Raw genomic sequence first — 72,089 nt, forward strand, 5'->3', positions numbered from 1 at the left:
TACAGCTGGTGAACCAGGTGTTCACAACGTACGGATTTACAAACTACTCTAAAAAATGTTGTTTGATGTGTCAGATTTGTAACAATCATCATGCACAGGGGGTGATAAAGCCCAAACAAGGGAGTTTCCCTACACCACCATATCCGTTTCACACTATTTGTATGGATTTCATAGAGTTGAACAAATGTGAAAATAAGAAGTATTGTCTTGTCATTGTAGATATGTTTTCCAGATGGGTGGAAGCCATCCAACCAAAACTCCAGATGCAGTTATGGTGGCAAAAGTACTTGTCAAGGAAATCATTCCTAGGTTTGGTATTCCAGAAAGAATCTACAGTGACAATGGTACACATTTTGTAAATCAAACCATACAGCAGTTGAGTAAGCATTTTGGCATTTCTTTAAAAAATCATTGTGCATACCATCCGCAATCTGCGGGGCTAGTTGAAAGGCATAATGGTATACTAAAAAACAAATTGAGAAAATTAATAGCTGAGACAGGAAAAACTTGGTTGTACTGTTTACCCCTGGCACTGTTGAGCATGAGAACTGTCCCTACAGCAAAAGGATTGACTCCTTTTGAAAAACTATTTGGAAGGGCTTATTATACACCCCAGTGGAAACTTCTCATGTCATCAGACCAGGAAGCTGATTTCACACTAGCTGAATATATGAAAAAGTTGTTGAGTTTTAAACATCTGTTGCAGTCAAATTCTGTTTCAGATAGAAAACAAACCGAAACATCAGAAGTGGCAGTGATGCCAGGAGACTGGGTGTGGATCAAAAACATCAAGCGAAAAAACTGGGCATCGCCAAGGTGGGAAGGTCCCTACCAGGTGCTTCTTTCGACACCCATTGCAGTCAAGATAGCAGAACGAGCTTCGTGGATACACCTGATGCACTGCAAGCTGATTAAGAACTTTGAGTTGGACAAAAATCTTACCTCTCCATCGGGACCCTCAGCACAAAGTCTGACTACAAAGGGGGGTCAGATCAATAGGACTGATCCGTCTCAACCCCAGTGAAGAAACCATCAGTGCTGATGGTCCTATTAGGGCAGAGAGTAAGAGCATGTGTCCAAAGTAAAGATGACGGAATCCAGTAAGATCCAAATACACCTACTTGGAAGAGTCAGAGAAAACAGAAATGCAGAACAACCGTTTCCTCAAAAGTATTGCATAATCATCCTGTTGACTGTACTAGTGACAATAATCTTTTTGTTGTGGCCATTCCTTCTGTTGACTGTACTAGTGACAATAATCTTTTTGTTGTGGCCATTCCTTATCTCAGCCATTCCTTTTCTCAGCCACTCAAATTGAACTGAACAAGCATGCAGAGTGGCACCCGAACTTTAACACTTACCAGGCAATCAAATATGTGTATGCTGAAACCTTCAATGTTTCGAATTGCTGGATTTGCACAGCTTTGCCAACAGCATATGGGGGGTTACTGTTAACTTCAGTTCCCCTAGGAGCCAACAAGACCTGGGAAAACCTAATTTATGATACATCAGATGTCACATCACAAGATAAAGTCTGTTCGACAGAAGGGAACTGTGTGTTTTTACAAGAATGATACAGTTAAGGTGGGTTGGAGCAATTGCAATGTGACTGTTCCCTACAGATGCTACACTAAACCTGATAACATCAGATCCTATTGCAACACGAGCTATGATACATTTGTTGAACTGATGCATAGGACAGTTGAAGAAGTAAAACATAATGCTGACCTCTATAGACAACTGTCTATAATCGACAAAAAAATGTTTCATGCAGAGCCAGGGCATAGTAAAGTTACTACTAAAGTAGAAGATTGTTACTTTATATGCGGTAGAAAAGCATATAAATGGCTACCTGAGAATTGGTCCGGCAGCTGTTTTTTGGGGTTCCTGGTTCCGGCCATACGACACACAGCAATTTTACCTCAAGGGAAAATTCGGAATGTTCGAGAAATCAAGAAGCCTGTCAATCCAGTGGGACAAATCAATGCATGCTGGAAAAACCATCATGCTGTGGGCTTAGGGAACAATGGACTGTCACACATGGACTTGAGTGATACTGTTATGTCGTGGGCAGGTGTACTGCCAGCATATGGAGCAACTAAATCAATCTGGGAACTGAGAAAATTGTCTAAGCCTCTCAAAATAATGAGCAATGCAACCTTTTCTGCCCTAGAATTGGTGACTGATGAACTGATTGCCATGAGAACAGTGGTGCTTCAAAATCGCATGGCTCTTGACTTCACCCTAGCGGCGAGAGGAGGTACATTCAATTTAATCCAGGAGGAGTGCTGTTCATATATTCCTGACCATGAACACGAGCTAGACAACCATCTTGAGGTAGTTCAGCAGGTGTCAGCCATGACCAAACTAGGACCAAATCCATTGATGGACTTTTTCCAGAAATTGTTTGGGGGGTGGGGCAGCATCTTGATGAACATTCTGATTGCCATCTGTGTAGGAATAATCCTACTGGTGGTATGGGTGTGCTGCTGCATCCCCTGCATAAAAAGACTGATTAAATACTTTATATACATTTCAGTTTCAGAAACCTTATACCAAGGTGCTGAACTTGAAGAATTGCTAAAAAACTGAAAATGCTTTCATGAGCTTAAACTGAATGCCTCTCTTAACTGCAAATCCTGAGTAGGAAGAGGCTAGGGGAAGAAAAAAAACTGTTTATGCTTGTCTTGAAAGTAGAATAAAAGTATTAAAAGGGGGGAATGTTAGAAAAATATATAATATTAATATGCATGCTTAGTGCATTCAAGGTTTAAAAGGGTTAATACATTTATTCTGTTCACACTGCATAAATCTGCACAGCTATTAGAAACTTATCAAGAGACATTTCATTTCTGCTAATGTCATGAAACTTAACAAAGAGACATTTCATTTCTGCTGATGTCATGAAACTTAACAAAGAGACATTTCCTTTCTGCTTATGCCATGAGAAAATATGCAGCTGCTAGAAGCTTTGATAAAGAAAACAATAGATGCTTGAAAGTATAAACCATAGTCAGCATTACTTGTACCAAAGCTAGAAATGTACCTTGAATCTAGACAAAATGCAACACATGTATTAGAACTGTACAATTGAAGAATTGAAAAGTTAAGGTGGGCTAAAATAAGACCAAGGCCAGGTTGTTTTTCTCAAAATGTTTTGCAAGACAGCAAATAATCTGATCATGTCAGCAATAAGTCTGGTAACATTTTCTGTAGAACATACAGTAAGCTGTGTCTAACTACGTCAGCAATAGAATAGTAACATTTTCTGTGTGACATGAAGAGAACTGTATAAGAATAACATATTGATCACCAAAGAGCCAGACAAACCCTGTACCTACATGCTTTGTCTCCTTGCTGCAAGTAATAAAGGGTGCCTTGCTTGAACCTAATGTGCATTGGTCTTTGAAGTTTTTTCCTTTTACAACGACAATCACTTACTTCTTAAAGAAGCAGACACAGTATGCTTACCGACAATCACTTACTTCTTAAAGAAGCAGATGCAGTATGCTTACCGACAATCACTTAATTCTTAAAGAAGCAGACACAGTATGCTTACCGACAATTACTTAATTCTTAAAGAAGCAGACATGGTATGCTTACCGACAATCACTTACTTCTTAAAGAAGCAGATACAGTATGCTTACTGACAATCACTTACTTCTTAAAGAAGCAGACGCAGTATGTGAGAGGTGTACTTACACAATGCAATTGGAGGCTATATTCTCACATACAAGTACACATCAGGTTGTCAAAACCACACACATAACACCCACTTTACATAGCACACAACACACACACATAGACTAATGTATGCTTAGGCACTTAAAAGCAATCTTCCTAAACAGAAGAGCTCACCTAGACCACCTATTGTTAAAGGTATGCCTCAGCAAGCCCCAAGGGACTCAGAAAAAAAATGACACCTAACACCAGACATACTTTGTCACTCTGAATGGAGCCTCAAACACTAAGCCCCTAAGGCAAGCAAACATACTTCCAAGAACACTTATCACGGGGGACTCCATTGTAAGATACACTGATGCCCCTCTAACAAGCTGAACAAGGAGTAGATAACTGTTAGGTTTTTGTCTGCAGCCAGAATCGGACAAATTATGCATGCACTCAAGTCATTATGCCACAGGTACCAGTATGATTCCATCATCGTCGATGTAGGTGTAAATGACCTGAGATATACCTCCCTGGACTATATGAAGACAGACATGGAGCTTTCAGACTTTGTGTCTCAGGCTGGTATGAAACTAACATTAAACAGCATGTTACTATCACTGAAGATGATGCCATAACATGAGCAAAATATGTTGGATATCAACAACTGACTGTCTTTCTTGTCTTATTCTAAGGAGATCCAGTATTTATCAGCTTGAGAGGACATGGTTAACAGACAACATTGCTTTACCAAGGATGGTCTGCACCTCTCCCCTCAAGGCTTTCAAAATGTGGCTAAAACTTTAAATTTCAGTTTTTTGAACTGGGTCAAGTTTTGCTGGCTTTACTTTTTTTTGATAAAACTTTACCCCATAGTGTCTTTTTTAGACAATGCCAAATTGACAAACCTGCCGACATTGCAAAGTCAACAAAACTGAACATGAGGGTGTTACTGCTCTATGCCAGGAGCCTTAATTAAAAAAAAATACACTCCCTCCAAGCCCTCCTCACATTTGGGAATATAGAGATCTGTGCAGTTACTGAGACATAGCTTAACATGGCAGAGAGTGCCGTAGCAGTGCAGTGTTTCAGTGCCTTTCACACTTTTCGACTAGTAGCTGCACACACAAGGGCTTAAGGTGGAGGTGTCCCATTATACATCAGTAACAAGCATACCTCTAAGGTAGTCAAGCAGGATGACGAGCTTGAGGTCCTCCATGTGCAGATCACTATTGAGAAAATGTGCCATATCCTACTCAGCTATAGCTCACCCTCCATGTCCAAAGAAGCTCACAGTGTATACTTGGACACCTAGTGGAGAAACTTACCATCCAACCTAATACCCTAATTACAGGAGACTTTAATTACTCCTCTATAATGGGAATCCTACACTGCCTCACATCTTCAGGTACAGAGATTCCTGGACTTCATAAATGCAAACACCTTGACCAAATAGTGAATATGGTCACTAGAGGTTCCAATGTACTGTACCTCGAGCTCACAGATATGGGAGAATGCTGCCCCCCCATGTGTTGTCCCGCTGGTAAGGAACAACCATAAATCTCTCTCTTTCAAAATCAAAATCAACTTTGTAATCCCATGAAAACCAGTAACAGTTAGGGATAAAGACAAATTACCTTTTATTAAGTGATGGATTATCAAAATTTGGCTTTGTTTTACTGTATTAACCTACCAGATGCGCAGTAGCAAGCACCACCCAAACCCCACCCAACAGCCAGCAGCAGGTTGACGTATTACAGTCATGAATAAACACTGTGTGATGTTTCACTCGTCAGCATGAATATTTATTTGGATAAGCAAGCAGATACTGTGGACATGTAAATTCACAATTCACTAAACAGAGACAGGGCAAATAAATTTTATGGTAGTAATATGAAAATAAACGCAGATGGAAATCTCAAATCAGACAACTTGCTGCTCCATTCTCTGTGGGTTAATAGAGTAAAACAAAGCCAGAGGAGCATTACAGAAGCTGACCTCTTGAGATGGACAGGTCATCGCATACCTTAATCATCTCATATGAGAAGCTGTAGGAGTGGTTGCATTTGTTCATTATTCTAAACAAGGAATGATGTGATAATACTGAAACAGTTCTGCAATTTTTTGAAAATGTATTACGAACAGGAATAAAGCTATATAAAATTCAGACTTGTAAATCTTTGATCTGTGCACGTAACTACATGTGTTTTTAGGGCTTTTTAAATTTTCTTGAAGTTCTGCACTGACGTCTTTCATGACTTTAAAATGTGCTAATATTTCTACCGGCACAAAGCATTGGCCTGTCAAGGCTTTGAATTTAATGACTGTAGTACACGTCTGTTGGACAGTTACCAGTTTTAGTTTATGAAGCTTCAGTCACACCAGTGCTGTTCCTTATTGTGTCCATGTTCAGTGTGAAGAAAGACCATCTTCTACATTCAAGATATAAAATTTTCAAGTTGTAATTCTTGCTTAATGATGTATCCATTTGATACATTTGATGTGATATTAGTGTTATTGCCTTACAACATATTTCTCCAGTTCATTTCTTTGCTGAGATACATTCGGTGCAGAGTCTGTCTTCCTTGTGTCTGCTCAGGTGTTTGAAAACTAATCAGGTTTCTTTCCACATTCCAAAGACATGCTGTTCCTGATCTTGCAAATGCCCAAACTGTCTGTTAAGTCTGCTCATAATATACGAGGGAAGATTGTATTTATACCATATATGTACCATTCTACCAATTCCTGTTATTCTAGCAACTATCTAAGTTTATCAAAGCAATATTTAAAGGCTGTCCCTATTTTTGGACCTTTGCACCCCACCCCCTATTATTTTAGGCTTTGTCCAAATTTCTTGTGTTATGAAGTTGAGAGGTACGGCTTTAAGTTTGTAACCTCAAGTCAAACCTGAAAAAAAAGGTACACACTGCATTCTACTATCATCAATAAATATATCTATTTAACAGATATATTTATTTAAAGTGCCAACTGCGGTGGTGGTGCTGCGGTAGCATTGTCACCTCACAGTAAGACATTGTCCTGTTCGATTCTCAGCTAGAGCATCTTCTGTGTGGAGACATGCATGAATGGGCGTACCTTCGTTGAAGGTTGTGCATCAGGGCCGGCAACTCGGCATATAAAAATCTACTGCCAGTCATTAGCAGACCGGAGTTCTGCTGTGGCGACCCCTAACTGGGAAAAGCTGAAAGACACAACAACATTTATTTAAAGGGCCAATGTATTTGGGATACAGGATACTAATGTTGTAAAGCATAAGCATGTTAGACAGGCCAATTTGCTACACATAACGCTAGCTTATCTGAATCCTTTTGGTGACTTATTATGTCAAAAGTGAACTTTTTTTCTTGTAAAGGAATTGGAATCCATTTGCTTCATTAACTGTACTTGTTTTGATTTATTGCATCACTGAAGCCAGAGTAATATCAAGTTTCAACATGAAAATAGTGCTCACTAAGAAAGTTAATCTACATGAAAAAAATAACAACAGGTAATCTTTACCGAGTAGTTATTTAAAGAGTTTGGTTCAAAGACAGTACTTTACCATTAACTAAGAAACATTTGTAATGATCTTTCTGGTTGGTGCAACAGTAAATAAGCCTGCTGTGGCCTTTCCCAAATCCCACACTGCACTGAATATTTATGAATAATGGAAAGCAAAGTATGCATTACGTCATGGGGAAATCTGCATGGCCTGTCAGTCATGCCACATTTATATACTACATCATATCCAATAGGCACGTCAAACACTCAGGCCATGCCCATTCCTGCGGGAAATGGCTTGTGGATTAAAAAAGTAAAACAAACTCCAAAATTAAATGCCACCCAAATCCTGAGAACAAAGCAGCCTATGCATATTTGCTGTGAGAAACTCTGTACAACCATGTCAGTGGCTGCATAGAGGTTCTGTACCTACCAGAGGTAAGCCCAGACTAATCCCAAAAATAAACTGCCTGGTGGTATCCCAAATTAAACAGGATATACCACAAAAGGAAAAACAATTACATCAAAATCAGGAAGGGTAATTCTCATAAAGATAACGATTCCCTCATCAAACTAAATAGGCAACTAAAAGGGCTAATTAGGTCAACCAAAGCCAACTTTGAGGTTAAAATAGACTTCCAGATGAAAGATAACTATAAGGCCTTTTTCAGCTAGGTCAGAAACCTCAAGGTCAGCACACACAGCGCCGTGCTGAACTGGTGGCTAATGGTGCCACATTCAGTGCCCTAGCGATATAGACAACCTGTTAGTGGGCAAAGTCATTTCCATCTTTACCACCCTGCAACCCCTAACCACTCCCCAAAAAATAGCCTCAAACATAACTCCTCCAACTATAACTAGGGAGCATGTATGGGCTGTACTCACTAAAGCCAAAAACAAAGCCACAATCGGTGCAGATGACATCCCAGGATGCCTCCTTAACAGTCTAAAATAAGATTTATCAGGACTTCTGGAGTCATTATTTAACTATAGTCTTAAAACAGGCTGTGTACCACATGAATGGAGGACGGCGACAGACATCTCCCTTCATAAAGGAGAAAACTTCAACAGATCCTGGTAACTATAGACCCATTTAGTCTGACCAGTCTTATTTGCAAATCAAGGGAAAGAATTATCATGGAAATTATCACTAAGAACATAGAATACCTCCAAACGCTGGATCTATGCCAATTTGGCTTTGTCAAAAGAAGGTCATGTTTACTGAATGTAATGGACTTCTTTGAAAATGTCACTAAGGCAATGGATGAAGGGAAAATGGTGCATATTGCCTACCTAGGTGGCTAAATCATTTGATACAATATCCCACTCCAGCATTGTCAACAAAGTTAGAGAACTAGGTATAAACCCCTTTATAACATACTGGATAGCTAGCTGGTTCACTGTTAGGACCCAGAAGATTAGAATTGGTGTGACCACCTCCACAAAGAGACTGGTCACCAATGGAGTCGCCCAGAGCTCTCTTTTAGGCCCAGGATTCTTTGACATCTACTTCGCGGCTGTCAAAGACAATGTCAGTAGGCTCTGGCTAACCAAATTCACAGATGATTGCAAACTGGGAGCAGAGGGATAACATTTAGATCCAGGGAGGTCATCACACCACTGCACTCGCCCCTCAAAAAACCCATCATAGAGTATAATGCCCCTTTAGTATTACCTGACCAGACACATGCAGCAACTGGACATCCACAAAGGCTCCTTACAAAAAGAATACAGGGAGTAAACACAAATCCCTATGGTGATCGCCTCAAGCTCTGTCTCTTTACTCAGTCATCATATAGACTTCTGAGAGGTTATCTTTGTCTCACATACAAGGCATCTCTGGACCCTGTTTGATGAACCTTTTACACATCCAAAAAACAAACAGTGTCAAGACTACTAGATTAAAGGACCTACATTTTCCTTACAACATAAACAGGATATGCTGGACAGACAGAAATGTTTTTCAAAGAATTCTCATTCTCTGGAACGGGCTCCCCATCCATTTGAAACTGAGTTCCTCCCTATCTCTGTTTAAGAGCAACTTGGACCAGTGGATGGATAATTAGAAATTCACCCCTGGTCTGACCCCTTTGTCTCAGATGGACAGAGGCAGTCAGTAAATCACCCCCTATATAAATCAACTTTGTGGGTCACATTTGTGTTGCACAGCTAGGCTTATAAAGGCCCTAGTGGTCATTAGTCTAGTATACACCTATGAACGCATGAACCTATGAACTTTGGACACAAGATTATTTGGATGCACCTAGAAGGTTCTATACTCTAGATAGCTTTGGAATCATTTAATAGTATTTTGATCAAAGTTAAGTTTGGGAAGCTTGGTAAGAAGCAGTTTCAAAGGCTGTACTCATATCTACAAAAATACCAGCAGTAATGAGGCCTTTGCTTATGTACCAATGGATAGAGTTGGTCTTAGTGAGTAGGCCAGTTATGGTGCTAAAAGTATTTCTGAATCCTCATTGTTTGTCTAAGAGACTGTATCTGTTTGTAATTTTGAGTAGCTGTTTATAGAGAAGCTTTCAAAGATTTTACTCAGAGGGCTTAAAGCAGAGATAGGGCACCAGTCTTTATGGGATTTTAGGGATTGTACTCTGGGAAGGGAGCAATGACAGCAAGCTTTAATGCAGGAGGCAGGTTGTAGATGTAAGACATTTAGCAATATAGTTTGCAGCCTTGCTAAAAAATGGGTTGAAGCTTGGAGTGTTTGGGGATGGTGGTTTAAGGCTGGTAAGTAAGTTCTTGTTTTCTTTTAAAGTGATTTGTCTAAAGTGGAAAGTAGCTGCAAATTCAGCAAGCGGGTAGAGAGGAGCTCGAGTAAGGTTGTGTAGCAAAGATGGGTAGAATAGAATGAGGTAGTGATTTCAATGATGGACTCCCTTGCAGTCACACTCCTCAAACTTTTTAAAAGTTTAACGACTGGTTTGGTCCCTGATGAGTAGCATACAGCAGTGGCGATCCCCCTCCATAAGGCTTGTCTTATAGCCGACATGGATAATGGCATATTAGTCACCCTTACAAGTGTCATTTGCAAAGCTATGGGATATATCAGAGCTGATATCATAAACTATGATGGCAAGAATATTGTCAAGCTGGACCTTCAATATTTAAAATTTCTGAAGGGTAGATTCTGTCTAGTTAATCTAGTAAATTTCTTCTAAAGGAATATGGAGGCTGCAGATGGTGACCAAGCAGTGATGCGGCATGTCTTGACATATGTCTCTCCAACACATTCTGTTAAATCTCTCCTACAGATCATTCTTTCTTCATTTTCTCCCATACTACTTAACCATAACATAGCAAAATGGCCAACAGACTAACCCACAGGGTACAAGTTTCAGGTGCCTAAGGAGAAAATATGAAAGAGATCACTGGTGTCCCTTAGTGCTTGGTGCTGGGATCTATACCTTTTTGACATTTAATTCTCCAGTCTCCAAGCATAGAGCCAAGACTTCTGACCATCAAATTTTGCAGATAGTTGCAAACTGGGATGATTGTTAAGTCACTGTATGACTCCCAAACCCTCTAGAATAAACTCTCCCTATTAAACTCTTGGTATACTGTAACATGGCCTCAAACTAATTGATAAAAAGCACCACATCATCACTTTTGTTACTCATGCCCTCCCCTCATCATACTATCTAGAGAACACACCTCTACAAAAAAATGTATGTAGGGACTAAGACATTTGGGTTGATGACTCTCTGTTTTGACCATCATGTGACAACTGTTGTCAAGAAATTATTTTATTTAGCACAGCTAATTGCAAGGAGAATATCGTCAAGGTGTAAAGAGTTAATCACTCCGTTATACTCAGCAATTATCAGACCGATTATAGAGTACAGTGCCTCCTTCGGTATGGATCTCATTAAACATATCAAACAATAAGAGAGAAACCAGAGGTACCCAAAATAAAGTCTTTGAGCAAAAAAAAAAAAAAAAAAAAAAAAAACAAAAAAAAAAACAAAGAGTCTGGAAGGTCTATGTCTTTATTCAGTGTCTGAGCAGGTTTTGAGAGGAGATATATACCATTAGAGACCAAATTATACTGGATCTCTTGTTTCTCTGCAAGTCCAATATCTCTTCAGTACAAGAAATGGGAACTTTAAATATTCATTAACAGATAAATAAAACATTTTGGAGAGACAGGTTTATACCCCAGCATCTCTCAAAACTTGAGTGAACTTCTCTCACATGTTAAACAGTGAGACTTACTATCTTCCTTTAAATATCTACAGAATGACTGGGTAGGTATCCACAAATGTACTAAAGGATTGGCTAGTATCACCCTCCAGGAGAAAGAATGTGGCCTGAAGAAGGGTACTGGTAAAGCCAGAATTATCATGAGACTCAGTGGCCATGGAATACTGATGATTCTATAATGTAGAATCTGTGAAGCTCACATCAGCCTTCAAAAAGAGAATTTCAACAACTAGACACAACCATGCGTACACTAGTGGCAAACTTGTAAATCTGAATATACATCCCACTAGCTGTCCAGTGGAAGCATAAATGAATGGTTGCCTGATGTAAACCCATGTGCTTAGAGTCACAGGCATCACTTAGTGGTGTACCACATGCATCAGAGTATAAGTGCACTACATTTTTGTGCTGATGGACAAGAGGGAACATTTTAGAAATGTGAGAAAGATAACACTATAGCAGGGACATCAGCTTCTATGTGAATGTCACTGAGACCATGGATGAGGGTAAAACAGTAAATACCACCTACCTTGACCAGGCCAAGGCATTTGACACAGTTCCCCACTCAGGTATTATAAATAAACTCATAAAACTGGACATAAATCCTTACTTCACCAGATGGATAGCCAATTGACTCATGGACAGGGCACATGTGATTAAAATGAGTGAATCCAGATCTAGCAAGAGGCCAGTTACTAGTAGTGTGCCACAGGCCTCAGTGCTAGGACCACTCTTGTTCAGAATATACTTCTCTGAAGTCAAAGCTAATGTGAAAGGCCTCTGGATGGCAAAGTTCAAATCAAATACCCCTGCAAATTACAGCGTCAATAGCACACCCCTAGGAGTAGACACAAAGGTGAGAGATCTAGATTCACAGATAGAAAGTAGCCTGAACTTTGACCACCTTGTGTTCACAGTGGTGAGGAAGTCCTTCTGTGTGGCACAACTTGTAAGCAAAGGTAGGGCATCCAGATCCAAGGAAATCATAGTCCCCCTGTACGCAGCCTGATTAGACCAATAATCAAGTACAGTGCACCATTGGCATGTACTTAACTAGGCCTTTACAGTACCTGGAGTGACCTCAGAGGTTCCTCACAAGGAAAATACAGGGTGTGAACAACATGTCCTATGCAGATAGACTAAGAACCCGATCCCGTCACACTGTCCCCTACCAACTAGTAAGGGATGTCTTATGCCTGACATACAAAGCACTCACAAATCCAGCCCTGATGGAGCTGCTGCACTTTTATAAGTCACCTGATCTAAGGATCTAAATTTAGCAACTCAAACAAAACATGCTGGAGAGACAGATATATGTCTCAAAGATTGCCCCTTCTTTGGAACAGTATTCATACTCATATAAAGCAGAGCCCTTCCCTGACCCTCTTCAAACACAATTTGGACCAATGGATGGGGAATCACAAATTCACTTTTCATTTCTCCAAGTCTTTTAGGATTCTAATACCATGACAGGAATGGACCCCATTCCTAAGTCAAAGTACATTTAAAGTTCATGAAATTAGTATTGTTTCAATCTTTGATGTTAGCCAGAAGTGCTCTTCACAGCACACCAAATGTGTCCAGTAATGACGCCTTCTGCAATTCATATGGAGTTACATGTATTGGTAACATATCAAAGTGTGATTGTAAATTCTTTTTTATAAGACATTGCTCCTACTACTATTGGAACTGTCCGGGTATCCTTCTTCTGCATTGCTCTCATTTCTGCGTGCAAACCCTGGTATTTTATGACTTTGTTCTCTGTGTACATAAGACACTGTAGTCACTGGGTATAGCAGTTTCAATGATCAGTGCTACTTTTGTCTTCTTATCATGGACTACTATATCTAGTTTTCTCACATTTATTTTTGAACAGTTGGTAATGGGTGATACCATGTGATATAAATTTCATTGTTTTCTATAATGCATTGTGGCTTATGTTTCCAGTGTTTTTCAGCTACTTTAGTATTATAATGTTCACACAATCAACAATGCAACAATCTTGCCACATTATTATGCTTTTTCGTATACAGTCCTTCTGCCATTGGTATATCACAACCAGCAACAAGATGTGCAACTGTTTCCTATTCTGTTTTACAAAACCTACATTTGTCTGTTTCTCCCACATGTTCAATGGACATTGTAAACCAACTTGTACGTAGTCCACTATCTTGGGCTGCCAATATTAACCTTTCATCTTTTGGTTTAAATTCACCTCTCCTTAGCCATTCCTGCATTCAGTCCTGATCAACATGAAGTTGTTCCAAGAGTTTTCTATACTTGCAACATATTTACACATTTTCCACATTTCTTGCCTTCTCATCTGATCCTTCACCTTATATTCTTTCTTTTGTTTTTTTAGCACATTCAGTTTCTGCCTGATTTGTATCTACTTTTGGTTTGATTTCCATTCCCGCTTGATGCAGATATGCTTCTGCTAAACTAAGCAGGGAAGTCATCTTAGATTTATTCTCATCATATTTCAAAACTTTCACTACATTTGGGTCTGGTGAGGTCAGCAGGTATGTATACAGTCGCATGACTACAGATGTATACATGTAATCAATTTCTAGGAAGTCCATATCTCCTTCAGAATGGAGAATATGTAGTCTTGGTATGCACTGATTTTTATAAACCATTTGATGAGCATGAAGCATCCTTCTTGTTTTTCTGCCCAAGCTATCCAACACCTTTTGGCAGCAGTCAGTCAATCCAAAATTGTAAGTTAGGACAGGAAAGGGAAATTGGTTTATAGCTTGGACTTTGTCCCTAGATGTCAATGCTGTTTTCAGTATTAAGTTTTCTAAAATATTCCTAAGTTTTATTCGCATTTGTTGATGTTTTATTGTAGACCCTTCATCAGTTCTCAAATATTTATACACCCCCTCTTTCTCAAGTTCTTTTATTCACATTCTTGTCCCAAACTGATGGTTTCTAGGTGTTGCAGCTTTCCTGCTTTAAATGTTGCTGTTGCACATTTATCAAGACTAGATGACATTCTTGTATCATCTGAAAAATGTTTGACCACTTGCAGTTGTGCTTTCAGTTTTAAATTATCTACAAAAAGAAAATGAGAAGTCTTTAAACTTTGTTGTTTTCTGGGAGCCAAACTGCAGCCATGAACTAATCTGTTAAGTAAACAGCTTAATGGGTTAAGGGCAACACAAAAGAGCAGCAGTGACAGAGTCACACTGGAATATCTCCCTTTGAATTTTTATCTCTGGATAATAATTTGTCCTTTACCATGACTTAACTGCAAAGTGGTTTGCCCCTGTTTCATGGTCACTGTAATGTAATCGATCAGTGTAGGGTGTATCTTATCCATTTTAAGCACTCTTTTATCCATGAATGAGGAATACTGTCAAATACTTTTTTGTAGTCTATCCATGCCATACTTCTTCCTCTTTTTACAGTTCTCCATTATGACTTTATTTAACAACAAATGATCCTTTGACTTTCTTGTATTACCCTTTTGTTTTATTGCCATGATTGAGCTTTTTTCTAAATGATTATAAACTCTGTTGAAATCAATTCCAGTTTATAATTTATACATCATTGAAAGGCAAGTTACTGGTCTATAGTTTTTAGGATAGCTTGCAGGTTTGCTCTTAAGTAGTATTGTTTTTCATGTTGTTAACCAGGCTGGTGTCTGTTCAGGGTGTGCATATAAATAGTTCTTACTTACTTATGTAGAGATGTTCATACTTTTAGCCAGAAGTTAGTACTGCATCTGGGTCTGGGGTTTTCAATTAAGAGCTTTTCTTAACTTTGTTTCAATCTCTCTGGCCATTACTTTATCCCATTTGTATCCTGTACATTTGAACTTCTTTATTTTACTTCTTCTTTCCACCTTACAGCTAAAAGAGGAGGCGGAGTCACTCTCCTATATCAGAACAACATCAATGTTGAACTATTTAACATAGAAATCCCTGCATTTAATAATGCAGAGATCCTACTTGCTAAGGTAGGACTAAATACACAAAACAGCTAAATGTCTTAGGATCATATATCCCTCCAGGAGATAACATCAAAACCCTAGAATCTCTTCAGCAATGGACATCAGAAAGCCTCCCCATGAAACCATTATACTACATTATACTAGGCGACGTCAATATTGATTGGACCTCACTTAAATCACCCCAACCCCTCAAATCATATTAACCTTTATGGTTTATCACAGCTTATACAAACCCCTACCAGGGTAGACAAAACCTGACAAACTCCAGCCTTACAGGACCTGATCATCCTCTAGTCCAATATCCGAGAACTTAGATCCACTATCAAGGCACTAATCGCGATCTCCAAAAGCCATTACAGCTCTGGTGACTCCCTGTATTCTAGCAACATTGCCAAGACTTGGAACTCCCTACCACTATAAATCAAGGTATAACCTAACAAAACCATCTTCAAAAAACAGTTTATTTTCCACCTAAACAACTCCTGGACATGCAACTGCCTAGCATCTGGATGACATATTCTAATTCCTTTCCTCTACTCACTATCCAACCTCTTTAAAACTCCCACAGATGCACTATATATTACCACGTTACTTACCAACTCACTGCCGCCTACTCCCCACTGCCACATCTATACTCACTAACTCTCCCCTAGACTAAGTTGAAAATCTTTCCTTTAAAATGTCAGTGCACTTCATATGAACTTGTCTATATTCTCCTCCTTTTTTCATTTTTCCTTCCTTGTCTTATCTTCAGTCCATCTTCAAAATTATCTCTACTAAATGTACTGCATGAACAATCAAATGTTACTACCTGCTATACTTTTAATTATATGTCTAAACCACTATGCAATCATATGTTATTGTCTGCTATATTTTTATAATCGAATGTGTAAATATCTTATGTATATTATGCTAGCAATTGTTCTGGAACTTTTCTCCCCGGGTCTCTGCTGAAAATAGACAGCTCTGTCCAGTTGGACGTCCCCTGGTAAACAAATGTAAAATAAATAAAATAAATAAAATAAATAAATAAAAAATTTGCATCTTTGTGATGTTTTACAGTATCTTCTTAGATATTTCTCTAATATGTATCTATTTCTTCTTTTTTTGTGGTGTTCCAATTCCTTTTGCCTTGTTTCCTGGTTCTGTATAAAACTTTTTTTGGGTCATCAATAAATTTCTTATTTTGTACTTTTCCTTTATATTCACATTGTTTTTATCACATAAATATTTCTGAGTATTTTTGTTGATCTAATTCCTCTTCTGTACTCTTCTAATAGTGACACGTCTTGCCTTAATTGCTTTATACTTTTCTCTATCTGATACTTCCATGATGGCATTTCATTTCTCCCCTTCCTTTCTCTTACTACTCAATGTTTTTGTGGTATGAATTCATGTGTTATTAATTCAGGTGTGCAGTAATATATCCAATTTACTTCTATTATATTGCATGAATCTCTATGGACAGTTCTAATTACTGAGTTCATTTGTTTTATCAAACATCTTGCTTTTTGGGTTTTAATCACTTTCTGTAATCTATTTATTTCATTGACCTTAATAGGTCTTTCCATCTCTAGTAAATCAAGCAACTCCTCTGTTAAACTATTTTTTTAATAAACTGAGGGCACATTCTTTGTTCTCCACTTCTTGCGGGCATTCTATAGAAAGTTCTAGAGCATCTTCCTGTGCCACATTTTCTTCAGTTTCATCTTGTGTCATCCATTGTTCTTTTATATTGGAACTCACTGGCCAATCACTCCACAACACTGACTGCATCAGAGTTGCCACAGTTTCCTGTTCCTTCCCTTGCTGTGCAACACCAAATGAATGCTTGTTCTGGTTTCCTGTGGAAGGCTGCAAAGTATCTTCATATGGCAACTGATCAGATGTTTCCCACTCCACTGGTTTCTCTTTAATTTGGGGATCCATTGCTCTGTCCTGTTATCTGAGTTATCAGTGTTATCTGAGTTAGATTTTCTACATTGAATCCTTGACTTTGCAGATAATCATTAACCTGTTTATATTTCTTTAACTTCTTCATTACTTATCCTCTTTTCTTTTCCTCTTTGTTTTCTTATTTTTTGTATTGTAAAATTTCCCATGTCAAGATGCCTTTGCCTGTATTTGTCCTCAAATATCTTTGGTGCTGCCCTTTTTGTATTGATTAGTTTTACTTTCTCTTTTGCATAAATAATGTACCATATTAAATCTCTTTCTTTCCCGTGTCCATATTTCTTTTTCAGATGTCTCCTGCTCCTCCTGTTTCTCCTTACTTTGGGGACTCTTTGTTCCATCATGCTGTGATGTAACCTGTGTTAGACTTTCTACACAAAATCCTTCACTTTGTAAGTATTCCATAACTTCAACTTTTATTTTTTAACCTCTACTTTACTAATCTTCTGTTCTTTGTTCCCTCTTTCTGATATTTTTTTATTGTGAAATTTTCCATATCTGAATGCCTTTGCCTATATTTCTTTTTGAATATCTTTGTGCTGTCTTTTTGTGTTAATTTGGCTTTCTGCTTTGTATAAATATTGCACCATATCAGATCTCTCTTTCTTTTCCATTCTATATTTCTTTTTTATACCTTTCAGAAGTCTCTAGATTTTGTTCTTTATATTTTCACATTTTCTCAGTGGCTTCTTTTCCAAATGGCCCAAGGTTTCTTGGTCTGTATAATGTTTATCATAAATCTGTTATATTAATGAATACACATTTTTATTTGAAGCTTCTGACATTTTTTCTTGTGCATTTCTCTTTCCTCTAATTTCTGTCTTAATTAGTTTCTATCTGGAAATTCTGGGCTTCTTGCATAATAGTAACAATACATAATTTCTTTCTTATCCTCAACAGTCCACTCGAACATCTTTATAACTCATTTTTGGCCTATCACTTTTTGTGATTTTTGTAGGTTGGTACTTCCTTCTGCAACAGGGGCCATCCTCCCCTGGGCCTGGCCTAGCCCCATTGTAGGAATGTTTCCATGTCTTGAGGACTATACACTGTCATTTTTTCCACTCCTGGCACCAGTGCACCTACCAGGATTGGGCATTTTTTTTTATCCTGAGTCTTGTGCACCCAGCTATCTTTTTTTATTTTTATCCAATTTCTGTCCATCATATATACTATATAAAATACTGTCTATATATTAGTGTTATTTTGGTGAGATTTTGTGAAAAACAGGGTCCACCTCATGAAGGTACTCACTAAGACTTGAGGATTACTTCAATTCCAGCAATACTGCTCTCCTTTGCTTGCTGACTTATCATCTCTCCATTCCGAGATATTGCACAAATCCATACCATCCTCTTCCTCCTAGGGGCCATATATTGGGTAGAATCAGGTTATACTGGCTATGCTTGTAAGGTCTCTTAAGCCATTAGCCTAGTAATTTGCTATGAACATATGAACCTATGAAATAGTGATGCGACAAGTTTGCCAGAGTCTCTAGCATTAGCCTGTTTCAACAAAAAAAAAAATATTATCTTGTTTACTCGTTTCCCACCTTTTCTAGCCAGTCCATATCCCAGGCTTTGCTTGTCTCAGGACTTTATTTTCTGTGCTCAGAGCTATCCAGACCTTGCTGTGGTAGAGGGAAGTCCTACTACTTACCAGTGGGACTGGTGAGCATTGTACTGCCTATCTAACGCTAGAGGAGTGATTTCCAGCTCTGAAATTGTAATATGCCATTTTGGGCTGATTTCTATCCCTTTCAACTTTCTGGCTTAAAAACGCATGTGTTTGCACATTTTTTACATCGTGCAACACTGCAAAGCTACCATTAAACTATTCCAGGAGCCAGAAAGTCTGGTCTTCAAATGTTCCCTTAGAACTAGCTGGTTTCTCAGTAGTAGCACTAAAATCTGAACCCCTGTGACTAGCACTTGCTCTAGAACCTGCTGGAAAGCACTAGGAAGCCTGAAACTGATTCAAGCTCTCAGCTCTCCTTGTCAATAAGGAGAAATTAATCATAGGCACTAAACAGCCTATATTTGCAAAGTACCTTGCAAACATAAGGGAAAAGAGCTCTTAAACTTTACAAAAAAGCACCTAAACAGGCATGTCCAAGGGTCAGCTTCCAGTGATTTCTCCTGTCCACCTGGTGAATCTGGGCATACTGGGGCAGTGCGGCAACTGCCTCATGTACACAGACAATCCTCTCCTCCTACCACCCAACACTACAACCTGCAAAGAGATGCACTTACATAGTCAAACTGGAAGCAAAGCTCTCTCTGGCCAAGATTGTGCTAGACAGCCAAGAGGAGAAGGTTAACACCTACATTACACCTCAAGTAACTCATAGCCCTTCAAAACCCACACTATCAACACCCACACATAGCAACGCTAAACACACATATGCGGAGGCCCTTAACATTAACCTGCCCAAGCAACAAAGACCTCCGAAGCTGAAACGCAAACAAACACCAGTCACAACCAAAGTGACACATAGCTCACATCACCAGTGTGCCACCCAACAACAGCCCCTAAGGCAAGACAATGTACCCAACACTTTAGTCATAGGTGACTCTATAGTCAGGCACACTGATGTCCCACTCACCAGGCTGAGCAAGGGGAAAATTACAGTCAGCTGCCTGTCGGGTGCCAGGATCCACCACATAACGCATGCACTCAAGTCACTCCACAACAAGTACAAATATGACTCTGTCATTGTCCATGCTGGAGTGAATGACTTGAGACGCACCTCCCTGGACTACATGAAAAGAGACATGGAAGAGCTCTTGGATCATGTGACCCAGGCAGGTATGACCCTAACCCTGAGTAGCATCCTGCCTTCACCCAGAATGATACCACAGTATAAGGACAAAATGATTGACTTCAACAATTGGCTAAGCTTCTGGTGTCATTCAAAGGAGATCCAGTATTTGTCTGCCTGGGAAGACATGATCAACAAACCACAATGCTTTGCCAGAGATGGTCTGCACCTGTCACCCCTGGGATTCAGGTTACTGGCTAAAGCTCTTGCCACCCCTATAGTGCCTTTTTTAGGCAAGGTTCAAAGGATAAAACCACCACCGTAACAGATACAAGCATTCAAAATCTGAAGGTAATGCTACTCAGTGCTAGAAGTCTAAACCTCAAAATGCACTCTCTCGAGGCACTCCTAAAAATGGAGAACATCGATATCTGTGCAGTAACTGAGACCTGGTTCAAGGCTCCAGAGAGCACCCCTACAATACCATGCTACAATTCTTACCACACTTTTCAGCCACAAAACCAAGACCGAAACACTAAAGGTGGAGGAGTGTCCATATTCACTAAGGATATTCACACCTCCAGGCTAGTTGCCCAACACAATGCATCTGAAATTCTCCAGGTGCAACTAATACTAGGTAAGACTGCAATTCAAATTGTAGCTTGCTACAGATCCCCCACCATGCCCCAAGATTCTCACTACACCTTTCTAAACATACTGGAAAATATTATGATACAACCAAACACCCAAATACTGGGTGATTTCAACTACCCTGCCATTAATTGGGAAAACTTCTCGGGTACCAACTCCTTTTCCCAACGGTTCTTGGAATTCATAAATTCCAACACCCTGGATCAACTAATCCATTGTCCCACCAGGGGCTCCAATATCCTAGACCTGGTCATTACCAACATGGGAGATAGATGCTCCACACCAGTGGTCACCCCCTCATTGGTCAGGTCTGACCATAAACAAACCACCTTTGACATCCACATCCCACCCCCACCCCCCAGTAAGGAAACCTCCTTAAAAAAATTCTCCAAAGCCAACTTCATGCTACTGAAGTCAGAAGTGACAAACTTCACAACACCCACGCAGACGGGATCTGGAAGTTCGACTGCAGAATCCTACACTAAGACACTGTACTAGCACATCCACTCATGCATGGATCGTGCCATCCCAAATAGAACCAAGATGCTCTTCACCTGTGGTCACCCCCTCATTGGTCAGGTCTGACCATAAGCAAATCACCCTTGACATCCACATCCCACCCCCCAGTAAGGAAACCTCCTTAAAAAACTTCTCCAAAGCCAACTTCATGTTACTGAAGTCAGAAGTGATAAACTTCATGACACCCATGCAGACAGGATCTGAAAGTTCGACTGCAGAATCCTACACTAAGGCGCTGTATGAGCACATCCAATTGTGCATGAATCATGTCATCCCAACTAAAACCAAGATGCTCTCCTCCAAAAAAGGAAGCCAATCTGGTGGTCCCCTGCTATAAACAAACTATACAACAGAAGGAAGAAACTGCTGCAGAAAAGAGGAAAATCTCAGGATGCAAAAAACTCCCTCACCAGCCTCAGTATGAAGCTGAGATCCCTCATAAAATCCTCAAAAGCTAGTTATGAAAATAAAATTGCCAAAGATTCCAAAGACAACCACAAGGCATTCTATAGTTATGCCAAGAATCTAAATGGCAATGCTCAGATCTGCTCTGAGCTACAACAGAATGGCATTAAATATACTGATCCCAAGGATATTGCCAATATCATGGCAGATCGATTTAGTGCCAACTTCACCCCCAAAAGGGCCCATCTCAATACCTAAAGATTGCCAAATTCCGATAATCACAGCCACACAGGTAGAAACTGCACTCTCCAAAGCTAAGAATACAGCATCCATGGGACCAGATGACATCCCAGGCTATGTACTACATGAACTACAAAATGAACTGGCACCTCACCTAAGTGTCATGTTTAATCATAGCCTCACCTCAGGCTTCGTGCCCACTGAGTGGTGCACAGCTACAGTTATCCCGCTCCACAAGGGAGGATCTGACTTGGATCCTGGGAACTACTGTCCCATCAGTCTGACAAGCCTGATCTGCAAGAGCATGGAATGCATTATCATGGAACTTATAAACAAAGACATTGGCAACCATCAAACACTGGACCCCCACCCAGTTTGGGTTTGTGAAGGGCCGATCTTGTCTCCTGAATCTGATTGACTTCTTTGAATCAGTCTCCAGAGCTGTGGACGAGGGTAAGGTGGTCCAAACAGCCTATCTGGACCTCGCCAAGGCCTTCGACACCATCCCCTATTCTGGAATCATAGATAAACTTACTAAGCTGGGCATAAATCCCTACATCACTCGGGTTGCCAACTGGCTTACTGACAGAACCCAGACTGTAAAAGTAGCCGACTCCAAATCCAGCTCCAGACAAGTGACAAGTGGAGTACCTCAGGGTTCAGTCCTGGGACCACTCTTTTTTGGCATCTACTTCTCTGAAGTACAGGCCAACACTAAGGGACTCTGGCTAACAAAGTTTGCAGATGACTGCAAACTGGGAGCCATTATTGAATCCCCAAATGATGTGGATATTCTACAAAAGGGCCTTACAGAAACAGATGCCTGGTGCCAGAGCCATGGAGTCGAGCTGAATGCCAAGAAATGTATAGTTATCCCCTTTGGAAAAAAACATGTACCCATGAATTACTACATAGGTGGCAGGACACTAAACATCGAAAGTGTGATGAGAGACACAGGTGGACAGTGGTCTCACTTTCGATAACCACATCGCCACAACAGTCAGGAAATCCTTCTATGTGGCACACCTCATCGCTAAGGGCTTTTCATCCAGAAAAAAGGAGGTCATTGCCCCACTGTAGTCATCCCTCATCAGAACCATTATAGAGCATTGGTATGTGCCTCACAAGAAATTTGCAACAGCCGGAAAGGCCACAGAAATAACTTACTAAAAGAATCACAGGTCTAAAGCAGATGCCATATGCTGACCGTCTAAATAACTCCAGCTATACTCTGTGGCATATCGTCTACTCAGAGGCGATCTCTGCTTAACATACAATGCCTTGTCAAACCATGAGCTGTTGGACACACTCCACTTAAACAAATCCCAATCCCTGAGAGCCACACGCTCCAGGGATCTAAACCTTATCATCACAATGAACAAAACATGCTGGTGGGATAGGTTCCTGACCTAGAGACTCCCCTTACTCTGGAATAGACTGCCCATACATGTCAAGCACAGCGCCTCATTAGCCCTCTTCAAAAGGAACCTTGATGATTGGATGGGAGATAGGAAATTCACCCCAGGGATCATGTCAGTCACCCTGCTAGACAGGGGTCCAGAGAAGTAAATATTGTGGGAAGAAATATCCAGGGAATTGTTATGGCTAGGCTTGCATAGGCCCTAGGGCTGATAGCCTAGTACCAACCTATGAACCTATGAACCTATGAATGGTATCCATAAAGGATAATAAGGCAGTTGTTGCACTGCTGCCTAAAGCCATTTTGTGTGGCAGTTAGCAGTTAATTCATCATCATCAGCAGCAGCCCCCTTTTTTCCCATTTTTCCTACATGGGGTTGTGGTATCATGTTAACTGTTGCCAGCTCTCTCTATTCAATGCCACACTCCTGCTTTCTTCAACACTCATGCCTGACTGTCTCAGATCTTCTTTCACACAATCCATCCACCTCTTTGTTGGATGTCCTCACTTCCTCTTACCCTCTTCCTGTTTGTCCCAAATCTTCCTCACCAGATTGTCTTCTGCTTTTCTACACGTGTCCAAACCACTGTAATCTGTTCTATTTGATCTTTTCTGCAATTGGAGCTACTTTGGCTTCTGTTCTTATGTGTTCATTTCTTTTTCTGTCCTACAGTGTGCATCCTACCACCTTTTTCCATCGCCTCTAGCTTCTTCAACTGTCCTGCCTTTACTGCCCAGGTTTCTGTACCATACAGTAGTACTGGTCTCACCACTGTCTTGTACACCTTACTTTTCAGCTTCTTTGGCATACTTCTGTCATAGACTACACCTAACACTCTATGCCAATTCACTGCAGCCCCTCTGATTCTAGCTTTGACCTCTTCATTCAGACTACCCTTCTCCTCAACCACCCCTCCAAGATACTTGAAGCTGTTACAAACTAGCTTACTATCCAGGAATACCTTATTCCAGATTTTGTTGCCTCCTTACTAAAGTAATCTTTTTATTGCCCCTATGTAATATAAATACAGCATGACTTGTGTGTGTGTCTATGTATTTATAAAGGCATGCTGTGCATTTATGAAGGCACTTTGGGGAAGGCTTAAAATGATGCTTACAAACTATCTTCTTCTTTGTAACTGTATTGTTTCTCAAAACACAGATTACATGTCCTGCAGAAATCTTGGTTTTCGTTCAACAACTTTTCATATTTTCATCATCATTTGTTCTCATTTGCAGTTTGCATAAATTATAGACGTTGGTATAAAAAGTATTTAGATTTGAAATTATTTGAAAATATTACTTTGGTGGTGTTTAAGATGACTACAAAGGGTACATCAGGAAAGACATTTTTCTATGTGGATTTATTTACATACCATACATATGAATGAAGCCGCGGTGGTGCAGCGGTAGCATTGTCGCCTCACAGCGAGAGGTTCTCCCGTTCGATTCTCGGCTGGCGCGCCTTCTGTGTGGAGTCTTCATGTCCTCCCCGTGGACGAGTAGCATTCGAAAGACATGCGTGAATGGGTGTGCCTTTGTTGAAGGTTGGGTGTCGAGCTGGCACCTCAGCACCGTAAAAATCTACTGCCAATCATTAGCAGACCAGAGTTCCGCTGTGGCGACCCCTAACCGGGAAAAGACGAAAGAAAAACAACAACAACCATACACATGAATGAAGCTACTCTGAACTTTTATGTGGATGTTCAAACTTTAATGTGCACATCAAGTATGCTTTGGGGATGGGCTTTGAAAAATAGTGCGAAGAAGGCTTTTGATAGACTATTATATTGCTGTATACATACCTCTCATCTGTCCAGATATGTCCAGCTTTTTGCCTCATATTTTTAGTTTGTTTGTGTTTTTTCTGGCAAATCACTGAGGCCTGAAGTCATTAAACAAAGACATACATTTGAGTTTCAGATTCATATCCTTCAGAAAGTGCATGCCAACACAAATCCGGTTATTCTAGCAATTTTCTAAGTTCGTAAGAGGTTGAGAGGGTGGGTGTATACTCAAGAAGTTTTGCTGTCTTCATATAAAAAATGCAGACAGAAACAGAGAATATATACCATTTTACAACAAAAATCAAAGTGGTGTGGCTTATTATAGGCTCCTGTTTATACAGAATGTATATGGCTATTGTATTATCAGATGATGCATTATCATGTTGCTGCTTTTATGTAAGCTTCTCAAGCACTGTCCACATAGTAGCATGATGGGACTGTATCTCACAGGACACAATATATTACAAAGAAAGACCATCCAACATAACCAGAGACAAAGAAATGATTATAAATATAGAATTTTATTGTAAAAGGTAAGCGCTTTCACGCCATACAAGGTACTTCTTCAGACCATATAAAGCCACATACTCAGCACACTTATGTTTTTGTTCAACCATTCTTTACTCATTGTGGTTATATTTTGGGATTCTCTTAGGTTTTACAGGACACCTCAGCACACAGGTCATACAGGGGTGCTCAAAAGCCAATAAAGTATGATTTCTTTTTATGCCAAAATATGAATATGTGCCATATTATTATTCATATGGTATCTTCATGGCATCAAATGAAAGATGACATAACTCTGTAAAAGTTGTCACCTATAGCTCAGTATGCTTACCATGAACTGCCAATATTTATACTTGTTCAGTAATAAAATATTAATATACACAAAAATGTCATATTCCTGTAAATATCTCTGGCTTGTCTAAGCAGTCACATTACAGAATAGCATTTCATGTAACCAGTCAACACAGAGGTGAAATAAATGGGATATCGGTATCTACAAAAATTTGAGTTATTTTTTAAATATTATGAATATTTCCCATATATATATATATATATATATATATATATGTTGGCGGTATCATAAGAGTAAGAAAGTCGGGTTAGACATACATTTAGAGAGAAAAATAAACACACGTGAAGGCAATCAATCTGGTTAAAAATGGAAGAAGGGAACAATCCTTGCTTCCTCCTTTATTATAAAGCACGTGGTCATATGACCTCTCTTGACCTCTCCACACCAACGACGTCAGTGTAAGAGAACACATACGATCATTCACTCTCTTTTATTATTATCAGCCAACAACCCCACTTGCTCTTACGTTGTATACAAACACATTTTAAGAACATATTTTTTGTTAACTTTTCCTTCACATTCCAAATACGTGATACATGAACTTTTCAGTCTTCGATTTCGTAGCAGATTTAGTAAAGACATCTGCAACCATGTCCATTGTCGGGCGATATTCAATTCTTATTTTGTCATCATTAAGTGCTGACCTGACAAAATGATACTTAATGTCAACATGTTTACATCTCTGTCAGCTTACTGGATTCTTCGACAAAGCGATTGCTCCTTGATTGTCCTCAAATATTGTTACTGGCACATCCTTGCACTCTCCATCCATTCCACTCAACAGCTGCACAAGGTACAAACCCTCCTGTGTTGTTGCTGCCAATGCCATGTACTCTGCCTCACATGTACATAAAGCTACCATTTGTTGCTTCTTTAATTTCCATGAAATAATAGGCTCGTCTCTATTGAAGCTAAAGCAATAACCTGTTGTACTACGTCTATCGTTTTGATCTGTTGCCCAATCTGCATCACTGTATGCCATAAGCTGAAGTTTCCCTTCACTTTTCTTGTAACACAGCTCTTTGTCCAATGTACCTTTCAAATATCTTAACACATGTTTGGCTAGTGTTAAATGAGATTCACTCGAATGTGACAAATATTATGAAAGTTTAATTACAATCCAGCTAAGATCAGGTCTCATGCTTGTCATAACATATATCAAACTGAAAATGAGAAAACAGTTCAAGCTCACGATATTTTCTTGGATCTGTAGATTCACTGTTATATTCAAAGTTTGTTTTTTGTTTGGAAGGGGTGCTTCTTACTTTACAATTAGACATACCAAATTTCTCAAGAATTTTCGTGATGTACCCCTTTTGGTTAATCTTTACTTCACCACTATTCTGGGTAAAATCAATGCCTAGAAAATGTCTTAGCTTTCCCAGATCTTTCATTTTAAATGTAGCCTTGAGCATTTCCTTTACATCGTTTAGTGATTCATTGTCACTAGCTGCTGTAATGAGATCGTCAACCCATACAATTAGGACTGTTTTCTCATTTTCAGCTTGTCTAGTGTATACACACTGGTCTGCGGGGCTTTGGATAAAACTATTTTCACAGAGATAATCATGCAACATTTTGTTCCCGTTACGCCCTGATCGTTTCAATCCGTATAATGACATTCAGTTTACAAACCAATTTTTCATCATTATTTGATTTCTTTTCAAAGCCCTCAGGTTGCTCCATATACACCTCACAGTCAATAGGAGCATGTAAATAGTCCGTTTGTACATCCATCTGTTGCAACTCTAAATCGCACTGAGCTGCCATCTGCATTAGACTTCGTACAAATGTCATACTTGCAGTTGGTGCAAATGTTTCATTGTAATCTATACTAGCGACTTGACTGTAGCCTTTAGATACATATCTAGCTTTGTAAGTCTCAGTATTATCTGCATTGTCTTTTACCGTGAAAACTCACCTACCCCCCACTGCATTTTTATCTTCCGGCTGTGTGGTGAGTGTAAATGTGTTGTTTTCCTTTAAAGACTTAAGTTCCTCCTTCATGGCTTTGACCCACCTTTCCGAGTTAGACGAAGTCATGGCTTCTTTAAAGTTCTACGGTGTGTTGCATATTAATCGGTAACAATAGTCAACATTAACTGTCACATAATTGTCATTTTCAACTTTACACTCATAGTCTTTCAAGTATGCAGGTGGTTTTCTCTCACTGTTAGAGTAGTGTGTATCCTGCCTTTCCTCTTCTTGTCTTACTATTGTGTCTTGCTTGTCAGCTTTTGATTCTGACTTAACATGCACACTTCTTCTGGTATTAAAATCTTCACCTATCACTTCTGGGTCTGTCTGAATCTGGCATTCAGCTACATTCTTAGTAAAGAACTTGACTAACCTGTGTCTAAGGACCCTTCCTGTGTCAGGATAATAGACCAGATATGATGCGCTGTTTTTATCATATCTGACAAAGATCCCCTTATCACACCTTGGGTCTAACTTCTTTTTATCTTGTCTGTATGCATAACACACTGATCCAAATTTTCTCATCCTTGAAAGATCAGGTTTCTTTCCTGTTAGCATAAAGAATGGGGTCTGCCCCACACTTCTGTTATAACATCAGTTGCGAATAAAAGCAGCAGTCATTACTGCACATGTCCACAACTCTTTAGGTAAGTCACTCTCTATCAACATGCACCTTGCCATTTCGAACAGTGTTCTCCAATTCTCTCTGCCGTCCCATTCTGATGGGGTAAGTAAGGTATGGACGTTTCATGTCTTAAAACATTTTTACTCAATAGTGACTGAAAGTCTTTCGACATGAACTCAGTGCCATTATCTATTCTGATACACTTTACCTTTCCATAAGGGGCTGAATCTGCAATAAACTTTTCAGTTGCTTTGACTGTGTCACTCTTGGCCTTCAGAAAGTAAACAAATATTACACCTGAGTAGTCATCAGTAAATGCTAAAGAATACTTAAATTCATCTTTTGCTAATGGCTCAATAGGGCCAACCAAATCAGTATGGAGTAGCTCAAACACAGTTTTTGCTCTTGCATCTGGTTCTCTTTTCTGCTCTAGACAAATTTCCTTTGCGTACAGGTTTCACAATCTAGGTTAGGTCTTTCAACTTTACCTTTAATTGTCATTCCTTTTACCACCTTTTCTAATTTTGGCACATCTTTAAAATTACAGTGACCAAGGATCTTATGTCATGCTTGAATGTCATCATAGCTCTGAGATGCATCATAATGTGTCTCACCATCATTTTCTTCATCATATGTGTCTAAATAATAGAGTCGATCACACTCAATTATGTCAAACCTGGTGTCGTTTTTATATGTGTCTAAATAATAGAGTCTATCATACTCAGTGATGTCAAATGTGGTGCTGTGTTTATATGTGTCTAAATAATAGAGTCGATCACACTCAATTATGTCAAACCTGGTGTGTTTTTATATGTGTCTAAATAATAGAGTCTATCATACTCAATGATGTCAAACCTGGTGCCGTGTTTATATGTGTCTAAATAATAGAGTCGATCACACTCAATTATGTCAAACCTGGTGCCGTTTTTATATGTGTCTAAATAATAGAGTCGATCACACTCAATTATGTCAAACCTGGTGTCGTTTTTATATGTGTCTAAATAATAGAGTCTATCATACTCAATGATGTCAAACCTGGTGCCGTGTTTATATGTGTCTAATAACAGAGTCGATCATACTCAATTATGTCAAACCTGGTGCGTTTTTATATGTGTCTAAATAATAGAGTCTATCACACTCAATTATGTCAAACCTGGTGCCGTTTTTATATGTGTCTAAATAATAGAGTCGATCACACTCAGTTATGTCAAACCTGGTGTCGTTTTTATATGTGTCTAAATAATAGAGTCTATCACACTCAATTATGTCAAATCTGGTGCCGTTTTTATATGTGTCTAAATAATAGAGTTGATCACACTCAATTATGTCAAACCTGGTGCCGTTTTATATGTGTCTAAATAATAGAGTCGATCACACTCAATTATGTCAAACCTGGTGCCGTTTTTATATGTGTCTAAATAATAGAGTTGATCACACTCAATTATGTCAAACCTGGTGCCGTTTTTATATGTGTCTAAATAGTAGAGTCGATCACACTCAGTTATGTCAAACCTGGTGCCGTTTTTATATGTGTCTAAATAATAGAGTCTATCACACTCAATTATGTCAAACCTGGTGCGTTTTTATATGTGTCTAAATAATAGAGTCTATCACACTCAATTATGTCAAACCTGATGCCGTTTTTACATGTGTCTAAATAATAGAGTCGATCACACTCAATTATGTCAAACCTGGTGCTGTGTTTATATGTGTCTAAATAATAGAGTCGATCACTCTCAATTATGTCAAACCTGGTGCCGTTTTTATATGTGTCTAAATAATAGAGTCGATCACATTCAATTATGTCAAACCTGGTGCCATTTTTACATGTGTCTAAATAATAGAGTATATCACACTCAACTATGTCAAGCCTAGTGCCATTTTTATATGTGTCTAAATAACAGAGTCTAACACACTCAATTATGTCAAACCTGGTGCCGTTTTTATATGTGTCTAAATAATAGAGTCTATCACACTCAATTATGTCAAACCTGGTGCCGTTTTTATATGTGTCTAAATAATAGATTCTATCACACTCAGTTATGTCAAACCTGGTGCCGTTTTTATATGTGTCTAAATAATAGTCTATAACACTCAATTATGTTAAACCCGGTGTCATTTTTATATGTGTCTAAATAATAGAGTCTATCACACTCAATTATGTCAAACCTGGTGCCGTTTTTATATGTGTCTAAATAACAGAGTCTATCACACTCAATGATGTCAAACCTGGTGCCGTTTTTATATGTGTCTAAATAATACAGTCTATCATAATCAATTATATCAAACCTGGTGCCGTTTTTATATGTGTCTAAATAATAGAGTCTATAACACTTAATTATGTCAAACCCAGTGTCATTTTTATATGTGTCTAAATAATAGAGTCTATCACACTCAATTATGTCAAACCTGGTGCCGTTTTTATATGTGTCTAAATAATAGAGTCTATCACACTCAATTATGTCAAACTGGGTGCCGTTTTTATATGTGTCTAAATAATAGAGTCTATCACACTCAATTATGTCAAACCTGGTGTCATTTTTATATGTGTCTAAATAATAGAGTCTATCACACTCAATTATGTCAAACCTGGTGCCGTTTTTATATGTGTCTAAATAATAGAGTCTATCACACTCAATTATGTCAAACTGGGTGCCGTTTTTATATGTGTCTAAATAATAGAGTCTATCACACTCAATTATGTCAAACCTGGTGCCATGTTTATATGTGTCTAAATAATAGAGTCTATCACACTCAATTATGTCAAACCTGGTGCCGTGTTTATATGTGTCTAAATAATAGAGTCTATAACACTCAATTATGTCAAACCTGGTGCTGTTTTTATATGTGTCTAAATAATAGTCTATCACACTCAATTATGTCAAATCTGGTGCTGTTTTTATATGTGTCTAAATAATAAAGTCTATCACACTCAATTATGTCAAACCTGGTGCGTTTTTATATGTGTCTAAATAATAGAGTCTATCACACTCAATTATGTCAAACCTGGTGCCGTGTTTATATGTGTCTAAATAATAGAGTCTATCATACTCAATTATGTCAAACCTGGTGTCATTTTTATAGATGAGTTGGTCCCGGCCTTGTTTAAAGTTGATCAAGGCCCCCTTGGACGTTGCTGCCTTAACAGAAAAAATGCTTTGTGAATACGTCAGGATATACAACGCCTGAGTCATTATCACCTTTACTTTGTGGTCTTCTGTATTCAGCAGCCATACCTCTGCATTACCTCTCTTCTGTGCGACACCACATGTTCTAGTCCCGTCAGCCAATTCCACAATGTGCTCTTCTGGTTGGAAAGTTGCACCAAAGTATTTAAACTTTTTGAGGTCGTTAATTATGTGTAATGTGGCGCCAGTGTCCACCATTAATCCTTTTTGTTTTAATTCACGAATTTGATGCTCCTTTATTCTAAAGACAAATGTGTGATCATCCGCATCAGTTGCTTGTTTCACATTATCTTTCTTCTTTCATCTACAGTTACAGTCCCTGTGGCTAGAGTTTTTACACAAACTACACCACTGTCTCTGGCCTTTATATTCTCTCTGGCATTATCGTACCTTATGTCCCTTTTGGCCACAGCTATAGCATATAATCTCTGCTTTTACTCTTTCCCCAAGGCCACTTGCCGTCATCACATTATCATTACTTACATTGGCATTAAATTTCTCGATATGTTCATAGCTTCTCAATCTTGTTTTGAACTAACCAAAGCTCAACTTATCATCATCTTGCGTGATGTGTACTGCAAATGGTTTAAAAGTTTCAGGCAACTCTTTCAGAATCATCGCAATTAGTAATCCATCACTGAGCTTCTCCCCAGCATTTCTAAGTGCAATAATGGCATCTCAGCCCTAATAATATAGTCTGTGACACTTTCACTGATGGCCTTCTGGAGGCTTGTTAATTCGGTGTATATGCTAATTACCCGTGGCTTCCCTTTCCCGGCATAATGGTCTCTCAGGATCTGAAGCACTTCTCTATCATCATCTGCGGCCTCTCCCACGATGAGGGACAAACTTTTGTCATCTAAGAACTGTATTAGTTCTGCATAGGCCTCCTCATTTTTCTCAGCATCCTCGTTGCCTTCCTCCTCATTCTCGTTGTCTTTTGCGTCCTGCTGCACATTTTGCAAAGTGGCGTCTTTCAGCCCTAGCAAACACAGGTGCCCCAGAAACTTTGCTCCCACAGCTCGTAATTCGTCTCATCTCCATTGAAACATAGTCTATGCCATCAGCTTCCTACTTCCCTCCTGGGCCCATAACCTGTTGGCGGTATCATCTTAAGGGTAAGAAAGTCGGGTTAGACATACATTTACAGAGGAAAATGAACACACGTGAAGGCAATCAATCTGGTTAAAAACAGAAGAGGGGAACAACCCTCGCTTCCTCCTTTATTATAAAGCACACAGTCATGTGACCTCTCTTGACCTCTCCACACCAACGACGTCAATGTAAGAGCACACATACGATCATTCACTCTCTTTATTATTATCAGCCAACAATATATGTCAGCCTATGTTAATAACCTGAACAAGTAAGTAATTATAACGTACTCCTTGATATCAAATGAAGGGAACTGCAATGTTAGAAAAAGTTTGCACTGATAGTGTCTAACTAGTGGTGCTTTGCAGATATTTCGACGGGTTTGCCAATAAATATGGTATTTATATATATTAGCATATTAACATAAATATCTCAGAGAATGTACACATCATATCAGGATAAAAGAGTATTTCATAGGACAGCTCAGCAATCAGGTCAGGAAGGAGGATCCAAATACAGTGATCATTAAGTAGAAAGTGAGATCTTCTGCTTATGCCAAAGTATGGATATTGACTATATTAATATTTCTGTTAATAACATCACACTGATACAGTATATATGGTACTTCATGGTATCAAATTAAAGTCAACTATGAAAGCCTTTCCCCATGCTAGACCTGAAACCTAGCTGATCAGCATTAGTCCAGGTTGCCTTAAATACCTGTATTATTTAGTACAGCACCACAGCATTAAGGACCGTTTTTTTTCACCTATGTATCATTCTTTGTCACTCTAACCACTGCCTTAGATCCATCATCAGGTTTACCATCCACCTGCTAACCCCCTGGACTTTCTCCAAAAGACCAGGGACTGGCATGGAACTTAAGGGTTTCCTGGACGTCTGGCCTAGTTACATCCAATGTTTTTTTTTTTTTCTGTATGACGTACCCCATTCTTTACCCGTCCTTTTGTTTACCAACAATCATCCATGGGCTTATTCCCTTGTTGAACTGCACCTCCCTTAAGGGAGCATTATCAACGGATACCCTCTCTCTCAGAACAAGCCTCCCCATCCCTCCCTGCCAACATCTTAGATGCCAGAGACACTAATTGAACCTGGATCATCTAGGCCATAGTTAGGGCTATATCCCTTTACGTGGTGTAACTGACCAGCACTGACCACATTGATTACCTTTCTGAGCATCCCTCCATGCACCTTCACTCATTAGTATAGAAATTAATTAGAAGTGAATATATTTGCAGTGCTGTTTCTGTTGCATGATTTATGTCTTATATAGTGTTACCATTTTGTTTTTGTCAATGGATTATCTGCTATTATTGGTTATGTTACTGCTGTGGTATGATTCATGCTATGGTATGATTCATGCACTGTATCATTTCTGTGTCAGGTCATGGCTGAAAAGGTTAATAATAAATAAAATAAAATAAAATAAAAAAATAAAATAAAATGTGTTTGCAATAGCCCATACTAATGTCCATATTGTTGTTACCATTTACTCCTTTAGCAAAGGTGCAGAAAAAATATATAGTTTCATTTCTGAACAAAACAAATGCATTATAGTTATGTTCAGACCGTTATAACAGAACCAGCCTTTCTGAAGAAGAAGCACTTATAATAAGCCCTGGTGCCTTTAACTGCACAAAAAGGACTTTAATTAAATAGAATTCAGCCTTTGTGAGGTATGTAAAGGGGAAAAAATACAGGCTGTCTGTGAATGAAGGCACTTCATTTCATATGCTTAGTCTAAATACTAAGCTACATGTCTCCATATTAGAGAAGATGCTGTAAAGACACACTTACTTTGCATTGTTTTCTAGAACATTTGACTAGGTCTGCTGTTAAAGCCAACACGCTGTATTGTACTTTACTCTGAATACTTTGGTTTACTTAGTTCTTCATACACTAAGCTATAAAGTCAGACTTGCTGACAAATTAATGTAATGGAGATCCCAGACCCTGGTTCCAGGAAACAATATTTGGTAAAAGAGTCACTTACTGCATATCAGATTTTATATAGGCTTTGAATTGGCTTAGACTATACAGGACTCGACAGAATCTGAATTAATTTTCCTGATGCCATTACATAGGAGTGTGATTGTTTCTGGCTTCTTTCCCAAGCCACATCTCCAAGCTAGGCCCCTTGTTATATATGTTACTTCTGTCTGTTTTTCTGCAGTCTCCCATGTCAGCATTTTACATTTTCTAGAGCATTCCGTATTAATGTCAGTGAACAATGGTTTGGTTTGGAAGGCCCCCTGGACAGAAAGCAGCCAAGTTCCTCTGGAAAAAAAATTATTTATGTGCCATGACTCATAATCAGCAGTACGATACAGTTTCAAAAAGTACTGATTCAGAACATTTCTAGGTTGTGTAAAATAAATTGGTACAGACAAGTGGCAGTTTCACTTTTTATCATTGCTTTTTTTCCACGTGTTTATTTCTTCCCTCATCCTGGATTCTTGCATCATTTTTTTTTTGGGCTATCTCATTTTGGGGAATGACTCATGTTATCCAGTGGTACCTACACATGTAAGAATTGGATAAGTTTACATTATCTTAGGCATGGACAAGTTTTAGGGCTGACTAGGCTCACATGAAATTGCCATCTATGTGGGAATGACAGCCAAGGTGAAATCAAGCTAGATATGATCAAAGTAAACATTTTGCTAGCAACATGTCCTTAGCGTGCAGTCCTTAACCTACTTACTCCGAGTTGGATTATTTTGCTGAATTGTATTATTTAAATGAATATCCTGTATGTACTGTCAATGTCTGTGTTTTATATTAATTATACCATACTGGATGTTATCTCTATTTTTCACTGGAGCTTTTCTTGCCAAGCCACCAATGAAAAGAGGATTTATTCCCAGGTGGACGCTCCATCTGCACCAACTGCCAGACTACAATGGATGTTGTCTAAAGGGTTGCAAGACTGTGTTGTGGTCCATTTTCACTGGATCAGGGGCCTAGCACACAGTCACTATAGCAATATACTTATATTAATAACAGGAAAACACGAATTAAGTAAAAATATAAAGGCATAGTTATGCACTTGTATAGATGGGATACAATTTGATGGTTGCAAAGAGTGTGGTAATGATAGTATTCAGCAGACGTCTGCTCAAGAAAAGACAGAAATGATACTGCTTATGCTACAAGTTCATGCACCCTAAAATTTTCCTTTTGAAAATCTAAATACTGGTCTGGTCTTTTTTATTTGTTAGGCCAACTGTCTTCTAGCTACTAAGAATAATCATACAAGACTGCACATGGCTCTAGAAATCTTCTAACTGATGATTTAAAAATGCAGTATACTTCCCCCTGTTGGGCATTCATTTTCTGTTAAAATGAAAATAATTAATGATTCAGGGGGACATGCATGGGGACTTTTAACAGAGAGGACCTAAATCCATTCTGTCTTTCTCTCTCTCCTTTTCTCTCTTTCTTCAACACCAGAGGAACAACCTAACTGTAGTAAATGAAATAATTCTAGCATTGAGTATTTCAGACTCACAAATGAATAATATGTATCTAATCTAAATGTGATATAAAGAAAGTAAATAGGTTCATAGGTTCATAGGTTGATACTAGGCTATCTGCCCTAGGGCATTTACAAGCCTAGCCAGAGTGTGTTTGGCTTTTGCCACCCTTCTTAGATTAGTTGACTGTGCCTCTGTATAGTAGGTCACAGAAGATAGCCCATTTAAGGTTAGTTTACCGTGCCTCTGTCTAGCAGTGACGCAGAAGAGATCCCAGGGGTAAATTTACGATCTCCCATCCACACATCAAGATTCTTCTTAAAGAGGGTCATTGAGGGTCTCTGTCTGACATGGATTGGGATTTTGTTCCAGAGTGAGGGGAGCCTCTGGGATATGAATCTGTCCCTCCAGCATGTTCTATTTATTTCTGTGCTGAGGTTTAAGTCACTGGAGTGTGTAGTTCTGATGGATTTGGATTTCTTGAGGAGGAGCATGTCCATTAATTCTGGGTTGGACATGGCTTTATACGTCAGGCACAGATCGCCTCTGAGTAGGCAGTAAGCAACTGAGTAGAGCTGGAGTTTCTTTAGCCTAACTGCGTAGGGCATCTGTTTTAGTCCCTTGATCCTCTTGGTGAGGTACTTTTGGGGTCTTTCTAGTTGTAGCAGGTGTCGGGTAAGGTACATCCCAAATGGGGCATTTTATTCAATTATGGGCCTGATGAGTGATGAGTAGAGGGGCACAATGACCTCTCTTGATCTAGATGTGAACCCCTTTGTGATAAGGTGGGCTATATAGAATGTCTTTCTAACCACTTCGGCAATGTGATTGTCAAAGGAGAGGTTGCAATCTACTTGGGTCCCCAAAATCCCTAATTACTTCTTCCGTACTTAATGGATTACCACCTATGTGGTAATTTGTGGGCACTTTGTTTTTCCCAAAGGGGATGACTATGCACTTTTTGGCATTTAGCTTTAGGCCATGGCTCTGGCACCAGTTATCCATCTCTGTGAGACCTTTTTGGAGGATGCTTGTGTCAGCCGGCGAGTTGATTATGGCCCACAGTTTGCAGTCAGCTGCAAACTTTGTCAGCCATAGTCCTCCTGTGTTAGCCTGTACCTCAGAGAAATATATACCGAACAAGAGAGGTCCCAGGACTGAGCCTTGTGGGATGCCACTTGTAACTGGTCTAGAGTCTGACATGGCACCTGCAATTCTGACCATGTGGGTTCTATCCCTAAGCCAGTTTGCAACCCATCTTGTGACATAGGGGTTGATATTTAAGCTGGTGAGCTTATTTATGATGCCCGAGTGGGGTATTGTGTCGAAGGCTTTTGCAAGGTCAAGGTAGGCTGTGTGGACTACCTTCCTTTAAATCTATGGCCTTGGTGACTGTTTCAAAGAAATTGACCAGGTTCAAGAGGCAAGATCTGCCCTTAACAAAGCCGAATTGGGTAGGATCCAGTGTTTGGAGGTTCCCAATGTCTTTGTTTATGAGTTCCATGATGATACGCTCCATAGCTTTGCAGACCAGGCTAGTTAGGCTTATAGGGCGATAGTTTCCGGGGTCCGTTGTGGCACCACCTTTATGGAGTGGGACCACTGTTGCTGTACGCCATTCTTTGGGTACATATCCTGTTGTAAGGCTGAGATTGAACAGTGATTTTAAATGAGGGTTCAGTTCTTCTTGGAGCTCATATAAAACGCAGCCTGGGACACCGTCCGGTCCCATTGATGCTGTGTTTTTTGCTTTGGAGAGGGCAGCTCTCACCTGTGCATCTGTGATGTCAGGGAGACTACACTTTGTTGGGATAGTCATTTGCTCATTTGGGGGGGGGGGGGGAGAAGTTTGCACTGAACCTGTCTGCCAGGATGTTGGCAATGTCTGTGGGTTCAGTGTATTTTTTGTCATTTTGCACTAACTCAGAGCATTTCTGGGAGTTTCCACCCAGGTTTCTGACATAACTAAAGAAAGCTTTGTGATTATCTTTAGCGTCTTGTGCAATTTTTCTTTCGAAGCTAGTCTTAGATGATTTTATGAGGGATCGTAGTTTCTTGCTAGTACTGATCAGAGTTGCCTTCCCTTTCAGGGATTTTACTCTATCATGTAGTAGCTTCCTCCTTCTGTTGTACAGCTTATTTATGGCTCGAGTCCACCAGACAGGTCTTCTGCCTTTGGAGGAGTGTGTCTTGGTTTTATTTGGGATAGCACGATCCATGCATTCCTGTAGGTATCCATAGAATGCGTTTGTAAAGGATTCTGCGGTTTGGGCCGTATTTTCCACTGGCCCTGGGGCTTTAAAGGATTCCACCTTGGTTTTGAGAAGTGAGAAGTTTGCTTTAATGAAGTTTTTGACCGTGGTTTCCTTTGCTGGGTGTGGGGACGGGGTATGGATGTCCATAGTGATTAATTTATGGTCAGATCTTACCAATGAGGGGTATACCTCTGGTATGGAACATAGAGTCCCCATGTTGGTGATGATCAGGTCCAATATGTTTTCCCCTCTTGTGGGAGTGGTGACCAGTTGTTCCATAGCATTTGAGTTTATAAATTCTAGGAACCGTTGTGCTAGGGTGTTGGGGCTTGAGTAGTGCTCCCAGTCTATGTTTGGGTAGTTAAAGTCACCCAATATAATGGTGTTTGGGGAGACCTTCATATTCTCCAGTGTCTTCAGGAAAGCCGAGTGGGGTTCTTGAGTTTGGGAGGGTGGTCTGTAGCAGGCTACAAACTGGAAGGCAGTTTTGCCCACTGTTAGTTGCACATGGATGGTCTCAGATGCTTCGTGCAGTGCCACTAGCCTGGAGGTATGGGTATCTTTGATGAATATGGATACTCCCCCTCCTCTTGTGGTTCGGTCTGAGTTTTGGGGCCGAAAAGCATGGTATGAGGTATAGCCTGGTAGTGCTGGAGTGCTCTCGGGACCCTTGAACCAGGTTTCTGTTACTGCACAGATATCGATATTCTCCATACTGAGGAGAGCCTCGAGTGCATGCATCTTGAGGTTTAGACTTCTGGCACTGAGCAGCATTACCCTTAGTTTCTTTTTCCTTGTGTTGTCTAAAGAGGTGGGTTTGTCTTTTGAGCCTTGCCTAAAAAAGGCACTATGGGGGTGGCAAGAGCCTTGGCCAGTATTCGAAAACCCAGGGGTGACAGGTGCAAGCCGTCCCTAGCGAAGCAACGTGGCTTGTCAAGCATGTCATCCCAGGCTGACAGATACTGGATCCCCTTTGAGTGACACCAATACTTTAGCCAATTGTTGAAATTGATCATTTTGTCTTTATACTGTGGTATCATTTTTGGTGAGGGTAAGATGCTACTCAAGGTCAGGATCATACCGGCCTGGGCCACATGATCAGAGAGCTCCTCTATGTCTCTTTTCATGTAATCCAGGGAGGTACGTCTCAGGTCATTCACACCAGCATGGACAATGACGGAGTCATATTTGTACTTGCTTTGGAGTGACCTGAGTGCTTGTGTTATGTGGCGGATCCTGGCACCCGACAGGCAGCTTACAGTGACCTTCTCCTTGTTCAGCCTGGTGAGAGGGATGTCAGTATGTCTGACAATAGAGTCACCTATTACAAGTGTATTAGGTGTGTTGTTTAGCCTTAAGGGCTGTGACTGTGTGGCACACTGACTTTGTGAACTATGTGATATGTGGGTATTGTTGTGGGTAGCAGTTGCTTGGATGTCTGCTTTGCAGGTCTCTGTTGCTTGGGCAGATTTTTATTTAGACCCACCGAGTATGTTTTTGTGTGCTTATGTGTTTGGTTTGCTGTTGCGATAGGTCTATGTGAGACTGGATTTGTGGTGTGTGTGATTACCTTCTCCTCCAGACTGACCATGCCAGTACTATGTTGAGAGAGCTCAGCCTCCAGTTTGGCTATATAGTTCATAGGTTCATAGGTTCATACTAGGCTATCTGCCCTAGGGCATTTATAAGCCTAGCCAGAATGTGTTTGGCTTTCGCCACCCATTTTAAATTTATTTTGCTATGCCCTTTTTCGAGGTTAGTATACTGTGCCTCTATCTAACAGTGACACAGAAGTGATACCCGGGGTAAACCTACGATCTCCCATCCACTCATCAAGATTCCTCTTGAAGAGAGTCAATGAGGGACTCTGCCTAACCTGGACTGGGATTTTATTCCAGAGTGAATGGAGCCTCTGGGTTATGAATCTGTCCCTCCAGCATGTCCTATTTATTTCAGTGCTGAGGTTCAAGTCTCTCGAGCGCGTAGCTCGATGGGATTTGGATTTTCTGAGGTGCAGCATGTCCATTAATTCCGGGTTGGACATGGCTTTATACGTCAGGCACAGATCTCCTCTGAACAGGCGGTATGCCACTGAGTAGAGCTGGAGTTTCTTTAACCAGGCAGCATATGGCATCTGTTTGAGCCCTTTGATCCTCTTGGTGAGGTACTTTTGGGGTCTTTCCAGTTGCTGCAGGTGTCTGGTAAGGTACATCCCAAAAGGGGCATTGTACTCAATTATGGGCCTGATGAGGGATGAGTAAAGAGGCACGATGACCTCCCCTGATCTAGATGTGAATCCCTTCATGATTAGGTGGGCTATATAAAATGTTTTTCTAACCACTTTGGCCACGTGGTTGTCAAATGAGAGATTGCTATCAACTTGGGTCCCTAGGTCCCTAATTACTTCTTCTGTACTTAATGGATTTCCACCTATGTGGTAATTTGTGGGCACTTTGTTTTTGCCAAAGGGATGACTATACACTTTTTGGCATTTAGCTTGAGACCATGGCTCTGGCACCAGTTGTCTGTTTCTATGAGGCCCTTTTGGAGGATGCTTGTGTCGGCTGGAGAGTCGATTATGGCACCCAGTTTGCAGTCATCTGCGAACTTGGTCAGCCACAGTCCTTCCGTGTTGGCCTGTACCTCCGAGAAATATATACCGAACAAGAGAGGTCCCAGGACTGAGCCTTGTGGGACACCACTTGTAACTGGTTTGGAGTCTGACATGGCTCCAGCAATTCTAACCATGTGGGTTCTGTCCTTGAGCCAGTTTGCAATCCATCTAGTGACATAGGAGTTTATATTTAAGCTGGTGAGCTTATCTATAATGCCCGAGTGGGGTATTGTATCGAAGGCTTTGCGAGGTCCAGGTAGGCTGTGTGGACCACCTTCCCTCGTCAATGGCCTTGGTGACTGTTTCAAACAAATCAACCAGGTTTAAGAGGCAGGATCTGCCCTTAACAAAGCCGAACTGGGTAGGATCCAGTGTTTGTAGGTCCCCAATATCTTTATTTATGAGGTCCATGATGATCCTTTCCATAGCTTTGCAGACCAAGCTAGTCAGGCTTATGGGGCGATAGTTTCCAGGATCTGTTGAGGCACCACCTTTATGGAGAGGGACCACTGTTGCTGTACGCCACTCTTTGGGCACATACCCTGTAGTAAGGCTGAGATTGAACAGTAGTTTTATGTTTGGGTTTAGCTCTTCTTTGAGTTCATGTAGGACACAGCCCGGGACACCATCTGGTCCCATTGATGCTGTGTTTTTTGCTTTGGAGAGGGCGGCTCTTACCTGAGCATCTGAGATGTCAGGGGGGCAGCACTCTGCTGGGATAGATATTTGCCCTTTTGGTGGGGAGGGGGGGAGAAGTTTGCGCTGTACCTGTCATCTAGGATGTTGGCAATGTCTGTGGGTTCGGTGTATTTTTTGTCATTTTGGACTAATTCTGAGCATATCTGGGAATTACCACCCAGGTTCCTAACATAACTAAAGAAAGCCTTGTGATTATCCTTAATGTCCTGTGCAATTTTTCTCTCAAAGCTGGCCTTAGACAATTTTATGTGTGCCCGTAGTTTTTTGCTAATACTGATCAGTGATGCCTTCCCTTTTTGGGATTTTGCTTTATCATTTAGTAGCTTCCTCCTTCTATTGTATAGTTTGTTTATGGCTGGGGTCCACCAGACAGGACGTCTGCTTTTGGAGGATTGGGTCTTGATTTTATTTGGGATCGCATGATCCATGCATTCCTGAAGGTGTTCATAGAATGCGTTTATAAAGGATTCTGCGGTCTGGGCTGTATTTTCCACAGGCCCGGGGGCTTTGAAGGATTCCACTTCAGTTTTGAGTAGTGTAAAATTTGCTTTAGAGAAGTTTTTCACTGTGGTTTTCTGGGCAGGGGGTGGGGTCGGGATGTGAATATCCAGTGAGATTAGTTTATGGTCTGATCTTACCAGTGAGGGATACACTTCTGGTCTGGAGCATAGAGTCCCCATGTTGGTGATGATCAGGTCCAGTATGTTTTCCCCTCTTGTGGGAGTGGTAACAAGTTGTTCCATAGCATTTGAGTTTATAAATTCTAGGAACCTTTGGGCTAGGGTGTTGGAGCTAGAGTAATGCTCCCAGTCTATGTTTGGGTAGTTGAAGTCGCCCAATATAATGGTGTTTGGAGAGACCTTCATATTTTCCAGTGTTCTCAGGAAGGCCAAGTGGGGTTCCTGGGTTTGGGAGGGTGGTCTGTAGCAGGCTATAAACTGGAAGGCAGTTTTACCCACTGTTAGTTGCACATGGATAGTCTCTGATGCTTCGTGCTTTGCCACCAACCTGGAGGTGTGGGTATCTTTGATGAATATCGATACTCCCCTCCTTTTGTGGTTCGGTCCAAGTTTTGGGGCGAAAAGCATGGTATGAGGTATAACCTGGTAGTGCTGGGGTGCTCTCGGGAGCCCTGAACCAGGTTTCTGTTACTGCACAGATATCGATGTTCTCCATGCTAAGGAGAGTTTTGAGTGCGTGCATCTTGAGGTTTAGACTTCTGGCGTTGAGTAGCATTACTCTTAGTTTCTTATCCCTTGTGATACCTATGGAGGTGGGTTTGTCTTTTGAGCCTTGCCTAAAAAGGCACTATGGGGTAGCAAGAGCCTTTGCCAATATCCAAAGCCCAGGGTGACAGGTGCAAGCCGTCCCTAGCGAAGCATCGTGGCTTGTCGAGCATATCATCCCAAGCTGACAGGCATTGGATCCCCTTTGAATGACACCAGTACTTAAGCCAATTGTTGAAACTGATCATCTTGTCTTCATATTGTGGCATCATTCTTGGTGAGGGTAAGATGCTACTCAAGGTCAGGGTCATACCGGCCTGGGCTACATGCTCAGAGAGCTCCTTTATGTCTCTTTTCATGTAGTCCAGGAGGTGCGTCTCAGGTCATTCACACCAGTATGGACAATGACTGAGTCATATTTGTACTTGCCTTGGAGTGACCTGAGTGCTTGTGTTATGTGGCGGATCCTAGCACCCGACAGGCTGCTCACCGTGACCCTCTCCTTGTTCAGCCTGGTGAGCGGGACGTCAGTGTGCCTGACGATAGAGTCACCTATTACAAGTGTATCAGGTGTGTTGTTTAGTCTTAAGGGCTGTGACTGTTTGGCGCACTGGCTTTGTGAGATATGTGTTGCACGTGTTTTGTTTTGGGGTAGCGGCTGCTTGGGTGTCTGCTTTGGAGGTCTCTGCTGCTTCGGCAGATCTTTATTTAGAGCCTCCGAGTATGTTTTTGTGTGATTATGTGTTTGGTTTGCTGTCGTGGTAGGTCTATGTGAGACTGGAATGGTAGTGAGTATGGTTTCCTTCTCCTCCTGACTGGTTATGCCAGTACTGAGTTGAGAGAGCTTAGCCTCCAGTTTGGCTATATGGTTGCATCTCTCACATGTGTTGGAATTTGTTGGGAGGAGGAGAGGGTTGTCTGTGTACATGAGGCAGTTGTAACATTGCCTCAAGATTCCCAGATTCACCAGCTGGACCGGAGAGGAGATTGACAACTGACCTTTGGACATGCTAGAATAATATTGGGAATTCCTTAGTAATTGAAAACCAGGGCCAGTGGGGAGTGAGGGTGTAGTGCTTTTAATTTTTAGTGCTGACTTATATAATTGCTTTAGTGAGCAAGTGCCAGGTAACTTAAGTGCAATGTGTTACAGGTAACTTAAATGCAAAAACGACAAACAGTAACTTTCTTTCAAGTGAAACAAGGAAATAAGTACAGTAAGCAATGCAGATATCACTAGTGAGCCACAGAAGCGCTGAGAAGCCGCGTATTAGGTGGAATTAGTGTTCCAGGGAAATAACAAGCAAACAAACAAAAAGCATATAAAGAAAGCTATATTCATCAGGCCTGGATCTAGTCTATGCTACAGCAAACAAGGTGTACCAATTTCAGTAAGATACAGTTCAAATATTCAGGCACTATAAACCTTTAACCAGAAATTCCCAGCTCAGAAGGGCAGAGTCCAGCCTCTTCTCCCACAAGAGTGCAGACCACAAACCTTCTTAATGTAAAATAACTGGCCTGAAGCCCAAGTGCCTAAACCAGAACTAATACACTTTAAGAATAACAGACACTGGGCTCTCAATCAGCAGTTCCCAACTTAGAAGGATGAAAGCTACCTGTCCTGCCACCACAGTGCATGCCACAAACCTTCCTAATGTAAAACAACTGGTCTGAAGCCCAAGTGCTTAATCCAAAAGACTTAGAATGACAGCTAAACTTTAATCAAGTTACTACCAAGCAGTAATAAATGCAATTGAATACTTTAGAGAATGCCTGGATTAGTGCTCAAGTTACACAAACAAAGCTAGATCCAGCAGGCCGAATCCAGTCTATGCCACAGCAAACAAGGCGCACCAACTTCAGTAAGAAGCAGTTCAGATATGCATGCACTATAAGCCTTCAATCAGAAATTCCCAGCTCAGAAGGGCAGAGTCCAGCCTCTCCTCCCACAAGAGTGCAGACCACGAACCCTCTTAATGTAAAATAACTGGCCTGAAAGCCTAAGTGCTTAAACCAGAATTAATACACTTTTAGAATAACAGACACTGAGCCCTCAATCAGCAGTTCCCAACCTAGAAGGATGTAAGCTACCTGTTCTGCCACTACAGTGCAGACCACAAACCCTCTCAGTGCAAAACAACTGGTCCGAAGCACAAGTGTTTAAACCAGAAGGCTTAGAATGAGTTACACCAAGCAGTAATAAATACAATTGAGTACTTTTAAGATGATGCAAAAGTAAAAAAAGTAGGTAGAAAGCAGATTAAATTTTTTTTTTTTTTTTTTTTTCTGAACAAGTGCTGAGATCAAAGAAACAGATTTGAGTGCTGAAACTAGAAAACTGGCTAGTTATAGGGAATAAAACTAAGCTAGAAGGCTTCCCTCCAACACAGAAGGGCTTGGGGGCTCAAAAGCCTACAAATAGTCTATACCACTTAACAGGAAAGGCAGGAAACAAGCTTAATTTTTTTTTTTTTTTTTTTTGAGTTGAGTTGCATCTCTCACATATATTTGAGCTTGTTGGGAAGAGGAGAGGGTGGTCTGTGTATATAAGGCAGTTGTAACATTGCCTCAAGATTCCCATATTCACCAGCTGGACTGGAGAATAAACCTGAAACTGACTTTTGGACATGCCAGAATAGTATAAGGAATTACTTTTTGACTTGATCAAAAAGGACCAATAGGGAGCCAAGTAGTTAAACAGAGTATAAGAGGGTGTAGTGCTTTGGTTTATTAGTGCTTACTTATAAGACACTTATCCTAGCTACTGCTGGGTTTTAGAAGGAAAATAGAGTGCTTACTTGAGATTTGGAACAGTTCTAAGGGAAAAAGTGAAGAGCAGACTTTGTGGAGCCGGGAATAGTTTAAACCTGATTAGGCGGGGCTGCCCGATGCTGCACTATGCACAAAAACGCTCAAAAGAGGGTTTTAAGAGAGGGGGAATCAAGGAGTTTGGAATTGACCCAAAATGGCCAATAAAACTACAGTTTCTAGGCAGTAACCACTCCCACAGGGGCAGGCAGGCTGCTTAGTGTTTACCACTGCCACTGATGAACACAGAGACTTCCCTTTAGCCCAAGCAAGCAATGGCCTCCAAGAAACTTACAAACAGTTCAGAACAGCAAATCTGTAACTGAACTTTTTTTTTAAATTTCAGAAAGTGGGAAAAAAGCAAGATTTTTTAGGTTTTTTTTGTTTTGTTTAAAGATAGCAGAGATACACAATTAGCAAAAAGTTTGAACAGTGCAATAAATGACCACACTTGAGTGGTAGGCTAGAGACAGGTAAAATGCAAGTTTTAAGAAAAAATGATTTTAAAATAAGTGCAACACAGGAAATGCAGTAAACAGGCTATAGATGTGTTCTAAATACAGTTCCTAATACAGATATCAAGTTTAGCAAGCTGGAAAATGCCAAAAAGTAGGTGGCAATACAGAAATCTTAACAAATAATCTGAAGAAAAATACTTAAAATCTCAAAAGTGGCTCCTTTCTTCTCTCAGCGTTTTCTCCTCTTGGTGGGTGCTTCACCATCAGCCAGCAAGTCTGCAAAATTAGGAGCAAAGCAAAAAATAATTTTTCCCAGTAAACTGCATTGTCAGATACAAAGCTGCTGTAAAGCAGTGTTCAAAATGGCAGAGGCACTGCAACTGGGCACAGAATATATAAAACCCATCAAGATGGTTTGGATAATTATGTAAGATGTTTATCACATTAAAGTGGTATCGGTATACAATGAACAAAAACTATCCACAGTAGAACAGCATCTCTCCAACCATCTGACAAGAGGTCAATTTTCTAAGGCCAGTTGTGTCCACGCACTCAACAGAGATACAGGAAATGCAGTCCTTCTCCCTCAGGTAAGACAGCAAAATCAAACATTTGAAGAACAGAACAGAACAGAGTGAGATAGAACAATTTACATTAAATAGGTCCACCTGAAGGTAGATAACGTTCAATGTTGAATAACTAAAGATGTTTTCTTTGTACAAACTACAATGCAATTATAAAGATGACTCACAGAATCGATCCAAGCTCGAAGAGCTCCAATGTCTTCCTACAATTTGTTGTAAAATGACTGGACTATAATGATTGAGAAAGGGTCTTAAAAAAATACAGAGGCAAGTAATTTTATTGGGAAATCTAAGGCAAGAGAAATCCTGGACTATGGCACAGCATTGTACCTTAAACAGAAAGCATCCGAACTAGTCCTAAGAAAATGCAGAATGCTTGGCCTACCAATCCATTTAAGTTTTACCTGCAAAATTAGGAGCAAAGTAAAAAATAATTAGAGAAAAGACCCCAAATTTGGAGCAATTTCAAAATCTTGCTACTATTAATTTGTAAAGTCTCAAAATCATTTGCAGTTTTAGTAGGTATGGAGCAAAAGTTTAATAAAGAAAAAAATAGGGATGTGTCTCCAAAATTTGCACAGTTGATAGGTATAGTCCTATCATATTATGGTCACAGATAAATGGACATTTATATTTCATCAGCCTGCAGAGGAAGCAGCAACTTCTGGGGTGAAAAACATGGCAATGGTGAGAGAATTTGCTAGTTACAAGAACATGGTCCTATAAGAATAAGAAGATGGAGGGCTATCACTATCACCCCTGAATAAGAAAGGAAGGTAAACCCTGATTAAAGGGACCAAGGTTTTGTTTAGTACCCCTCAGAATCAGAAATCCATTGTCAGCAAAGAAGCTATGATTTCCCTCCACAACCACTTGGCTTCACTAACAGGGGAGGTCAACAGTGAAAATAGTGATTTCAGCACCCCATACCCATCACTAATCAAGGAGGCACCCCATACCCATCACTAATCAAGGAGGCACCCCGTACCCATCACTAATCAAGGAGGCACCCCGTACCCATCACTAATCAAGGAGGCACCCCGCACCCATCACTAATCAAGGAGGCACCCCGTACCCATCACTAATCAAGGAGGCACCCCATACCCATCACTAATCAAGGAGACTCAGATGGAGCAGGATTGAGAGGAGGTCACCATGGCAACAACTGTGACAGAAACTGACAACTCTGTAATCACTCAGTCACCTGGCTGAAAGGAGAAATCTTGCTTTATTCTCTACTTAGTTTTCTAGCATGCTACATGTTTTCTCTGTGAAAAAGCATGCCTCTACACAGAGCAATAATAAGCCTTTATTATGGTTTCCATTAATGATGTTCCTGTTCTTTTATGATTTATTAGAAAATAGAGTCCTTTAATTGCAGTCTGTTTTCTTTCTCTTTCTCTTTCTTCCTGTCAGTTCCTAAGTATGACTTGTTTCTTGTAATATGTGTATACTATACCGCTGCTGACATATGTTTGCATGGCTCCCTATTAGCTGATCGAAGAAGCATTCTTTCGAATGCATCTTGATCGAACTTTATAGCGTGAAATGGCAAAATACCGAAGCGGCATATAAGCAAATTCTTTCCCTGGGAAAGACCAAAACAGATGGAAAAGGATAGCCACTTGTTGACTTAACGCTCGAATTTATTGAAAGCACAAAATACAGCGTACCTGGAGGTACGCGAGCTTTTGTGGCAACTTAAAATGAATGCTTTCAGTAACCCGGGTTTAAATGAAAGTTGTAATATCACATCTTTTTTGAAACTTAAATCACATATGAGGTGACATTTTACTATTTTTCTGCTTTACAATTTTTTGGGTTTATTAGCAGATTATTATTATAACATTCCCTGTTGACTTTTTTATGTGATATTAGTTTTTTATATATGTTATTGGTCCATTAAAAGATATAAAGAAAATTTCTTGTTTCCTAGGCATTATCGAAGTGAAGAGTTTCTGTCTCACTATGTTATTTACCCTTTTTGGGGAATGCTTAGATGTGTCATCACGCCCAATAGAGTGATGGATTTTACTTGTTGTTCTTTATAAATATTATATTGATGGTTTTAAAAACTATACTGATGGTTTTATTATTCTGATTGTCATGTTACCTACATTTATTTTAGTACTTTATGGGTAGTTCACGTATGCTAGCTTATTGTATATCCTTCTATTTATGTGGTTATGAGTATATACACCATGTAATATTTTATTTTTATTTTTTATTTTTTATTTGATGTATTTTTATTTGATTTATATGGTGTAATCTGTAAATACAGCTAATTAGTTTAGTACGTTTCACGTATTTAGCAATGGGTATTTAAAGCGCTGTCTCGCTATTTTTCATCTCTGATGAAGCTTCCTGATACAGGAAGTGAAAACGCTGTATTTTGTGCTTTCAATAAATTCGAGCGTTAAGTCAACGAGTGGCTATCCTTTTCCATCTGTTTTGGACTTTTTGTGGTTACCAGTTTGTGCTTTTTTGTTCTTCCCTGGGAAAGAAATCGCTTGTCCGCCTTCAGTATTTTGCCTCCTTTGTTACTGTAGTGCGGTCTCGGAATTGGTATATCTAAGTGGGGTGTGGGGGTGTGGGGGCAAAGCCCCCCACATTAGAAATAGTTTGTGGTGTGCGTGTGTTGAGTGTGTGTTTCTCAGAACAGCGATTTTTTTTCCCTGGGGAAAAAAATCACTGTTCTGAGTGTTCGAGATTGTAAGCTTTCGCTTACATGGGGTCGATGAATCAGCATTCCCTTTTCTAAGCGTTCGGTGATTCAATATAGACCCGTTTGAATGACATAGTCAGTACTCATTATTTATATCGTAGGTTCTTCTTGGATTCAACATCATTTCAGAGTATAAGCAGTAACCGACTGCTATATCTCGCATGATACTGCATTTCTTCTTTTTTTCACGGCATACTTTCAAAGACTTGAAAATATAATGCAGCTACATTCTGCTTTGGGCAAATGTTTTAACAAAATGATTTTACCATAATGCAGCTAATGATTGTTGGGTTTTAAACTTTTTTCTTTATTTTTTTTCAAGATTCCATCCTGTATAGAAATTGTATGACTTTACTTAATGCTGTAGTTATTCTAAGGCTAAGAATTCATTTCATGGATAGGAGAATGCTATTGAGTTGGGGGGAGTGAACTTCCTTAGGGCAGGAAGCTCTATGTTTTTTCTGCTACATAGCCTCACCTCCGTTATCTAGCAGTTAAGCTGACACCTAGTTCCTAGTGCTGGTGATGTTTGATTCCAAAAAAACATAACCATAATATTTAAATAAATTGCTTCAATTTCTCTATTGTATGTTGGAATATTAAGGATTTAGGGATAGCTTATAACAGCTGAGCTATATTAGATTAGATTAACGGGTTTAAAGCTAATTTTTTAGGAGTCTAAAATCAAGCACACAAATGTAGCAGGAGTTTTGTGGTTGTAAAATGGATGGGATATATAGCAGGACATGGGGGGGTAACTGTGTGGGGAGAATGTATGGGAGTGCATGTGTGTCGGAAGATGCGTGCCTTTGTCATCAAGGTGCATTGGCCACTACAAAGAACATTAGGTAGTCAGGTTTGACAAGTATGTGATTCAGAGACATGCTAATAAGCCAATAATGATGTCTTTCTCATTACAGCAGCAACTATCTCTGAATTACATTTTCGTATTGTCGCACTAATTGACCAATCCACATTGGGCAATTAGTGTGAGCAATTTTCTTACTCTTAGGGATTGGTCAATGTGGCTTGCTGGAGCTTTAAGTATGTAACAACTTCCATCTCTTTCAACTTTCTGGTTTAAAATCCCTGTTTGTAAGCTTCTGTACCCCCCCAAACCTTTCTGTGTTGGAGGGAAGCCTTCTAGCTTATCAGTGGGAGTGGTAAGCACTAGTTAGCCTATCTACCACAAGAAGAGTGGTTTCTGGCCCAGAAATTGTAGTTTATTGGCCGTTTGGGCAGTTTTTTCCCTCTCTTTTAACTTTCCGGTTTAAAAGCCCGCATTTGCGCTTGTTTCCCGCCTTTCCTGTAACTAGTCCAGATACAGATTTACTTATCCAGGACTGTTTGTAAGGTTCTGAGTGGTGCCAAAGTCTGCTCTTCAATTTTTCCCTTAGATCTGCTAGTTCTCTGCTCTCCTGCACTTTTACTAGCTTATTAGTCTAGCACTTTACCAGACTTCTTGTAGCAATTATTGTAGCACACAAAAGTGCTACCAGCACTAAACGTTCTACAGGAAAACAGCTCCAGAACTTATTATTAATGCCAACCCCTCCAGGCATGTCTAAATGTCAGTTCCCTGTACTTTCTCCTATTAACCTGGTGAACTTGGGCATCCTGAGGCAATGTAGCAACTGCCTCATGTACACTGACAACCCTCTCGTCTTACCTCCCAACACTCAGACTTGCGGGAGATGCACTTAGATATCCAAATTGGAAGCCGTGCACTCTCAAGCCAAGACCGGAATAGCTGGTCAAGAGGTGAAGGTCAACACTTGCACCACACCACATGGAACACATAACCCTCCAAAACACACACCAGCACTGTCTTCACATAAAAACACAAACCACACACCCACCTTTGCAGAGGCTCTCAATAAAAATCTACCCAAACAGCAGAGATCTCCAAGGCAGAAACGCACTTGACCACTACAACATAACACTAATCATGAGACACATAACTCTCCTAAACAATGTGCCACTCAACCAAAGCCTCTAAGGCAAAACAGCATGCCCAACACACTAGTCATAAATGACGTGATAGTGAGGCACACTGATGTCCCACTCACTAGGTTGAATAAGGAGAAAGTATCAGTCAGCTGCCTGTCAGGTCACTCAGATACCATGATCCGCTACATAATGCATGCACTCAGGTCCCTCAACAACAGGTACAAATATGATTGTGTCATTGTACATGTGGGTGTGAATGACCTGAGACATACCTCCTTGGACTATATGAAAAGACACATGGAGGAGCTCTTGGATTATGTAGCCCAGGCGGGTATGACCCTAGCACTGAGCAGCATCCTACCATCACCCATAATGGTACCACAGTACAAGCAGAAAATTATTGATTTCAACAACTGGCTAAGTTTCTGGTGTCATCCTAAGGGGATCCAGTATCTGTCTGCCTGAGATGACATGATTGACAGACCTCGATGCTTTGCCAGAGATGGCCTGCATCTATCACCCTTGGGTTTCTGGATACTGGCCAAGGCCCTTGCCACCCCTATAGTACCTTTTTAGGTGGTTTTCCAAAGAACAAATTACCACCATAACAGCTACAGACAAATGCAATCTGAGGGTCATGCTGCTCAATGCTAGAAGTCTAAATCTCAAAATGCACTCACTCGAAGCACTCCTTAAAATGGAGAACATTGACATTTGTGCTGTAACAGAGACCTGGTTCAAAGCAGCAGAAAGCACCCCTGCACTACCAGGCTATAAATCATTCCACACCTTTCAGTCCCAGAACTTGGACTAAAGCTCCAAAGGTGGTGGTGTTTCCATATTCATAAAGGATGTGCACACCTCCAGACTGGTAGTCCAACATAATACATCAGAGATACTTCAGATGCAGCTAACACTGGGTAAGACAGCAATTCAGGTCATAGCCTGCTAAAGGTCCCCAACTATGTCCCAAGACTCACACCTCATGTTCCTAAGCACCATGGAGAATATTAGGGTGCAACCTAACACTCTCATACTGGACGACTTCAACTAGCCCTCCATTAACTGAGAAAATTACTCATGTACCAATACACTTGTCCAACATTTCAGTAAATTCATTAATTCCAATGCCCGGGACCAGCTCATTCTTACCCCCAGTAGAGGTAGCAACATCCTTGACCTGGTCATTACTAATATGGGTGTGACCGTTGCTCTACACCAATAGTCAACTCCTCCCTGGTTAGATTCGAAAACAAACTAATCACCTTGGAAATCCACATCACTCCCACACTCACCCCCCGCAAAGGTAACCACCATGCAAAACTTCTCCAAAGCTAACTTTGGGCTCCTAAAAACAGAGGTGGCTAACTTCACAGCACCCATGCAAATAGAGAATAGTTGCATGACCACTAAATCATACACCAATCCACTGTACAAACATGTACACAAACGTTGGGTCTTGCCATACCGAATAGAACCAAGATGCTCTCCTCCAAAAAAAAAAAGCCAATCTGTTGGTCCCCTGCCATAAACACACTCTACAACAGAAGGAGGAGACTGATGCAGAATAAGGTGAAGTCCCAAGACTGGAAAAACTCCCTTATCAGCCTCAACAAAAAGTTGAGATCTCTCATCAAATCCTCTAAAGCTAGCTATGAAAACAGAATTGCAGCAGATAGTAAAGACAACCACAAGGCCTTCTATAGTTATGTAAAGAATCTCCACGGCAATACCCAGATTTGCTCTGAGCTACTGCATAATGGTACCTCCTATACTGAGCCAACAGATATCGCCAATATACTGGCCGAGAGATTCAGTGTCAACTTTGCCTCTCTCCCCCCAAAGGACCAATCACAATACCAGTAGATTGCCAGGCACCCAGTATTACTGCTGCACATGTTAAAACAGCACTGTCCAACACCAAGAATACAGCTTCTATGGGACCTAATAATATCCCTGGCTGTGTTCTACTTGAACTACAGAGTGAACTGGCACCTCACCTGTGTGCTCTGTTCAATCATAATCTCACCTCAGGCTTTGTCCATACCAAATAGAGCACTGCTACAGTCATCCCTCTCCACAAAGGAGGAGCGACAGAAGACCCTGGGAACTATCGCCCTATTAGCCTGATGAGTCTGATATGCAAAGCTATGGAATGCATCATCATGGAACTAATAAACAAGGATATAGGAAATCTCCAAACTCTGGATCCCACACAGTTTGGTTTTGTGAAGAGTAGATCATGCTTGCTCAACCTGGTTGACTTCTTTGAGTTAGTCACCAGAGCTGTGGATGAAGGCAAGGTGGTTCATACAGCCTACCTTGATCTGGCCAAGGCCTTTGATACCATTCCCCACTCAGGAATCATAGAAAAACTCACTAAGCTAGGTATCAACCCATATATCACTAGGTGGGTTGCAAACTGGCTCACAGATAGAACCCACAGTGTGAAAGTAGCTGACTCCAAGTCAGACTGCCAACCAGTCATGAGTGGAGTCCCACAGGGTTTGGTCCTTGGTCCTCTCCTGTTTGGTATCTACTTCTCTGAAGTCCAGGCTAACATGAAAAGACTCAGGCAGATGATTGCAAGTTGAGAGCTATTATTAACTCCCCAAGTGATGTTGACATCCTACAGAAAGGCCTCACTGAGACCAATGACTGATGTCAGAACCATGGCCTTAAGCTCAATGCCAAAAAAATGTGTCGTCATCCCCTTTGGGAAAAACACAGTTCCCATGAATTACCACATTGATGGTAATCCACTGAACACAGAAGGTGTTATAAGAGATCTGGGAACACAGGTTGACAGCAACCTCTCTTTTGACCACCACATTGCCACTGTGGTTAGAAAGTTCTGTGTGGCACATCTCATTATTAAGGGTTTTGCATCCAGGAAGAAAGAGGTCATTGTCTCCCTATACTCTTCCATCATTAGGCCGATCATCAAATACAATGCCCCATTTGGCACGTATCTCAGTAGACACCTGCAACAACTAGAGAGGCCAGAAAAGTACCTCACAAAGAGAATCCTATGCCTTAAACAGTTGTCATTATATAGACAGACTCAAAAGACTCAAAAAGACTCCAACTATTCTCTGTCTCATATCACCTACTTTTAGGTGATCTCTTCTTGACTTACAAAGCCATGTCTGACCCAGCTCTGTTAGAAATGCTACATCTAAAGAAATCCCAATCCCTCCGCACCACATGCTCCAGAGACCTCAACCTTATTACCACAATCAACAGAACATGCTGGTGGGACAGATTCATAAGCTAGAGACTGCCCATGCTATGGAACAGACTTCCCATACATGTCAAAAAGAGCACCTCACTTGCCCTTTTCAAGAGAAATCTTGATGAGTGGATGGGAAATAGAAAATTCACCCCGGGGATCACTCCAGTGGTTCCACTTGACAGAGGCACTGGGAACTAAGGTCAGGTGGCATGATGGCAGGATAATCCTATGGGCTAGGCTTGTAAATTTGCTACATTTGTAGAGTTTTAATTGCATTTACTGTTTAGAGATACACACTCAAGTGCATTAGCCTTTTCTGTGTTTATTTACTATATTAATGCATTGTTTAACCAAAAAAAAAAAATACTATCTTGTTTGCTCGTTTCCCACCTTTCCTAGCTAGTATAGTCCAGATCCCATGCTTTGTTGGTTTCAGGACTTTATTTTCTGTGTTCAGAACTATCCAAACATTGCTGTGGTAGAGGGAAGTCCTACTGGTTACCAGTGGGAGTATCTGCCTATCTAACACTAGAGGAGAGGTTTCCAGCTCTGAAATTGTAATTTTATTAGCCATTTTGGGCTGATTTCTATCCCTTTCAACTTTCTGGCTTAAAAACATGTGTATTTTGCCTCATGCAGCACTGCGGGGCTATGGTTAAACTATTCCAGGTGCCAGAAAGTCTGCTCTTCAAATTTTCCCTTAGAACTAGCTGGTTTCTCTAAAGCTAAAAACACAGCATCAATGGGACCGGATGGTGTCCCAGGCTGTGTGCTACATGAACTCCAAGAGGAACTAAACCCACACATAAGGCTGCTGTTTAATCTTAGCCTTACTACAGGATACGTACCCAAAGAGTGGCGTACGGCAACAGTGGTCCCACTTCACAAAGGCGGTGCTTCTACGGACCCTGGAAATTACCGCCCCATAAGCTTGACGAGCCTGGTCTGCAAAGCTATGGAGAGGATCATTATGGAACTCATAAACAAAGACATTGGTGACCTACAGACATTGGATCCTACCCAATTTGGCTTTGTCAAGGGCAGATCCAGCCTTTTGAACTTGGTCGACTTTTTTGAAACAGTCACTAAGGCCATTGATGAGGGTAAGGCAGTTCACACAGCCTACCTTGACCTTGCAAAAGCCTTTGACACAATACCCCACTCGGGCATCATAGACAAACTCACCAGCTTAAATGTAAACCCATATGTCACAAGATGGGTTGCAAACTGGCTCAAGGACAGAACTCACAGGGTCAGAGTTGCTGGAGCTATGTCAGACTCTAAGCCAGTCACAAGCGGTGTCCCACAGGGCTCAGTCCTGGGACCCCTCTTGTTCGGCATTTATTTTTCAGGTACAGGCAAACATAGGAGGATTGTGGCTGACAAAGTTCGCAGATGACTGCAAACTGGGTGCCATAATTGATACTCCAGTGGACACAAACATCCTTCAGAGAGGCCTCATAGAAATGTATAATTGGTGCCAGAGCCATGGCCTTAAGCTGAAAAAATGTATAGTCATACCCTTTGGGAAAAACAAGGTACCGACAAATTACCACATAGGTGGTAATCCATTATCTGGAAGAGGTAATCAGGGACCTAGGGACCCAGGTTGACAGTAACCTCTCATTTGACACTCACATTGCCAAAGTGGTTAGGAAGACCTTCTATATTGCCCACCTTATCATGAAGGGTTTCACATCTAGATCAAGAGAGGTCATTGTGCCCCTGTACTCTTCTCTTATCAGGCCAATGATTGAGTACAATGCCCCATTTGGGATGTATCTCACCCAACACCTGCAGCAGTTGGAAAGACCCAAAGTTCCTCACCAAGAGGATAAAGGGTCTTAAACATATGCCATATGCCCGACTGAAAAAAAACACCAGCTCTATTCAGTGCATACGCCTACTCAGAGGTGATCTGCGCCTGGCGTACAAGGCCATGTCCAATCCTGAATTAATGGACATGCTCCACCTCAGAAAATCCAAATCCATCAGAGCCACGAGAACAAGTGACTTAAACCTCAACACAGAAATAAATAGGACGTGCTGGAGGGACAGATTCATAACCCAGAGGCTCCCTACACTCTGGAACAGAATCCCAGTCCATGTTAGGCAGAGCCCCTCACTGACTCTATTCAAGAGAAATCTCGACGAATGGATGGGAGATCGTAAGTTTACCCCGGGGGTCATCTCTGTGTCACTACTAGACAGAGGCATAGTAAACTAAACCCTAAAAGGGCATAGTATTCTCATCCTAAGGGGTGGTATAAGCCACATACGCTCTGGCTAGGCTTATAAATGCCTTAGGGCAGATAGCCTAGTACGAACCTATGAACCTATTAACCTAAGTAGCATTAAAATCTGAACCCCTGTGACTAGCACTTGCTCTAGAACCTGTTGGAAAGCACTAGGAAGCCTTAAACTGATACAAGCACTCAACTCTCCTTGTTAATAAGGAGAAATTAATCATAGGCACTAAACAGCTTATAACTGCAAAGTACCTTACAAAGGTAAGGGAAAACAGCTCTTGTACTTTACAAAACAAGCACCTAAACAGGCATGTCCAAGGGTCAGCTTCCGGTGATTTCTCCTGTCCACCTGGTGAATCTGGGCATACTGGGGCAATGCAGCAACTGCCTCATGTACACAGACAGCCTGCTCAACACTGCAACCTGCGAGAGATGCACTTACATAGCCAAACTGGAAGCAAAGCTCTCTCCAGCCAAGATTGAGCTAGACAGTCAAGAGGAGAAGGTTAACACTTGTACTACACCTCAAGAAACACATAGCCCTTCAAAACCCACACCATCAACACCCACACATAGCAACACTAAACCCACATATGTGGAGACCCTTAACATTAACCTGCCCAAACAACAAGGACCTCCGAAGCTGAAATGCAAGCAAACACCAGTCACAACCAAAGTGACGCATAGCTCACAACACCAGCGTGCCACCCAACAACAGCCCCTAAGGCAAGAAAACTTACTCACCACTTTAGTCATAGGTGACTCTATAGTCAGGCACACTGATGTCCCACTCACCAGGCTGAACAAGGAGAAAATTACAGTCACCTGCCTGTCGGGTGCCAGGATCCGCCACATAACGCATGCACTCAAGTCACTCCACAACAAGTACAAATACAACTCTGTCATTGTCCATGCTGGAGTGAATGACTTGAGAGGTATCTCCCTGGACTACATGAAAAGAGACATGGAAGAGCTCTCATATCATGTGGCCCAGGCATCCTGCCTTCGCCCAGAATGATACCACAGTATAAGGACAAAATGATTGACTTCAACAACTGGCTAAGCTCCTGGTGTCATTCAAAGGGGATCAAGTATCTGTCTGCCTGGGACAACATGATCGACAAACCATGATGCTTTGCCAGAGATGGTCTGCACCTGTCGCCCCTGGGATTCAGGTTACTGGCTAAAGCTCTTGCCACCCCTATAGTGCCTTTTTTAGGCAAGGTTCAAAGGACAAAACCACCACCATAGCAGATACAAGCATGCAAAATCTGAAGGTAATGCTACTCACTGCTAGAAGTCTAAACCTCAAAATTCACTCTCTTGAGACACTCCTAAAAATAGAGAACATCAATATCTGTGCAGTAACTGAGAGCTGGTTCAAGGCTCTAGAAAGCACCCCTACAATACCAAGCTACAACTTTTACCACACTTTTTGGCCACCAAACCAAGACCAAAACACTAAAGGTGGAGGAGTGTCCATATTCACCAAGGATATTCACACCTCCAGGCTAGTTGCCCAACACAATGCATCTGAAATTCTCTGGATGCAACTAACACTAAGTAAGACTGCAATCAAAACTGTAGCTTGCTACAGATCCCCCACCATGCTCCAAGATTCTCACTACACCTTTTTAAACATACTGGAAAATATTAAGATACAACCAAACACCCTAATACTGGGTGATTTCAACTACCCTGCCATTAACTGGGAAAACTACTCAGGTACCAACACCTTTCCACATCCCCACCACATCCCACCCCCACCCCCCAGTAAGGAAACCTCCATAAAAAAACTTATCCAAAGCCAACTTCATGCTACTCAAGTCAGAAGTGACAAACTTCATGACACCCATGCAGATGGGAGCTGAAAGTTCGACTGCTGAATCCTACATTAAGGCACTGTACGAGCACATTCACTCATGCATGAGTTGTGCCATCCAAAATAGAACCAAGATGCTCTCCTCCAAAAAAAGGAAGCCAATCTGGTGGTCCCCTGCCATAAACAAACTATACAACAGAAGGAAGAAACTGTTGCAGAAAAGAGGAAAATCCCTGGATGCAAAAAACTCCCTTACCAGCCTCAGTAAGAAGCTGAGATCCCTCATAAAATCCTCCAAAGCTAGTGACAAAAATAAAATTGCTAAAGATTCCAAGGACAACCACAAGGCATTCTATAGTTATGTCAAAAATCTAAATGGCAATGCTCAGATCTGCTCTGAGCTACAACAGAATGGCATTAAATATACTGATCCCAAGGATATTGCCAATATCCTGGCATATCGATTTAGTGCCAACTTCATCCCCTCTCACCTCCTAAAGGTCCCATCTCAATACCAAAAGATTGCCAAATTCCGGTAATCATGGTCACACAGGTAGAAAACGCACTCTCCAAAGCTAAAAATACAGCATCCATGGGACCAGATGACATCTCAGGCTGTGTACTACATGAACTATAAAATGAACTGGCACCTCACCTAATTGTCATGTTTAACCATAGCCTCACCTCAGGCTTCATGCCCACTGAGTGGTGCACAGCTACAGTTATCCCAGTCCACAAGTGGGGATCCACCTTGGATCCTGGGAACTACTGTCCCATCAGTCTGACGAGGCTGATCTGCAAGGGTATGGAATGCATTATCATGGAACTTATAAACAAAGACATTGGCAACCTTCAAACACTGGACCCACCCAGTCTGGATTTGTGAGGGGACGATCTTGTCTCCTGAACCTGATTGACTTCTTTGAATCAGTCTCCAGAGCTGTGGACGAGGGTAAGGCAGTCCACACAGCCTATCTGGACCTCACAAAGGCCTTCAACACCATCCCCCACTCTGGAATCATAGATAAACTTACTAAGCTAGGCATAAATCCCTACGTCACTCGATGGGTTGCCAACTGGCTTCCTGACAGAACCCAGACTGTAAAAGTAGCCAACTTCAAATCCATCTCCAGACAGGTGACAAGTGGAGTACCTCAGGGTTCAGTCCTGGGACCGCTCTTGTTTGGCATCTACTTCTCTGAAGTACAGGCCAACACTAAGGGACTCTGGCTAACAAAGTTCACAGATGACTACAAACCGGGAGCCATTATTTAATCTCCAAATGATGTGGATATTCTACAAAAGTACCTTACAGAAACAGATGCTTGTTGCCAGAGCCATGGGCTCAAGCTTAATGCCAAGAAATGTATAGTTATCCCCTTTGGGAAAAAACATGTACCCATGAATTACCACATAGGTGGCAGTACACTAAACACCGAAAGTATGATGAGAGACTTAGGGACACAGGTGGACAGTGGTCTCACCTTCGATAACCACATCGCCACAACAGTCAGGAAATCCTTCTATGTGGCACACCTCATCACTAAGGGCTTTTCATCCAGAAAAAAGGAGGTCATTGTCCCACTGTACTCATCCCTCATTAGACCCATTATAGAGTACAACACCCCATTTGGTATGTACCGCACAAGACATCTGCAACAGCTGGAAAGGCCGCAGAAATACCTCACTAAAAGAATCACAGGCCTAAAGCAGATGCCCTATGCTGACCATCGAAAAAAACTCTAGCTATACTCTGTGGCATATCATCTACTCAGAGGTGATCACTGCTTAACATACAAGGCCATGTCAAACCCTGAGCTGTTGGACATGCTCCACTTAAAGAAATCCCAATCCCTCAGAGCCACACACTCTAGGGATCTAAACGTTGTCATCACAATGAACAAAATGTGCTGGAGGGATAGGTTCCTAACCCAGAGACTCCCCATACTCTGGAATAGACTGCCCATACATGTCAAGCACAGCGCCTTCTTGGCCCTCTTCAAAAGGAACTTTGACGATTGGATGGGAGATAGGAAATTTACCCCAGGGATCAAGTCAGTTGCTCTGCTAGAAAGGGGTCCAGGGAAGAAAATACTGTGGGAAGAAATATCCAGGGAATTGTTATGGCTAGGCTTGTATAGGCCCTAGGGCTGATAGCCTAGTACCAACCTATGTACCTATGAACCTATAAAGGCTCCAGGGCCATTAGCCTAGTACACACTTATGAACCATGGCAGAAGAGAAAGCCTTGAGTGTGCAAAGTACCCAGGACATATATATGGATTTATGTTGTGTATTAGTTATATGCATGTACTAAGTGGTATCTGTCTATGCTAGTTTTCCATCTTGTAAAATCTAAATGATGTTATCCTTATTGTAGCATTTGCATTTAGCTTGGTTAAGGAGTTGGCCTTTTAGTTCTCTCCAGAAAGTAGGGTAGGTAGGTAAATATGTTATGTGTTTAGGGATGGATTCTTATATTTTGGGGGCAAGAAGAATTATTTTTGTTTTTGTTTTGTGAATGAGGTTATTAGGTTAGTACTGGAGGCTGACAGTGATCTTATCTTGCATAGTCTTTGTTTTTCTGAGAGTCTGTTGTAAAGAGTAGGAAGGATGCCAGACTGATAAAGGCCTAAATATCATGGAGTCTAGAAAGAGGGTTGCTCTTTGTGGGGATGAGGAAGCCATTTGACCTTTGCTAGAGTGTTGGCAGTAGCCCTGAGTGATAGTGTTACAAACTTGAATATGTCATTGGAGGTGAATTGGAGTAGGGATGGGGTATTTTCTGCAGTGAATGTAATTAAGATGTGCCTGTATTCTAGTTATGGTAAGAGGATCCTTTTACCCATAGTGACCTGGCCTTTTGGAGACAGTTAGTATAAGATGCTTTTACCCCTTCAACAATTTATTGAGTTTAGCTTTGGTGATTTGGATGTGGTATTTGAAGTGTAAAATAGGGTTGAACCAGATTCCTGGTATCTACAGGTTTGTCAGATTCAAGGAGTTCATTGTTATTGTGTGTGATGCACCAGGTATAGTAGAGTTTAGAATTTAAAGGCTTTTAAAGAGTTTAAACATAATCCTTTACAGCAATTGATAATATAGAGATGTATATATGGGAGCAAGAATATTTAGTATCTCCAGAGAATTCATTTCAAGAAAACAGTTAATTTATCAATGCTTTGTTGATGTTTTATTTTTAATATGGAAATTTGACAAGGTTAGTTTTCATATGTTCTTTGAATATATCTCATATACATGCAAATGACCTGTACCAATTGTGTGTTGAGCAAATGGAAGGAGTACTTTGAGGGGCTGATGAATGAAGAGAATGAGAGAAAGAGAAGGTTGGATAATGTGGGGGTAGTGAATCAGAAAGTGCAATGGATTAGCAAGGAGGAAGTAAGGATAGCTATGAAGAGGATGAAGAATGGAAAGGCTGTTGGTCCAGTTGACATATCTGTGGAAGCATGGAGGTGTTTAGGAGAGATGGCAGTGGAGGTTTTTAACCAGATTGTTTAATGAAATCTTGGAAAGTGGGAGGATGTCTGAGGAGTGGAGAATTGTTTTGGTGCTGATTTTTAAGAATAAGGGTGATGTGCAGAGCTGTAGTAACTACAGAGGGATAAAACTGATCAGTCACAGCATGAAGTTATGGGAAAGAGTAGTGGAAGCCAGGTTAAGAACGGAGGTGATGATTAGCGATCAGAAGTATGGTTTCATACCAGGAAAGAGCACTACAGATGCAATGTTTGCTCTGAGAGTGTTGATGGAGAAGTACAGAGAAGGTCAGAAGGAGTTCATTGTATCTTTTTGGACTTAGAGAAAGCATATGACAGGGTGCCTAGAGAGGAATTGTGGTATTGTATGAGAAATTCAGGAGTGGCAGAGAAGTATGTAAGAGTGGTACAGGATATGTACAAGGGTAGTGTGACAGTGGTGAGGTCTGCAGTGGGAATGATGGATGCGTTTAAGGTGGAGGTGGGATTACATCAAGAATCAGCTCTGAGCCCTTTCTTATTTAAAATGGTGATGGACAGGTTGACAGACAAGATCGGACAGGAGTCCCTGTGGACTATGATATTTGCAGATGACTTTGTGTCCTGTAGTGAGAGTAGGGAACAGGTTGAGGAGGCCCTGGAGAGGTGGAGATATGCTCTAGAGAGGAGAGGAATGAAGGTCAGCAGGACTAAGGCAGAATATATGTGTGTGAATGAAAGGGAGGATAAAAGAATGGTGAGGATGCAGAGAGAAGAGTTGTCAAAGGTGAATGAGATTAAATACTTGGGATCAACAGCTCAGAGTAATGGCAAGTGTGGAAGAGAGGTGAAGAAGACAGTACAGGCTGGGTAGAGTGGGTGGAGAAGAGTGTCAGGAGTGATTTGTGACAGACGAGTACCAGTAAAAGTGGAAGGGAAGGTCTACAAGAGGGTAGTGAGACCAGTTATGTTATATGGGTTGGAGACAGTGGCAATGACAAAAAGGCAGGAGTCAGAGCTGGACCTGGCAGAGTTAAAGGATGTTAAGATTTGCACTGGGTGTGACAAGGATGGGCAGGATTAGGAATAAGTATATTAGAGGTTCAGCTCAGGTTGGATGGTTTGGAGACAAAGCCAGAGAGGCAAGATTGCAATGGTTTGGACATGTGCTGAGGAGGGATGCTGGGTATATTGGGAAAAGGATGCTAAGGATGGAGCTGCCAGGTAAGAGAAAAAGAGGAAGGCCTAAAATAAGGTTTATGGATGTGGTGAAGGGGACATGCAGGTGGTTGATGTGACAGAGCAAGATGCAGAGGACAGGAAGAAATGAAAACAGATGATTTGCTGCGGCAACCCCTAACGGGAGCATCTGAAAGAAAAAGAAGAAGAAGAATGTGATAACAAATCAGTTCCTTGTCTTAAGTTTTCCTTAAGCAAAACTTAATACAATAGATACTAATATGTTAGAACAGATGGGATCAGCCCCTATTGATTTCTGTTAAGAGGATATAAGAGAAATGAAGTTTAAACCAGATGTGAAAAAATAAAAGTACAAAGGGGCTTGATCACCAAACCTAGTTTTTTGATACCACAGAAAAGTGACTATATAAAGAATAATAAAAATCATATTAGTTGCATCCTGGCTTACAATAAAAACACTATAGTGGTTAATGAAATTATATCTAGACACCGGCACATTCTATAGGATATTCCAGAACTGAAACGTCATACTGCCCAACCTAGATTTTCACATAAAAGGCACACTAATTTGAAAAATGTACGTTATAAAGAACAATCAAGTTATGGTTTAATAGTACACACAGAAAGTGGCACATTTAAATGCGGTAGTTGTAAGTTTTGTACATATATTGACACTAGGAAAACTTTTTACCATCCAGTAAACATGAAAGAAGTAGAACTCAGAGCACATAGAAACTGTAGTAGTATGAATATTATATATCTAGCAACATGTGATCATGATCAGTGTAATTTATTTTACTTAGGAAAAATGAATCAGAGACTGAAAGATCGCATATGCAGTCACATCTCAGAAATACATAGGAGAATGCCCTCAAATGCCCTTTATAAACATAAAGCTGAGAAGGCACAGGTCATAATTTTAAATTTGTAATTTTAGAAAAGTTAGTTGAATATATCAGAGGTGGGGACATGGCATTAAAAACAGAGACAGTAGAATTGAAAAGGATATTGTAACCAACCCCCACTTTAATATTCTAGCCAATGACAATACCATAATCTCCCCAACAGAACACACCAAACTACTTGGTGTTGAGACTGACAACCAACTCAGATTCAACATTCACATTTCACTAACCATAAAAAAGTTCACAAAAAATAGGGGCATTGTATAGAAACAAATAATTCCTCACCAAAACAGCTATAATTTCTGTTGCCAATTCCCACCTTATCTCCACTTTACTTTACTTTTCTCCTATACTTATCAACCTTAGACAAATAGACCTAATCAAGCTCAAGGCTTGCTACAGCAAAATTGCTAAGTTTGCCACTGGAGCATCTTATCGCAGCCACCACTGTATCTCACTTAGAGAACTTGACTGGCTTGAACTCCCTCAACTTTGTCACCTGAATCAACTCTCTCTTGTTCTGAAGTTACTAAACTATCCTTTTAAAGTCCCATCCCTTCAAAATCTGCTCCAGCCCTATTGCTCCACTAGACCCCTACACTCCAGCAGCAAAAATCAACTTCTAGTATCCAAAGCCAAGAGCTCAACGGGAGAAGCTCTTTTCTCCTGCATTATATCCAAGTTATGGAACATTCTCCCCCTTCTATAACCACACTACCATCATGGAGTCACTTCAAAGCTGTACTAAAAACTCACTTAAAAAGACACTGGTTATGTCCATGCACCAATCCTGACTAGTGACTCACCTTTTTTTACCTCTCCTTCCTCTCCCCTTCCCTAGCCACCCTGCCTCCTGCTGTCAGATCATTGCAATCTTTTCTCTGCAGGCTCCAGCTTCCCCTGTTCCCTCCCCTATACTACTCTATCTCTCAGACCCTCTTCTATCATATTTGACTACCTCACTTCATCTCAACTCCAAAATACATCTCCAGCTAGCTTACATCTACCTACCTTTTCAATTCCACTTCTACTACTTCCTCAGTCTCCTCTTTTACCCCTTCAGTCTCCCCTGGTATTCTTCTTGGCTCTTCGCCAGCTCATTCTACCATCATGCGGAATGTCTGCTTTACACCTATTTCATTTTACAGCAATATCTGTTAGGTTTATGGCTTTATAACAGTATCTGTCTTGAGATTATTACGATCGGAATATAATTATTACCATTATTAGTAGTTTCTAGCTAGATATCGCAGTATCCTGAGCATTACTATGTGTCATATTGTATGTACACAATGTTGCTATAGCATGTATTATTGGCTATTGTATGTATAACAATTGTTCTTCGTGTAACGATATTGTTCATGTTACACAATGTTGATATTGCTTGTAATTCTTGCTATTGTATGTACAACAATTGTTCTTCATGTAACTCTGTTGTTGATATATTTTTGGGTGGAGCTGTTCTCCCCGGACCTCTGCTGAAAAAGGACATGTGTCCAATCGGAATTTCCTGGTAAACAAATGTAAATAAATAAAATAAATAAATATTATGCTTGCAAGCTCATATTCAGCCTGGCCTAAATGTTTTTTCTTCTTTAAAACCCCTATTGAAAGAAAAGCAGAATTGTGTGTGAAGTTAATTATTTTATTGGTTAATTATTTTTAATCATGTAACTTTATTTTACTACTTAAACCCTAGAGACTTTTCATTTTATTATCAATACATGAGAAAGCCCTCTGGACAAAAGTTTTAACTTGCATGCTTTTATTTGTATCATTGTGATATTATTAAATCTGAATTTTGCACTTTAACTGCTGAGGTTCCAGCAACTTCTTTTCCTTGCTTTATGAAACTTTAGAAAGTTCATATATAGTTATTATAAAGTTTTTATAAAGTAGAATTCTATAATGCTCTTATGTGTTTATAATAAAGTAGCAGGTTTCCATTAGGTTTTTTAACAATTTACATTGGTTGCAATACAGTTTGGCTAGTTTAAATTACTTTTTAAAGCTTTAAAATTAAATTTCCTTGGAAAAAAATTCCAAATGGAAGTGGTAAAAAACAGAGATTACAGAGATAGGCATAGAGATTAAGAAGAGAACACAAGAGTTAGAAGTTTTAAAAGGCAAAGTAATTTGTTTGAGAACTGTAAGCATTCTTGAATTTAAAGGCTTTTAAAAAGTTTAGACATTATCCCCTACAACATTTACAAGCAACATCCTTGAAGTAGTGCTCAGAAAGGGACTTCTTAAACTTGGAAAGACTATCTTTGATGTCTTGTTTCACCTGGTAGTTTTCTTTCAGATAGTTGGTCCAATTTTTGAGAAGGCTCTTCAATGACTGTTTTAAATGGGGGACAGTTAAGAGGTATTAAGTTCTCCTGTGAATTCCTTAGGGAGTAGGACTGTTCCCCAAATGGGAGTTTTATTTTCAGAGAGGGGCAGTAGCCATCATTTAGATTTTTTATATTAAATGTATCTCCCTAGTTTATAGGTTGGTTTCACTATATAAATCAAAGGTATAACTAGGTAAGGCCTGAAAAGATTGCTGCTCCAGGCACATGTTGCCAGGGGGAGCAACTGGAAGTTGCCGTTAGTGGGGAAATGCAGTATCAACTTCATAAATGAATGCTGATACTGCATTTGCAGTCATGGTGGAAATGTCAAAGTGTTCAGTCTATATGATCTAACTGTAGCAAACTGCTTGTTATATTAGTAGCAAGCGACTTAGAGAATTAGGGTCTATATCACATCAGCGAACGCTACAAATAGCGAACGCTGATATATTGAACTTCATAGTCCGAAAGCTGAAAACAGCAAAGGAACGGATCAGTGAATTTTTTCCCAGGTAATTAAGTGGGGGGGCTTCACCCCCCACACCCCCTCAACTTAATATACCAACTCCGAGATTGCACCACAGTGGAGAAAACAGCAAAGCCCGGAGAACCCCCCTGACCCATTCCTTCACTGTTTTCAGCTCTTGAACTTTGAAGTTCGATATATCAGCGTTTGCTAGTTTTAGCCTTCGCTTGATGTGATATAGACTCAGATAATTATTTTTCTTGCTTCTCAACTTCAAGATGAGAGGGGCACCAGTTCAATGATCTGCACAGTGCACTTGATGACCTAGCTACAGTTCTGACATAAATAATGCCTTAACACATTTGTTCCAAAGTCATTAGAGATTTTGTGAACAACATGTCAGCATCATGTTTTGCAAATGAGTTTATCTGTATCTCGTTACTTTTCCACCTTAAATTCATCTGTCTTAAGAAACCATAACTCTCTGTAATATAACTAAATATGGTCACTAGATAGCGTTTCAATATATTTTTAGTGTTACTACAGATTGATTCCCTCACCCATCCTGCAGAAAAGACATTGGGTCTCCTAGGAAGATTTTCCAAATTCTTATATATCTTAGGCAGGGCATAATATGTTAGTCCTATTGGATGCAGGAAATAAAAATAGATTTCTTTTCATGGGCTGGTCTTTTTCCGCATCTGAAGGTGACCCTGAGTTAAGACCTCAGCTGAATGTGGGAATATTCACAGCCCCCCTCTGACTGGGTGTTGTACAGATAGAGTTTGGAGAAGAAGACAAGAGGTTTGCCTCAATGCAAAAACAACAGCAGATGAGAAAGCTCTGCTGTTGGTTCCAATGTGAATAGCAGTTATTTGGTGCATTAGGTCTTCTTGAGACCATGGATGTAGTGCTTAATTGGGCATCACCTACTGATGGTCTGCTCCAGTTGGATGAATTCAATGCTCATATGAGGAATGAATGACAGAGATATCTGATGGGGTGTGCTAAAGAGGAATGGCTTGACTGATCTTGCCTGATGTAAGACATGTTGCCAGAATGGGATCCAGTTTCTCCAGATTCAAGACCGAGAGGCATTCAGTTAAGATTGGAGGAATATAGAGGATCCCTATTGCATGTACGATATGCAAAACAGGTCAGAAATGAATTTCAGGCATTAAAACTTGCTCAAATGATTTCCTATTCATAAAATATGAAATGAAGCATACAGAATGCTCTAAATGGTATTGTAAGTAAACAAAATGTCTGATACTGAGCCATATTGCTAGAAATATTCGAATTACTATGGAAGATGTTTGAAATAAAATCTGAATTTAATAAAATAAATGAGATAAAGGAAATTACCACATTTTTTCACTCAGCACTACGTTTTCATACTAATTAAAGCTAGCCGAGATATCAGAAGTGTATGAAGTGTTTCCATGTTTGTGAAGTATTACAGTATAGTTATTTCACAAAATACAGCCACTTCAGAGCACATTTCTCACAGTATAGTACAGTATATCAAAGAGTTTATTGTGCATCTGAATGTTATTACAAGCTCACATAGCAACTTGCTCATATGTAATTACAAGGGTCATATTTTACAGTGTATTTGTGCATACTTTGTTGGCATGGCAGACGGATTTTCAAAAACCAGGTCCACTTGTATTTAATAATAATATTGCAGAGAACTGGAGAGTGTTTGAGCAAGAGTAAGATATTTTCTTACATGCTGCATTTTCTGATAAAGATGACAGTACAAATGCATTTATTCTGCTTAATTTAGCTGGATCAGAAGCCATTGAAAGGGAGCATTCATTTGTGTATGTACCTGCTGTATTTGCAGGACAGGGGGGAAATCATCATATTGTTGTACTAGCTGAGTCAAGGGAAGACCCCTAGTGCTTGAAACGTAAATTTAGAAAAATGTGTAACCCCCAAATGAACATTACAATGGAAAGACACTTATTTTACACAAGGGATCAAAAGCCTGGTGAAACATTTGCAGCATATATGACTAATTTGAGAAACACAGCTAAAATGTACAGATTTGGTGATTTAAGGGATGAGTTGATAAAAGACAGACTTGTGTGTGGTATTAAAGATGATGCTGTGAGAAAGATTTTGCTTCATGATGGTGATTTAACTTTGAATAAGACCATTGAGATTTGTCAGCTATATAAACTCACACAAAAACACACAAATATGCTTACAAATGAGAAATGCATGCTTCCAGTAACGTATAAGGCCAATGTTGATAGTATGCAGCACGTGGTTAAAAAAAACAGGTCAAAGCACATGGCAGCAACTGTAACTCCTGCAGCACTCACTGGTAAACCCCCGAGCTTTCTACCGAATTGCAAAGTTCACACAGTCTCAGTGAAGCACAAGAGTGAGTCAGCAAACTGAAAGAATGGGACCCCACACAGTTTCATTGCTGTCATAATGGTTGTGGAAATCATGAATCTAAAAGAGAAAAGTGTTTAGCTTTTGGTCAACAATGCAAAAATGCAGTAAGTTGAATAATTTCAAAAGGTTTTGTAAATCAAAAGGCACACATTCTTTTATTAAAAGGGAACATTTCAAGAAATGAGTTGATCAATTAGAAAGCTGTGACCCTACTTTTTATGTTGATGGCGTGTTGGTGCTTAATGAAACAGTCAATGCAGTAGATTTATGGGCAAAGAATGAAGTATTTTGTACTGTTCAGATAAATGAAAACCCATAGAGCTCAAAATTGATATAGGTTCAAAGTGCAATGTTGTGTCTGCTGAAACATTTGCTAGAGTATGTGATGATGAGAAGCTTACAGAAGGCTCAGTAATGCTTTCATGTTACTCTGCTTGGAGAAGCTACAACTTGTTATTTTTATGTGGTCAAGTGGCACATACAGTCATTATAAGGCCTCAGAGGCAGTTTAAAAATGGGTCTGCTTTCATTTAATAAAGAAGTCCACCATGTTAGCTTGAAAGACCACTATTCTAATTTTGCCTAGTATATTTTCTCTACTTATGCTGAAAAAGTAGGCAAACTTCCAGCTGTGTACTCCATGAAGTTAGGCCCATATGTCAGCCCAGTTGTCAGGCCAGCCCGGAAAGTTCCAGTGGCCATGCAGGACAGAGTTAAAGTCAAGCTAGATAAAGTGGTGCAACAAGGTGTGATTTGTCCAGTCGGTTCATCAACCCTGACTGAATGGGTATCCTCCATAGTGGTAGCTCATAAGAAAGCTCAGATGACATCAGAATATGTATTGATCCATGAGATTTGAACAAGGCACTGAAGAGACCTCATCATCCAATGTGCACAGTTGAAGGTACAGATTTTTGAGAACGGCATTTGGGATAAATTCTGCCAGTGAAGTTTTTCAACGTGCAATGGAGCAAATTTTTCTGGGTATTCATGTGCCATTATAGTAGATGATATACTAGTAGGAGGTAATGGTGAAGCTGAGCATGACAGAAACCTCAGACAAGTACTGGAAAGAGCATGTGAAGTGAATATTAAGCTAAATCCTCAGAAATGCAAATTCAGGCTATGAGAAGTCACTTATGTTGGTCATTTATTGACTAGTGTAGGCTTAAGACCAGACCCTTCCAAGCAAACTGACATTCTTGAGATGCCAGCTCCAGACAATGTTCAACCCCTGCAACATTTTCTTGGAATGGTTAACTACCCAGGCAAGTTCATTCCAGACTTGAGCCAACTTTCAGCACCACTTAGAGAGCTGACACATAAAGATGTATCCTGGTCATGGTTGGAACAGCACCAGAGAGCATTTGACATCCTGAAACACAGAATCGCCAGCCCACCAAATGCCACATAATATGATATTCACAACCCAGTTACTGTTTCCTGTGATGCTTCAAAATGTGGTCTTGGTACAGTCATTCTACAATAGGATCAACCTGTTGCCTATATGTCCAGAACTCTAACCCAAACTGAAATGCAGTATGCTCAGATAGAGAAAGAGCTCTTGGCAATTGTGTTTGCATGTTTGAAGTTCCATGATTATGTTTATGGTAGACCTATCCAGATTGAAAAAAACACCAAACTCTAGTCACTATTTTGAGAAAGCCAGTGCATACAGCTCCAGCCAGATTGCAATGCATGCTGTTGAAATTGCAAAAGTATAATTTTAATCTTGTCTACACAAAAGACAAACTTTTTTATCTTGCTGATACTTTATCCAGATCACTCAGAGCTACCATTGAACAGCATGAGAATGAGAGATTTGATTTTGAAGTTATGGAAGTGAGAAACTTCTCTTCCACATGTCTTGATGAGCTGAGAGGTCATACAGACTCAGATTCAGTTTTACAGAAGCACACCCACTTTATCTGAGAAGGATGGTCATCAAAAAAAATCTTGCTTACCTCAAGAAGTGCAACCTTATTTTCCATACAGAGATGAGATTTTGCTTGACAATGGTAGTCTTCTGAAAGGTCCTAAAGCTATTGTTCCAAATTTCTTGCCACAAGAATACAGTACTGTTGTGCATCATGGCCACCCAGGAGCAGACTCTACCAAAAGAAGGGTGAGAGGACTAGTATTTTGGCCTTTTATGTCACAAGATATTGAGAGAGTATTATCATTTTGGTCTGTATGCAATAGTACTAAGTCACATCAACAGAAAGAACCACTTCAGCTAAACCAGATTCCTGGACTACTGTGGTTGAGTTTGCACAAAGTTATTTCTGACAATAGCACACAGTTTACTAGCCAACAGTTCTAAAGATTTGCCAAAGAGTG

Source organism: Protopterus annectens, chromosome 13.part0 (assembly GCF_019279795.1).
Source record: "Protopterus annectens isolate FY-2018-M chromosome 13.part0, PAN1.0, whole genome shotgun sequence".
Taxonomy (NCBI): domain Eukaryota; kingdom Metazoa; phylum Chordata; order Ceratodontiformes; family Protopteridae; genus Protopterus; species Protopterus annectens.